The sequence below is a fragment of the Parasteatoda tepidariorum genome, chromosome 2 (genome assembly GCF_982258835.1).
Source record: "Parasteatoda tepidariorum strain Cologne lab strain chromosome 2, Ptep-v5.0, whole genome shotgun sequence".
Taxonomy (NCBI): domain Eukaryota; kingdom Metazoa; phylum Arthropoda; class Arachnida; order Araneae; family Theridiidae; genus Parasteatoda; species Parasteatoda tepidariorum.
Window position 1 is genome coordinate 108,595,585 of NC_141756.1, and position 67,099 is coordinate 108,662,683.

Sequence of the window (67,099 nt, forward strand, 5' to 3'; positions counted from 1 at the left end):
GGCAACCACAAGCACTTCCACTGGTTCAAGAGGTCCACGAGGGAAAAATGCGCAATATTATCGTTATTACAGAGCACGGAAGTGAGCGGAGCAGGAAAAAGAGTCGTTGAATAGAACTAGTGATCCTTCTACGACTGCTGACTCTTCTACAATTAACGTCGCAAGTTGCGAAGTTTAACTTCTTCCACGCGGAGGGACTCCACGCACTATTTTTTTAATATTTTACTGTTCTTTGAAATCCTCTTTTGATAATATTTGCATTATTACTATTAGCTTTGAAGTCTGTGAAGTAATTATAAAAAATTTGTTATATTATATATTAACTCATATTATATTATATTAATTAATATACTTATATTACATTATTGGTTCATATTTGCCCCAGCATTGTAATCAATATTTTTTGCCATGAGCTATTTTATTCTATTAATGCCATTTTTCATAATTTCTAGAGTTAGTAAGATTATTGTTCCCTAATTGTTTTTAAGTAGACTCTTTTTCATTTTTTGTAGGGGAAAAGATTGAGACAAAAAAAAATCAAAGAACTGATCAGTCTTCCTATGATTACTAAAAGAGAAACAAGGATTCATAAGAGAGTAATTTATTCAAATTTTATAATTAATTTTAATTTGTATGTTGAGTTTTTTCAAAATATCAATTTATTTATCAAATTATTATTTTTAGTTTTTCATCTTAGCTTATTTAATGAATATTGATGGTTTATAGTATTGATGGTTAAAGATATATTTCATGAGGTAATACAGTTTTAGCAAACTGATATCAATCTAAATGATAATCCTCTTTAAAACAAGTGTTTATTTAAATATTACCTTCCTAACAAACATTGGATAACTATTTTAACTAATTAACCAATATATAATTGTTAGAATTTTATTCGAATAATTTTGATTAAAATCTTATTTTAGTACCAATGGAAGTTAATACTTAATTTAGTATTAATTTCGATTAATTTTAAGATTGAGATTTCATTCCCATAAAATTACTTAAATATTACTCAAATATTGAACTTTAAAAATTTTATTAATCGTTAAAATAAGTAGACGCATTTCATTATATTTGCGTTCTATAATTGTACGTATTTGTATAATCAATTTAAGATTTTTTTGTATACATAAATATTTTATTGTTCTTTTTCATAGAAATATCTGAATATCCTCACAAACGTTTTGACATTTTCTTAATTTTTTTTCTCAAACTAAGCATTTATTAACATTTTGGAATTTAATTATATTTGAAATTTTAAATAAAGTTTTGTTTTGAAAGAATATTATTGATATGCTCAACGACAAATTATTTGACAAATAACATAATAGCCAAAAAAATTATAATTTTGAACTGAATCTAAGAAGGAATTTGTAAATATACATTGAAAACAAGATTTTTGTGTTAACATATTTTTATTTTAGAAAAGTTATTCAATTTTTTTTAAAAAAAAAAGGTTTGATCATTTGTGTATGTAGTTTTTTTTTATGTCTGCTTGTTCAGATTATTATTACTTCCAAACATATTGTTTAGCACAATATGCTTCACAAATATGTATTTAGTTCATGCTATGAATCACCAAATAAATTAAATCATTGTAGGATACTTATGAAAAATAAGTAGTGTATTCCTATATCTCTGATTAGTAATTGTATAAACAAATTTTGTTAAAAAAATTCATCTTTAATTGCTTGTTAAAAACTACTTATCAGCATGATTTGTAAAATTTATTCATATTTAAAATGTAAACTTTTACATTTCCTAGAATTGTAGTTTTTAAAGGAAAAATTGGTCTACAAAATTATTATTATTCTGTGCTTATCTAAATTTGTGTTATATTATTTTTTTGCTTGTTTCAGACTATGAGTCATGGCAAGAAGTTTAATTGATGTATATGTTAAAAAGAACTTTAAAAGGGCACATCGGTTGAAATAAAGGAACCGTAAGTATATTTTTATTTTTTAGCTTTTTTTTGATTGAGATTAGAGTATTATTGCCTAAATATAATTTGTTCAAGTAACCTTGTGGTTTTTATGCTCATAATATTTATTTTAATTGTAGATTGTGGTATTCTTTATAATTTAATGTTAGTTTCTATAGGGTTGCTTGTAACGAACATTAATGGAACACAATATTTGCTCCTTTTAAACAGAGTGTTTGTAAGAAACGTTTTCATGAAAAAAATTATGCATACTTATTAAGTTACAGGTCGGAGTTGCCACTCCACAGGGAGAAAATGGAAAATCTGTAAAATAAAGTAAATTTAAAAATCACCAAAAATAACGGGGGAAAGCAGGGAATTTTGAGTTTTACCTTACAAACTGAAAAAATGCAAGAAACTTATCTCTTGTTTCTGTTTTTTAAAAAGTGTTGACCAATCAAGAGACGCACTAAGAGATTTTTAAGGCACATATTTCTGCTATACCAAACTATTTCCTTTACTGTATCATTATTTGTTTATATTATGTGTTAAGCTGTTTCTTATTCCTTTAAGTTTTTCCACCAATTAAAACTTGTATAGATAGCAATTTGTTTCATAATTATTTATTTTCTAACAAAAACTGCTTTCATTTCTAAATTTTTCCAACTAATTTTAAGGAAAATCATTAATAAATTGTTAGATTTCCTAATTTCTCCCTTTTTCTATTTTATTCAAGTTCACTTAGTTGTTAAATGAACTTAGTTGTTAAATGAAAAAAATCCCCAAAACTAGTGATCAATTTGAAGCTATGTATTTTTTTAAAAAATATTTTGAATTTTTATTGTTTTAAGATATGAAAGTCTTTATTTTAAAGTCAATAAATAATCTGCATTTTTTTAAACTGAAAAATCATTTAAATTTAATATCTGTCACTACTTAAAAGTAAGAATTCACAGTATGATAGACTTGATAAAGTACTTAATATTCAAGTTCATTATTAATATCAATCATGAATAGAAAATATTGCAGTCATTTTAACTTTATTAATAAGAGCAATAAAGTTTTTTTTTTCATTTTTATGGCTATGAAAGTTCTTAAAATTATTCACTGTGCCTAACAAGTATGTTATGAAACTGATCGGATGATGTTGATTTTATTGGATTATCTGCAAAATGATAAAATTATAAACGTTGAGAATGGTTACAGAGATGCCAACTTCCTCCGGACGGCGAATATATATTTTAAAGTGGTAGTTTATCAATTGTGATTCTTGGTTTAATAAATTCAATTTAGTAGATTTTTATCTACCAGTATTTCTAAATAATTCGTAAGTTTATATAATTCACCACTTTATAGTAGTTAAGTCAAGCTATACCCTTTAAAAAGCAAGCAAAAATAGTCAAATGTTAGCAAAATTTTGTTTGTAGTTATTTACCTTTTTTAAAATTATTTTGGCGTGTCCGGAGCAGTTGGCATCTCTGTGGTTATCAAAGAAACAAATTTCTTTCTTATGAAATTTTGAAAAATTTGATGGAAGATATTACTGCAAATATTTTTATAAATGCTAATATTTTTCATAGTTTAGTTAAAATGTTGTAATTAGAAATAAATATTCTCGTAAAAACATTTCTTTTTCCCCGACATTTTATTTATACAATTTAGTCAAACTAACCTAAATATTAAACAGATAATGTATTGTTTATTGGATTAAAATATAATTAAAAAATTTCAAAAATCTTAAATTATTTTAAGGAAATGTTTATTTTTCGGTGTCCCTGTAACTTTTCTGTGGAATCTTGGGTTTTTGTGAAGCACCTGTATGGAACCGCTTTTTAAGACATTTTCAAGATCTTCTATGTCAGTTATTATTTATAGTTCAAACATATTTAAATATGACCATATGTATGATAGCTACGTAAAAACAGGGCAAAATATGTTTTGCCTTTTACTTATTTCACCGGGTTTATAATTACACTGAAGACCAATTTAAATATTAATAAATATATATATATTATTTATACTTAAAAAAGAAAGCTACTTAAATGTGAAATGATTAGTTGAGGGGTGAGTAACAAAAAGCAGATTTATCTAGAGCATGATGTACATGAGACAGAGGATGATATTCATACTAAAAAATGCGTAGGTGATTTTTTACAAGCATCTTTAATGAAGGTTACTGTCACAAATTAAATATTAATGAGTCCAATGATGCTCTTTAGTGGTGGCTTCTGATTTTCCGCATATGTAATGCATAATTGCTAACTCTACCGCATTTTGTGGAAGATTTTATTTTTATGTTTAATGAGGTATAAATATTTGTAAGAATCGTGGTTGATCAGGGGATAGAGCGTTTGCCTTCCAATGGAGTAAATTCTCACAAAGTTTCTCCCAATACTTGATCCTGAAGTTTCCTTGTCTTCTGGATTGGGTTCAAAATTACAAGGCTATGGCGTTGAGCATTGGTAGCCGTAAGCTCAAAATTGGGTCGGCTTTTCAACGGTGGTTTTAAAATAAGATATTTGTAAGTTCGTTGTTGATTCTTGTTTCAATAAATTTCATTTATATTGATTTTGACAACAACTACATTTTAATAGTTTAAATATACTTTTGTAGAGATACCTACTTGTTATTGCGTTGGTCAAATAATTGAACTTCTCACAATATCACTTCATTTGGAATAATAAAAGTATTTCCTGAAGGCAGTCATGATGCTATTAAAGTTTTGAAGCACATTAGACACTGTAAGCAATTTGGTAAAAATATCATATTTTTAAATGATTCAAATTTTAAGTTTTCATACAATATTAAAATTTAATATTTATTTCAGAATTCTCTAAATATTGGAACGGACGAAACTGTTTTAAGGAAAATTGTACATAGATGTGAAAGATTACATGGTAAAAGGTAATTTTCTTTTAAATCTAATTATTGTTAGGTATAATATAACGGTGTCATTCATTTTCTTGCATTACATTTTCCTTCGTTTTTGTGCATTTTAAGAATTTATCTCAGAGTAAAGGACTTAAGACTGTCGTTTGTCTAAACACCAATATTTGTAGACGCGTACATTTATTATTAAACTGTTTTTTTTTATTTTTAACAAACGCATGTATATTTTGTTTGATGTCTAAAATACGTATACTATTAATAAATATCAGTATCATAAAATCTTAAAGTATCAGTACACAAAAACATCCATGCAATTGAGAAATTTAATATGATTTTCATTTCAACATTTTAAAATCTCTTATTATGTTTACAAATCTATATTTTACAAAATTCCTTTGAATTTTTCTCTTGGAATCCATTCATGGTTGGCTTTTAGGACAATTATGCCTATTAATGGAAATTCTAATATAAAACATAACAGCATTGAAAACTTTTACGAAGTTTTCTTTCTACAACTAATGAAGAAGTAAGAATAGACTCAAAGATAAATCTGACTTTAGTGAATAAACAAAATAGGCAGGTTGGTCAGGTTAGCAAAGTTTTGCTCTTTTTGATATATAAAAAACAAATTTTATTTCAGGATAACAAAGATAAACTTACCAGGAATAAATTCTAATCAAAAGATATTTAGATACTATTGAAATTCGTTTATATAGAATATACAATTATAATATCTGCTTTGAAAACTTCAAATTTTGTTATTGCCAAGTGTTTTTTTACACATTGTTTTTGTGAAATTGTATTCCATTTCTGCTGCAAACAATACTAAAATTTGTAAAATATATAAAATTGTCTTGCAAATTTTGATAAAAATTCAGCTTTTGATTTTTTAAGTATTTTTTAATAAAAAATCTTATGTATTGTGACCTTTTGCCTTTCGAATAAAATGCTTAAAAAAGAAAGTACGACATCAATTAAAAGAATGACTTGTTCTAATATGTGTTCGGTTTATTTTAGTTTAAAATTTCGTGATTTTACAGTGCCTTGTATTTCGTGATGTTAAATTTTTATAACATTTTTTATATTTTAGTGTCAGATAAAAATCCAGTAGTATGCTTTTATTTTTTCCGTTTGAAATCCCTTTTGAATAGTAATCTATGATTGTAGCATTTCTGTCCGTTGAGGTTTTAGCTGAATCTTAGCTTTATTTTTTTCCACTTCCATGGCTTGGTTCATTATACTTTTTGTTCATTAATGCCTTCTTTTTTTTATTACCTATCAGAAAAAAAATTTCCATTTGTTTTAAAGTAATGCATAGCAGCAAGCTTATTTGAAAACATTCTCAACTATCAATGAAATTTGTAAAATTCACCAGCAGTAAAATACATCAAACAACTTTTTTAATTATATCCAAAAATATAACCTTACCCGCATGATTTATTGCTTAAACCAATTTGGGAATTCAGTCATTTGTTATAAAAAAGAAACTAAATTAACAATTTTAAATCATCAAATTTTTATGGCGATGAATTCAGGGGACATACACATAGTTATTATTTTAAGCTACAGATCTTTAGGGTGAACTTATAATTTCACAATTGATTAGTTTCTTTCATGTGATTTTATAGATTTCAATCATAAATGCAGTTAGTCATATCATAGAATTTTAACTAATCATTTGAGGGATCATCCACTAAAATCACTTGTGTACAGTCTTTTCAATTCGAGTTTGCTGACACCTTAATTTAGGATTATTTGCTTAAGGAAATCTTGAACTCAATTAAAAATGCTAATTACATATTTTTATGCAGGAATATAAATTCTACTGGTTCTTAAAGCAACAGAACTGCAAAAATATCCCATGCATTGATTTGAAACTAGTATTGATAAAATTATGCTGGATAGTCTTAAAACTTTATAAAAAAAATACGAAATGTTTATTTTTATTTTTTGATAATAAAATTTGCTTTTATAAGCAAACGATACTTTCTTTAGTTTGCCTGTAAGAACCTTCAGAAAATTCACCCTTTTATAAAATATTTAGTTTAATTTGAAGAAAAATTTTTGCTTCTGTATTTATTTTGCTTACTTCTTTTTCTCCAGGAAAAGGAAAAATCTCCTGGTTTGAAAATTGAAATGGGAATTCAGAATTACTGATCAAAATTATCTAGGATAGAATTAATTAACTATCCATAGAAACATTGATTGATTTCAGTAAGTATAATATTTATACATCTTTTGTGAAACATTTCTCTTGTTACATGATTAATTACAAGTATCTTTCCAAAAAACAAACCTATTTCTCGTGTCAAAATAACTGTATTAATATTTCGAGGAAGAAAAAATATAATTTCAATAAACAGAGTATTAATAATGTAAATTTATTACGCTTTAACATCTACTACTACAGGGTTTACATATATTAATACAGGTACATCTATTAATACAGGGTTTACATATATTAATACAGGTACATCTATTAATACAGGGTTTACATATATTAATACAGGTACATCTATTAATACAGGGTTTACATCTATTAATACAGGTACATCTATTAATACAGGTCTTTTTTAGAATTTCTTTACTGACTAAAGTAGAGTTAGAAAAATCTTAAAAGAAAAGCTTACCAGTGCTATGAAAAATTTATAAAAATATATTCTTAAATAATATAATTAAAGTATTGTTATCAAAGATACGAATTATATATTAAAAATTACGTATGCTTATTTTTGAAATTAAGCTTTAAAGAGAATAGATTCTAATGGAAATAGGTATAAAACTTACAGTATAAATTAACATATAAAAAATGTTTCGTAAGGGGATCACATGTAAGAAGGATTTTTTCTTCTTCTAATATTGTAAATTTATTTGTTACAAAACAATTTGTAAGTTTAATTAGCTAAGTAAATACAAAACCTAAATTAGATTTTCTTTTTAAAAACTATTCAATTATAATTTCTTTTAAATGTTAAAATTTTGTCAAGAATTATGAGTGAGAGAAAAGCAAACTTTATTGGATGATTTTGTTTAATCTAAATTATTTCGTTCATGAGAAAAATTCCTGATAATAATTCTAGATAGTAATAGTTAATTATGCTCTAAAAATTAGTAAGCAAACAAGGTTAGTGAAAAAACAGTTTTTTTTTTCAAATTGACCAAAAAAATTGGTTTTTTGGTTTAAACTAGATTTTATTTGGTGTATTTAAAGCGAAGTTTTAAATAATACTTCATATTCTAAATTAAAAGTGATTAAGGTATTATAAAAGAATAATTGTGGAAACTTAAGCAATTAATTAATATCATAAAAAAATAATTTTATTCTATATAATATCCTATTACCTTTCAAAAACAGGCATTACCTAATCTAACATACTGATTTGAAGTTTTCGTTCTTAACTTGTCTCAAAATTACATTTTTAAAGTAATTTTGAAAATTATTAGAACATGAAGTAAGGGATAATCTTTGTTATTTTTAAGAGTTTCTAGTAGCATTATTACTTTAATTATTATTATCAACTTTAAATTTACTAACATTAATTATTTTATAAAATTATTTTTTGGAAGAGCGAAATATTTATAAATATTTAAAAATTTTAAATATATGTTTATTTAAAGTAATACAGACTCACATTGGGAGTTAGACTCCAAAGAAAACAGAGATGCCAACTGCTCCGGACATGACAAAATAATTTAAAAAACGGTAAATAACATCAAATAAATTTTGCAAATATTTGACTATTTTTGCTTGTTTTTTAAAATGTATAGCCTGACCTAAATACTGCTAAGTGGTGAATTATATAAGCCGACGAATTATTTAGAAATAGTGGTGGATAAAAATGTACTAAATTCAATTTATTAAACCAAGAATCACAATTGATAAACTACCACTTTAAAATATATATTTGCTGTCCGGAGCAAGTTGGCATCTCTGAGAAAAGATTTTATTGAAAAATATTAAATTTTTTTAATCTAGTTATTTTTAAACTGATGGTATTTACTTAAATTAAAGAAAATAAAGTTATTCAAAAAATCTTTTTCTTTGAAAAAGTTACGCCTTTTTTAAGTGTTTTGTTTTAACCATAGTTTAAATCAGACAAACTTGTCTGAATAATATTACTAGACAAGACTACTCTCCTTCAAGTGTATTTAATTGTAATATTAGATAATCACTAGCATTGCTTTCCTCTGATACTGTATTAGTAGAAAATTCTGTTATTTAAATACTAAAAATTAATTTGTAATAAAATGAATTTTTTTACATTTTTTTTACGGCACACCTATAAACTCATTATTATATATGATATGTAATTTTGATAAGAATTTTTTATAATGAATTTAAATCTAATTAGGAAATCTAATACTTTGTACAAGTAAAAACTCGTTGTTGAAAGACTACAAATTTCTTAACTTTTCTATTCATAAATTTAAAAAATCTTATTTTTACAGAAAATTCATGGAGTGCTATCACTTAACCAAGTGTCTAACAAACATATTTTAATGGATAATTTTATTTTAGAAATGCTTAGTAGTTATTTGCATTGGCATTTCTTTCCTTTAAATTGAAACAGGCACAGCAGTAATTTTAAGGTCTAGTATAATGAAAATATTGTGTTTATTACATACTCACTTAATGTACCCATTATTATATATCCATTTATCTCCACCAGTTCTGTACTTTTCTGTAAAAGTTAGACTACTTTTAAACAGGTATGTTACGAATATTCTGATACTATTCGGTATTCGGCAGGAAAACTGTACTTTCATAATTTCAATTATTTTTTGTTGATGATAACCAAAAATATGGAAATTAATTTGGATAAACTTGATCATAATATTTAATTTTCCTCCTGTCAAAAAAAATGTACCGACAACAATGAAAAACTGCTACACTATTGTTATATTTCAATATATATATTTAAATTTATAGCGCATAAATAACTGACGACTGAAAAATAATGAGTTATTTTGTTCAAATACTATATCCAAGATACTTTTGCTTGATACACATTGTTATCAATTAAATTTCATAGAAATGAATGATTTAAAATATTTTTCGTCATAATTATTTCTGAAAAATAGCAATGATGCATTTCTAAAACTGTCCACAAGATATTAAATGAATGGATTAATGCCGATTACGTTTGATATTAAGTGATAATTGGTTTGTTTCTTTCTAAAGGCTGATTCGTAAAACAATTTAATTTATCATGCTTGCGCTACAAGTATACCTTGCTACAGTATATCGAAAGGAAAATATTGTCTCAGCATTGAAAGATTTAAGTAAAGATATCAAAATCAAGCTGGATTTTGGAGCTGTAAGTTTTCTGCTATCTTTTTTATAGAAATATATATGTAAGTACTTAATTGAACATGAAATCCTTATATTGCAAATTTTTGGTTAATTTAGACTCTGCTACAAACAGGAAATGTTTATTTGAAGAAATGATGACTCGATGATTGACTATGGAAGTGTGGTACGTAGGCTTAAGGCTCTTGCATAATGTTATTTTTTTTAAATGTAGATTTAAAACACTAATAAATTCTTTTTTTTTTTTCAAATTTTATTTCAGCAAATTTTTAAAATGTCGTGTAATCCCAGTATTTATTTTTTAATATAAAATCTTAAATTCATACTATATTTTCTGGCATGATTAAATTTTTTAGCATATTTTTTTTTCTTTAAATCAACACTCGATTTAAATAATCGATTATGAATACAAATTTCGCAAATTATTTCGTCATACAAAAGAATGATGTTGCTTAAGTGATCCTTTTTAATAATTTCCTTATTTCCCGAATTGAAATCTGTTAGAACGAAACATATTGCTTGCTTGAAACCTTAAACGAGCAATAATTTACCTAGTAATATTTGTCTAAGTTTATTTCGTTGACTTGTTGATTGTGGTATTAAGGATATGCGTTGGAAGCCCCGTTTATTAATATATACTATTGCGGAGTAACTACCACTACATTATTAAACATCAGCTCACTAGTATATAAGACATGCCAACTTGATTCAATCTCGAGGTACCTTTTGATAGATGAATGTTGGCATTGTCTAATGGTCTTTCCCCGCTTTGGTGACCTGCTGACGTGATATGATCACGATTACTTCGATGTATGGTCCAGATTGAATGCTTGGCTTGCCACCTGTGACTGCGTCCTCCTCGCGCTGCTGCTCAGTCTCATTTACATTCAACGGGATCATGTACACACTCGACTGCTAATAGCAACACAGGAGACTCCTCACGCACGACCATGATCTTAATACAGCTCTCATGGCTAAAACTCAAAACCCGGTGACCTTAATACAGCTCACCCGGTCTTTCACAAATCCAGCAACTAGTAGTATCCGTTCATCGAATTATATCCCTGATAAACTTCTGGTGGGGGAGTATTGTGGAGTAGCTACTACTACGATTATTAAACATTAATTCACTAGAATATAAGACATGCCAGCTTAATTTAATCTTATGATACCTTTTGATAGATGAAAGTGGGCATTGTCTAACGGTCTTTCCCTGCACTATAAATGCATTGAAACATACAGCACGAATGATTTATTATAAGAAAAGTCTTTTCATAATGTTTAAGCCAATAAGAATGCAAAAAAAAATTTTATTGACGAACGTCTACCCTAAAACATATCTCGAATAAATTTTGAATTCAATAAATACAAATTTCATTTTCAAACAATTTCAAATCGAACGGAAGCGAATTTAACTTGTTTGAAATGACTGTCTTTGTAACTATTTAATTTTGATTCCTGATATTAGGAGACATTTTTATTTTCTCTCTTACTAACTTCACTGTTAAAAACTTCACACATTTAAAACATATAATGATAATAAAAGTAAACATGGGTTTGAGTAGACATGTTTTGAGTTGACATGTTTTTGATACATGTTGTCAAAAATTAACGTCCTTGTCAACCACTCCTGGGGATTCTTTAGAATGGGTGCCTATTTTTTATCGCTCACAACATATCAGCTTCCATATCTTCACTTTTTTGAAGCCTGTGAACTCTTACCATTATTTATACTGCTCTGCATTTGGGTCATTGTTTCGACAAGAATTTTATGCTCTTAAAAGTAATCACCTGTTGGTTTTTTTAATATTTTAACAGGTTTCATGAAAAACACTAAGAGAACCGAAGCTTCAATATTATAACTTTATATATATATATATATATATATATATATATATATATATATATATATATATATATATATATATATATATATATATATATATATATATATATATATATATATAATTACATATATATATATATATATATATATATATATAATTACATATATATATATATATATAATTGCATATATATATATATATATATATATATATATATATATATATATATATATATATATATATAATTGCATATATATATATATATATATATATATATATATATATATATATATATATATATATATATAATTACATATATATATATATATATATATATATATATATATATATATAATTACATATATATATATATATATATATATATATATATATATATATAATTACATATATATATATATATATATATATATATATATATATATATAATTAATAGTTAGCACTAATTAATTAGCGTAGTTGAAGTCACCCCCAAGAACCTTTAAGATTGACACTTAGTAAATAAAAAAATCTGATCATTAGAACCGAAGATATTCAGAGTGATATCCTTTATTTTGAGCACCGTCTGTAAAATCGGCACTCTTGTAGACTTTTTTTTCTTAGCACAAAGACCCTTTCATCCAGATCAAGAGATGTTGTAGTTTTTTTATTATTAAATTTCAATTCCTGATTATTATGAATCCCCATTGCTTGAAATCGTCACAAAATTAAGCAATGGCTCCAAGCCTTTTGTCGTTCGATCGCCTCTCACATTGCCACCCTTTTTTTTGCTTAAAAAACCAGGAGTTGTTGTTAATAAGTATCGATAATACCAAATTGAAAAAATGATAATGCAACGTTTCAGGTATAACATGATCATATTAATGGTAAGTCAGTTTCATTGAGATTCTAATGGCATTCAATGTGCAAGGAAAAGCTTATAGTAAAGCTCATTAAAAGCCCTCTATAACTTTTGATTCATAGATCACATATCATTTTTCTGTTCTAAGATTAAATTCTAAATCTATAATCAAATATTCTAACTAGCTAATGGTATCTATAATTTAAGTTCTAAAATCATATTTTTCTGGAAGCTGTAATCTGAAGAATAGGGATCCAAATAATTTACTTAGGAAATGTCAAAAGTAAGTTTTAACTTTTGATGGTTATTTCACTTTTTGCATTTTTTAGTAAATTTCTTTGTGAATCAAAATATTTTTGCAAGCATTATAATACCGATTTTTCAAAAAAAAGCTTCATCCGAAGATTAATTTTGAATCGTTAATTTTGTTATTTAATTTCTTAATATTCAAAAAATTTTAAACTATAATTTATAAAAATTTTAATGCCATTCTTAAACAGGCATTTTAAATTACAAATTTGGAAGAAATTTTTTTTATAAACAGTAAATTTTCTAAAAAAATCATATTTTTAAAACTTTATTTCTAGATCTAATTGTTGCATTTATAAAAAGAATATTCATTCCTTAGGGGACCACTACTTGAAAGATGCTGACTAATTATAACCTCATTAGCATGCAGAGAAGGGGTAATTGTCTCAGACAAAGGAGGCATCTAGTTGACTTTAAGATTGGTAAGTATACCAATCTTATATCTGTTTCCAAATTACTAATATACATTTCCCAGGAAATTAAATTTTTAGTTAAGTAAATACTTTTTTAAACTAAATATGTCATAAAAAAATCTTTCAAATTTTAAAATTAAGTTTTCACTCTTTAAATTTAAATACTTTTATATTTAAGAAAATTGAAGAAATTTTGGTTTGAAGTAATAAATTTCTACAAATGAAAGATTCTGCTACTATACATAAAATTTAATTTAAAATAAGAATTCAAACAATGAATAAATAAGTTTTTTTTTGCCTCCTCCACATTATTGTAATCCTTTTTTTAAAAGCATGTACTAGAAACATTTGGCCCAGGTACTTCTGTACTCCAATATTTGACCTTGCTGTTGAAAGTCATTAGGGCTCAAGAAATTTAATCTTTTGTTTCCATTTTTTCTTTTTCCAAATCTAGAATTACAATTACTAAATTTATCTGATATAATTTGGTAAGAAATATAGGTTATTTCTAGGATTATTATTAATAAAGGTTCAATTTTTTCGACTGAGGGAAATTTATTGCGCTCATTTTTTATTATGATTTTCAAACATTTTAATTTTATTTACTCATTAGTATAATTTTCAAAAGAAATTGAATCTGTACTGTGAATTGTACAGCTTAATCAGCATAAATTATTTTTATTTTATTTCCTTTTCTTTTTATCTCTTTTATTAAATTTTTTTTCTTCATAATTTTATATCAAAGTCATTGATAGCTCTTCTGATTTTAAATTATGTTTTAAGGCTGAATTATTTTTAGTTCTTTTGAAAAACTAGGATCTTTAGAAATTTTTCTAGTACTCACTTTCATTGAAGGTGGAATCAGTTGGTCTATTCATGATAAAAAATTGTGAAAACATGAATGGTACAAAAAAAGAAAGAAAAAAGGTTTGAATCTTAGAAACAAATGTTAAAATTCAGAAAGTTGAAAAGAAAATACAACCTACCAAAATAATGTCCATATTATACCAATATATTAGGATAGTTTCTGTAATAGTATAAAAATTGATTTTATTTATATCAGCAGAACAAAATTTGTTGCTAAACTAGGTTGTACACTTTAACCTTTAAACTATTCAATAATCAGCACGCTTAAAAAATTTATTTCATTATTAAATATTTCTTAATATATATTACTTTTTTAAAGTGTGTGTTTTCTTGATATTGGTTTAAACCTATCTTAGTCATTACAAAATCATTGAAACATTACTTTAAACTTGGTTGATTATGGTTGTTACAAATTTTAAATATCCATTGGTATGATGGAATATTAACAAATTGAAACTGGTTTTTTTTAAGGTGTCAGTACCATAAAAGGGTATCAAACTTTACTTGTTCAGTACTTAACAAGTAAAACTGAACTGTATACTATTCAGACCTGTTGTTCTAAGCAAAGTTATTCTAAAATTAAAACAAATATACTTATTATATATTATTTTTTATATATTATAACTATATATATATGTTTTAATTTCTGATATTTACAAATATATTATTTTTTGTTAATATTTGCCTTTAGAGGCTAAAGTACAGCAAGTTTTTATTTTGTTGTTTGCTCTTTTTGAAAGCCCTCTGGTACATGTATACTGTACCAAAAATTATCCTGTTTTATATTATCAACTTATTTCTTGATGTATTTATTATTTTTTTTTCACATTTTATCTTGGTTTTCTTTTGGATGAGCCTGAAAAATAAACAAAATTCTTGTTTATAATAAGAAAGTTATAGTGGGAAGCATTTCTACAATTTCTGAAGTATCATACGTACACGCTTGCAGAAAACGAAATATTCAACCTGATTCTGATATATATATATATACAGGGTCGGATTATTGAAGGATTCCGAGAGAGACGAACATGACATGCAATGTGGCAGAACACGCATAGTTGAAATAATAATAAAATAAATTTTATAAAAATCCTTAATTTCAATCCTGGCAATTTATAATAAAAATGTCATAGTTTAATTGTCGTCTGTTTTCATTGAACATTTTGTATGGGACAAATCTGTTAGAGAGATAAACGAAACTATCTCCATTGCAATGTTTAATCAATTCTTACCTGAGCGAAAGCCTGAGAAAGATCGCAGGCACCTAACCACCTAGTTAAGTGATTTGCATCTCATTGCTGTCATCAGTTTTTTTTTTTATAGAAGAGTTAAGATATTCAAATCAACTGTATTACCAAATTGCTTATAGAATTTTATTTTTAGTAAAATTGAACTTCATTTTAACAATTTTTCTAATGGAAACTTAGGGGAGAAAAGAAATATTTAGTTTCATTGCTGTTCGTAATAGGGATAGGAATTATGTGAGAGGAGTTTAAAAACGAGGAGCAAAATAGGGAAAATTGAAAAAGAAGTCGAAAATAGCACAGTATTTTACTGAACATTATGAAGTTACTCTATGTTCTCTGAAATGACTTCCAGTTTTGAAATAATTGCTTTCATATTCAAGCATAAAATTTGCAATAAATTATATCTCGTTATAGAAAAATTACTTTTTTTTAAAAAGTCATTCATAAGCGCTGCTATATTTTTGAAACATTGTATCAGTGTAGTTTTAACAATATATATTAATAGAAGTAATTATTTGGGGAATTTTTTTAGCTGTCTATTGCACAGACTACAAAATTTGTAAAGTGAACGCAATGCAAAGTGACGTGTACGTAAAGTGCATATGCATTAAATGGAAGATCAAAAATAAAATTTAAAAGGAATTATCTATAATTTATGAGAAAAATATTTTAATGAATTGAAATTTGAAGATAAAACCACCCTTCAAAAAATAAAAGTGTTTCAAAATTAAAAGGGAGACTTTTCTATAGATTATTTAAAACAAGGCAAAGAGGTTGAAAAAGCATTGTTAATTTTTTCCAAAACTTTTGAAGTAATGCATCTTCGAATTACAACATATTATACAATATTTGTAGTATGGCAGGCCAGACTTTTCTGTTAAATCTAATTTTAAAATTTTCTTTTTAAGTTTTCATAAACTAGTGACGGGCCATTAAGCATAATATATACCATTGTACTGCATAATATACGAGTATACCATCTGTTGTACCAATATTATTAGTATTCCCTTCACTGACCCTGTTTTTTTTAAATATATATATCATCACATTGCTGATAACGAAGGCCCAACTCTAACATATTGCTTTTGATACTAGTACAGATAATGGGAACATAAGAAATTTATGATATTAGATTTTCAACTCTCAAACTGCCAATTTCTTAAAAGATTTGGTATTGCAGATAGTGTTTCACTTCTTTTTTTTTTCTTTATTCTTTTTAAAGAAAAAGAACTACATCTGTGTCATTTAAAACCAAAGATTTTTGTTATATTAAAATATGCTATGAAAAGGAACCTTTTATCTTCTGCTGTCTGATCAACAAAAAGATATGTTCTAGAAAATGGCAAATAATCAAAATGGAACAGATACCTTCATAAAGATACCTCCATTTTTACTGCATGCATCGTACTGTTCTCTGTGGGTTGTAACTTTAAACAGAAAACAACTTAAATTTCCCTTGTGTCATTTTGATTGAGTTTGTTACATTTATTAAGCATGTAAAATTATGTATACATGGTCACTATTATTCTGTGTTACAAACTAGAACTAACATTTTTATGCACTGAACGCATGTTTCTGAAATAGAGTCAAGATTATTCATCAAATGCAAATGTTCCCAAGGTAGATTGTCAACTAATTTCATACTTTTAGAACATTTGTTTCTAGGTTATAAATATCTGCTGAAAGTAATACAATGAATATTGCTTATTTAGCCAAAAGAGTTTATCACTGCGAGCAAACAGATCTGGGTTTTGCTATCAAGCGGATACTAGAAATTCAACAAAGGTTCTAAATACTTCTTTAGAAATAGAAATGAATCTCTTACAAATTTTTGGATGGCAAAACGAATGAAGTCTTGTAAAATATCAGCCTGTAAAAAATAAAAATATTTGAAACATTTTATAAGTTTTTCACTCACTTTAGGCCATGCATAAACTACTTCATTAACTCATGTGTAAGACAGCACTTTTTTATATCAGGTTTATATTTGTTTATTTCAATGAAATTTCATTCTGCAAGTTCTGTTTTCATTTTTGATTGCCAAATAATCTTTTTAGCTTTAAAATGCCTTTTCATTTCGAAACATAATAGTTTTAATTCATTTAGATTTTAATAGCTGCTTGGTAGCTGTCAAAGTCTGCCATACTTAATCGTGATTATAAAGATTTTAGAATTTTGTTTTCCTGGATTTCTGAGGAATCTCAGGAATTGAAAAAAATCGATTCTATTGCAAAATTCAGTTACAATTTTTCTAACAGGTCTATATTACAACATGATGTTCAACCCGTAATAACAATTGTTTTAAGTACCTATAAACAGACAGAATTTAATAATGCATGAAATAAAATCGTTAATTTACGCATTTATTACCCGAAATCGCTCCAGAAATATCGAGGCTCTCATAAATAAATTACGTACGTATTGGTCATACAAGATGAATTAATTGATACATCTTACTAAAAGAACCAGTGTCTGCTTACTCGAGTTGAAGAGAGCCATTAACCATAAAGCCCATCTTGACATTATATACTAATTTAAAAATTAAAAGACCATATTTTAATTACTCTTTTCTTTATTCAACTACTTTCCTTAGTGACTCTCTATATCGAATCCTTATTAAGTATCTTAATGACATCAGGTACTTTTCAAAAATTTTAACCGGAATTCTAAGATACTCTTAGTATTAGGCATGGCTCTATAATTAAGCATGGCTATATAATTGGCTCTTGCACCAAAAATTTAAAGTAACTGAACTATTTCTGATCAAAATAAACTAGATTTTTTGTAGGTTATTTTCGTTTAGCCTGCCAGCTACCTTGCTACCAATATGCATACTATTGAAAAACAACTCCATATGGTTATTAATAAGAATTTACGATGACAGATTTAAATATTTCTCAGTAACAAACACCTAATTTCCGTAATTCATCCAGATATGCATTAACGATTTCCAGTGCTAAATGAAGTGTTGAGCATTATCTTTATAATAAAAAGAAATAAAAATCATTAAGTTATCTACTATTTTGAAACACCTAACGGGAGGTTTTGGGCAAAGTTATCACCAAAATATAGCTTTGAAAGTTAAACTAATTTTATCTAATAAGCTAAAGGAATTCTTTTCTGATATCAATTTTAATTCGAAAAATATTTTAATTTACACTTACAAGAAATCACGAGCATGGCAAAATGTTCCAAGGTTTACCAGTGATGAAGATGCAGGTATCAAAATTGTGCTACATGAAAAATACAATGAGAGTAACATAGAAATAAAATAAATTTAAATGCATAATACATTTGAAGTAACCGAAATTCAAAGTTCTCTCTGGAATAGAACTATTGTTTTCAGTATTCATGGTAGCTATTTATCAAAGTTTATTTACATGGATATTAAGGTAAGATATTTTTAAATAAGATATTAGAGATTTAGATATTAAGATACGTAAAGATATTTTTTTTATTAAATTACTATACGATAAAATGGTTAAATATTCGTATTTGGAATATAGGACCAAAATATCATGGAGAGATTTAACTTAAAGAATGAATATCTTATAAGCAAACAAGCACCTCGCTTTTCTTAAAGCATAATATTTGAGAATGGTTTTTTATTTCAGCATTCCACATTTTTGAACCATGTGCTTCGTTAAAAGGTCGATGAATAAATTATTTTGAAAGTTCAAATCTACGAATAATGTGCAATACAGTTTATTAATAATCGTCATATAGCATTGAGGAGGCTAGACATGATTGTATATTCTGATGTATTGGTAAAAATTATAAATTTATAGATCTGAGCAAGCAGTTTTTGAAACATGCTACACATGCATGTCAATGTGCAGCTAACTTTACATTTTTTTCAAGGAATTTTCCCTCGTTATTTTTGTTGGAAATGTCAAAAAAATATTATGTACAAAATTCAAATGATAATTATGCGGTTTATCAGTCCAAAAAATATGGAAATTCTAAAAAGAAGCATATCATGAATCAAAATAAAATAATATATAATCTGTTGAAATGATGAAATTGAAATTTCGTGCTATGTAAAAAAAAAAAGGCTATAGCAGCATTAGTTTTCATTTGAAATTTTATAATACATAATTAAACTCAATTAAAGTTAAAGTGAATTTCGACTAAGTTTGGAGATTTCTCTGATTTGGTCTATCTTTCTCGACAACTAGAAAATTTTTTTTTATTTATATTTTAGTGCATTCTGTCAATTCTAATTGCGTAGTTTCACTTCTTGTTCCACCTTGTCATTGACATAATTTAATGCTGCAACCTTATGTATGTGTTGCTAAATTCGGAATTTTTCCATTCTGAAACATTTTTAGGTAAGCTTTTGAGTCATCTGTATGAAATAAAAACGAGAAATTTGCTCCAGATAAATCAGGAGCAAGTGTATTTGTTGTGAGAAATTGGATTTTCTAAAATCCATTACGTGCCTACCTTGTAATTTGAAAAGAGTATCAGTTAAATTGATTTTAAGGCTTTCCATTCTTTTGATAGAACTTTGCTACTCTAAAAAGCAATCTATAAGATGGAAGTAGTGATTTTAAAGAAACAATGATTAAACTCTGAGATAGAATGGTATGGTCAAGGTGGTGTTTTATATGGGAACAAAGTTATTACCATTCCAAGACTCATTTATGGCAAAATTAATAGTTATCCACCAACCAGGAATTGCAGTTGAAAGTGACTAATAATGACTAGATTAAAAAATTCAATTAATATTAGAAATCAGTTTAAAATGAAATTCGTAAGTTAAAACAATAAAGAAAACACTTCATTACGTATAAGTTTAAATTGCAGGCCCATGCCAGTGTTACCTTTGGATATGACTTTATTTGACGTAAATGATGCTATAAAAACTAAAAAAAAAAAAACATTATAGATACGCATGAGTATTTTGACACTGAATATTACCACCATGTATTAAACTGGTGCACGTTACTTCTGTTAGGGTCACAAAGTCCTCCAAGTTCTTATAACAAATTAATACCTCTGGGGGTACTCATCCAGGAGCTCCCTTGTCTTCTGGATTAGAAGTAAAATTACATGGATACGGAGTTGAACATTTGCTGTCTTAAACACAGAATTGAATCGGTTGTTCAACGTCGGTTATGAAGTAAAATAAAATTAATGAAATAAGAATTTCAGTTTGAAAAATACTGAATTTAATGATATTTTTAAGGGAAATCTGAAATTACGATGTTTTTGCTAACCCCTAAAGTAGGTTCCAAAACTGAAATATTTGATATATCAACATTTTAAGAGAAAGAGAATACTTTTAGATTTTTAACAATGTGCTAGGGGTGTATTATGCACAATGATATTAGTATGGCAAAGACTTCATCTTCCATCACCTGAATTGACAGTGTTGCAATCCCATAGAGACCGACTGACCAAAAGGTGTAGTTCAATCTTACAGGGCTCCATTCTAGTATAATATAGTGAAAATATATTCCAATAATCTATAGGAATCTAGTAGACATACTAGCATGAAAATGATATGCGTTAGACTGTTTTATATATTTTTTGACTATGATGCATATCAGCTAATATTAAGTCATGCTTTTGATTTTTTTTCTGTAAACGATTCCAATAGGATAAACAAACTCTTTGGCTGTTATTATCCTGGTCGTGAGTCTTTTCTCAGTGACCCTACATTCCTTTCAAAACAATAGGACTGGATTCATTGCTTTAAAATAATCATTATAACTTTTCAACGTACTGACTGGTCATTAGTATAGCCACTCTAGATTCCACAATAAACTTCAACCAACATAAAATAAAACAAAAATATTTTTATTAAACGAAAACAACATATATATACAGTATTAAATATAACTACTTGGGGCTAAAAAGAAAATTATTCTGGTTGAAAAAATCAGAACAAGCCTGTCAACATTTTATAAATAAACTTAATAGCTCTTTTTTACATTAATTTCAATTCTTCTCTGAATTATTGCTCCAGCATTGAATGATAAGTTGACTCTAATATTCCTTTTCTTCAAATTGAGTGGAACAGGAAAAAAATAAAAAAACAGTAATTGATATACATTATAGTAACCAATATCCCAGAGCTGATAGAGTAAAATTTTGTTGTTAATTTTATAGTTTTAAAGAGAAAAAAGTGGATATATATAATCTGGAAACTTCTCAGATGCTGTGGATGTAGTTTTGTTGTGACAAGCGGTAACCAACATAAAAGCTTAGATTGTTCTTTGTTTTCATCAAGCTTAAATAAAAAAAATTGCTTAAGAGCATAGCGTTGATTGCGAGTTTTTGAAGTTTATGTTGACGAGTGGATGCCAGTGCTTTATCTAGACTTTTATTTTATATAGGGTTCAATGCATTCTGTATTTTAATATACTAGTGGGCTGCGCCCCCTGCTCGCTAATGGTCGCCAACCCCCGAAAATTGCTACGCAGTCTTATATGGTTTGCTTCGCTCGCTACTAACTTAAGTACATTGCAAATGCACAAAATTCTAAGAATTCAAAACAATCATTCAAATCCATATAACAACTTTTTTTTTAAAAAAAAAAATTACATCTTTTCAGTGAATACTAGGTCATTAAAATACATTTGAATTCAAATAAATGACATGTAATTCGTTAAACCTATTAAAAATGTGCTATAGTATAAAATCTTAAGATAAAATTTCTAAAACTGATATCTCTTTAAAAAGGTTAAAATTTTGGCTATAATTAAGTCTATTAAAAATTGAAATAAGTGAATTGCAATGGAAAAACCTGCATAAACAAATAAATTCTAGTAAAACAAATAAATTCGTGATATAAATCAAAAATCGTCAAATAAATTCGTAATATATAAATTCGTGAAAAAAAAGCGCTATCAACAAAATACTAAAATAGAGATCTATCGACAAAGACTACTCACTTCTGCCTAGCTTATGCTCTCTCTGGTTATTTCAGTTTTTAAAAGCGCTATATGTTGAGCCATCTCAGTAGATTTGGCATGTGACATTTTTAGCGGCAATCATTGGTCGATTTTCTAGCGTTGCCATTCGGGGAGTTGTAATGAGGCTTTTTTTGTCGCCGTGTAAGAGAAATATATATATAGATGACAGACGAATTATGAAACTTAATAATGTCATATTTCTAACTAATATAATAAATGTTCATTGTAATTTCCTGTCAAAACTTCATTTAGATATAAAATTAATATAAGAATTACTCTATACAATAAGTATCACTAATATTTACTCATAAATGAAAAATCTTTATTGTCTAGAAAAGTTGTATGCTCAGAATTTTTACATTGAGTTTTATTTAATGTTTAGTAATAAATCAATTTTTATCCTAAAGGAGGACATTATTTTATGTAGAGTAAAAAAAAACTGAATAAAACAAAAGTAAAGTACAAATATGGACATACTATATTTTCAGTTATAGTTTCAAAATCCTTCCTCAGTGTCTAAAGAGGAAAATGACAGGAAAAAGAAATATATAAAGAAATATATAATGCTATAAAATGGCGAATTTGTCATTATCCTGGCTTATGAATGCCAGGACATTGAAGTGTTACCAGAAATTTTTCTTAACTGCTAATGCTGTAAGGAGGGAAAGCAAATATTAACCTAATACCAAGTTTATGTATGATTGTAATATGCTTGAGTGTAGTAAAAGTTATTTATTTATCTAATGATTGATTATTATACACAATTTTATTCTGTACATATCAGCAACAAAAATTTTTTTGATTCTTCCTACAGTGGATGAAAAGAATTAATTTAAGCAATTTATAGTCCATCTAACATAAAGGCCTAAGTTGAGTTACTTACTATTAACTTAAAATGACTGTTTTCAAAACTTCTAAGCTAATATGTCCTTTTCCTGGCATTCAAGATTTGGTGAATTTCTATTTTATTTTTTTTTCCTCAAGCAAATGTCAATAAACTACACTGCTGTTCGTAAGATATTAATAAGTGTATCTAAAGAAGTATACAAAAAAATTTTAGATTATTTTGAAGACTTTAAATTTGAAGAAATTTTTGGTCCGAATTGTCATGTTTAGAAAGAATCACCCATATCTTAAGTATACCTTGGATAAATTACTGAAGAATCTCTTGTGTTCAGATTTTAAAGAGGAAATATCCTATTATGATATTCAGCAGTAATGTTTTCTGTAGCATTAAGCTCAAAATTTTTTGTTTTAGAGGCTGAAGAAATAGTTTCTGGTTCAACAGACTATGTAAAAGAGAACACTAGAAAAATAATTTTATTAAAAATAAACCTTACGTTTATGCACAGTAAAAGATTTAAATCTTTCAGAAATTTATTTAATTAACCATTCCCATTTGTTTATAAGAAAAATAACAATTTCAATATACTATACATGGGTACTTTCAGAAACACAATTTTTTGTGGGAAAATAAAAGAATATAGGAACACAAGTCCCATCCTTTTTTTTAAAATGATAATCACACATAAAAAAAAAATGTGTTTTTGGACATGGAACACAGAAATATACTTAAAATTTGAAAGCAAGCAAAGAGTTTAGTTTCTAGCACAGCATGTTTTCAAGAAAAATTTAACAAGATAGAAATAATTTCTATCAAGCCAGGGATTTTAAGTTTTTTACTTTTTCAAACAATTTATTGAAGTGATAGAGGTATATATTTCTTTTTAACATAGTTTTATTTTGAAAACAAAAAATAAACACAGTTTAGTGAATAAAAAATTGACTTTAATTTGTTTCAATAACAAAAAATGCTGATGCTATTTGTATTGTTACTGTTATTTCTGCTGGATTAAAATATATTTAATAACTTTTTTTTTGTTGAAAATCTTTATCAGCATCAATTATTTTTTTCTGATGCTTATTTTTACCTTTATTCAATTTGCATATTTTATACTATATTTTAGTTTTAAACATTTTCATTATCCAAAACTAATGAGAACAACCATGATAATACAATAGCATACGGCGACAAATGAAACTATTTCTGGAAAAGACTGGCAACCTATAAAAACAATGGAATAGCTTTTTTTTTTTGAAGGAAAAAAATTTAGAAATAATTTTGAATGGGTGAGCTCAGAGTTGAAAAACTTTTTTTTTTTTTTACTGTTAATGTGGCAGATATGTCCTGTTGTTCCAGGGTCAAGCGTTAAAAAAAAGAAATTGAAAGAGGAATTACACAATATTTCTGATCAACAATAATTAAAGGTATTGTTTAGACATGTAAATCTAATATTTTTCATGATCATAAAGTTCAATAACATAGCATTAAATAGTAAAAAATATCCAACAAAGGAAAGAGTAATACTTAATGCTATGTAGACTAAAGTAAAAACAATGTGAATAAACCACAAACAAAAGTACAACAAATAGCATACTATTGTTTCAGTTCTATAAACAAAAACATCCCTCAGTGTCTAGAGGACAAAAGAAGGTAGCAAACATGAGTACAGTGGTTTAACCAATAGAGACAGAGAAACACATCTGAACAAGAAAATAACAATGGGAATATAAGAAACAGGTGTCAGGAAATTTAGCGGGAACCCCAGGGTGAAAACAGTTTAAGTTAAAATGGACTTTAAAATATTGAAAAACGATGGATACTTAAAAGTTCATAAATTGAATTATTAGAATTTTTGAAAGAAAAAAAAGGAATGGCTCAAAAAAATCAAGTTTGGAACATGAAGAGCAGTGTTGAATGAACTGTCCCTATTGTTTAGACCACTTTAGATGTGTTTGTCTCTTACTTCTCTACTTTTATTTGACGTTTAGACTCTGAGGTAGGTACTTGTTTATAGAAGTGAAACTATAGTATGTACTTTCATATGTGCTTTATACAAGTTTTTTGTCTAAGCCACAAAAAATATTTTTCTTATAAAATAATTTATGGACATTTGTTTTCACCTAAAATGTTTCTGAATAGAGTATTTAGTTAAAAACTGAAAAGTTCATAATTTTGTTTAAGATTATAGAATTAAAAGATAAGGAAAAACTCTAAATAAAAGAGCTATGATTGAAGTTATTCTGTTTTGTGCTTTTCTTTGAACTCCTTTGAGCATACATAAAATGGGTTGGTAGCAGCTACGACCGCTACTTTACTCGATAAAGGAATGCAAAATGATTTTTAAACCATTCCACATGATCATCAGGAATAAATGTACCACATAACTGGAAAAAAATTTATAAAATTCTAAAATGAAATGTTTATACTTTGAAAATATGTGCTATTACACCCCATTAAAAAAGTAAAGCTAATAAGTTTTACTACAAATTTTAATCTCTTAAAATCATTCCAAAACTGAAGAAATTGCACTTAGGTTTAAGAATTTTTCCACTTAACTACAAAGTAAAAAGTGTATATTCTATTACAAAAAATGATTCTGACAAAGAACAATCAATATGTAAAAATAGATAATATAAGTTTCTTACGCAGAATAAATAATTCAGAAGATCCTAATTTACCAAAAAAGTACTGTCATTAATAGGGCTCACACCAGTAATGAAAATTTAGTGGTCCAATAAAACCACCTAGGTGTTCATTTAGCGGTCCAAAAACATAATATGTTAAACTTACTTTGGGGAAAAATTGAATTTTACAATTGCATAATTAATGTTATGGTATACATCAAAATTAGTAGTTGCCATCTATTACACCCTAAAACTAATTAAATTAGGTCCATCACCCCATAATGATTAGTATTTATTAAAATTCAATGGAAAAAATAAAGATAGAAAAATGTTAGTGAACAGATTCAACATATAGATTAAAATGCATAGAGCAACTAAATAAATGAATGGGGAAAAAAACAGAAAATTTAAGAAATAGCTAAATATTATATTGAAAATTAATTATTTAAAAATTTCAAAATTCCAAATAAAGCAAATTCTAAAAGAGCAAATAACAATGTTTTATTAATGAATAATTATACTGTCAGTTAATGAATGCAAAGCACAGTACAGCCTGTCAATAGAAATAGCAACATTTAAATTAAAAAATTTTTGAACCAGACACTTTCAATTATTCCGTTTGAAAAACTTTAAAATTAAAATCTAACATAAGCATAGAACAATGAGATTAGTACAACAATTATTTTTAAATGCATGGCATTTGATGCAAAAAAAAACTATTTTTTATTACCATTTTGTAATTTCAAAACACATTTCAAGACAATTTTGCAACCTACTCGCTGATTTCAGCGATATTGGTTGCCATACTGGCGTTAATCCTAGTCATGGATATTATTTAAAATTTTGTTCCATACACTAGACAACATAAAGGCATTTATTTAATAGAACTATAGAAAATAAATCATACCTGTGTAATGAGCTCTTATATTTTTAAATTAGCTTTTAATACACATTCTCAAGTGCTAATATTTATAGCTGCTCAAGGTTAAAATTAAATAGGCCTCTTTGTAATTGGACTGTACACTGTCTACTTTTATAACTATATTTTTATAATTTCGATAGAATGTAAATAAACTAAATAATACAAAAACATTTTAATCCACAAGCCTCTTTAGTATTGTATACAATGTATTTTGATAATATTTATCATAATAATATCAAAACAAAATTCATCTTGTGTTTTTCATATAATACAAGAGTAAAATATTGTGGCTTTTTGTTATACAAATCATATACACTTATTCTAACCTGATTTATACACTACGGAATTATATTAGATTCAGAAATATTTAGCAAATACCTCAAGTTTTTTTATTAAATCTTTGGTAACAAGTTTTTGAAAATTTTACAGGAGCAACTATAGTCAGTGAGGAAAAAAATATGCACATACTACTAGCTGCTCGTAATTTATTAGCTTTTATTTAAAAAAATACTTACTACAAATTCATGTGAGACTGCAAATTATTTATTTTGATTTTAGATGCATCATACAAATATGAAGGGAAAAAAATCACTAAAATATATATATTCTGCTTTCATTTTGATGTTGAAACCAGATGCAAAAGAATTTTGATATTGAAATTTCAATTTTATTTCATGCCCTACGAAACTCAGCTGTCTGACCTAGAGAAAGGTCAGATGATGGCACTTTAGAGTATATGTAAAGGATATATGTACATTCTAAAACATTTAATAGGTGCAATTTACATTTTAACTAAAGAGTATATCTAAGAGTTGAATAAATATACAGGACATCCTCAAAAGCTTTTTCATTGGGAAGAAAAAAAATTATTCAAACAGTGTCAAATAAGTCAATGTTTGAAGTATGAACAAAATTCAACCTAGATGTTTTAAAGGATTCAGTTCTCTGAGCAATAAAGGGAAAGTCAGAAACCTCATCTTAAAGTCACAAGATTAAATTTTTGAAGAAAAAAAACATGAATAGTAATTAGTCACTAATAAATATTAAACTAAAAATTTTCGTTGCGATGAAACCACTATTCTCAAAATTGGTAATTTTAATTATAGGTTATTTTTAGTGACCAAAAATTTAATTTATAAAATGCCCAGATGGATACTCATATTATTGGAGGGATTTGTCAAAAGAAAAAATTCTCCTAGGAAGCCTACAGTAAACAAGGTAAACTAAATTTAGCCTTTACTTTACATAAAATGGATAACAAGGACTACTGTCAAAAAGTTCTATAGGACAAACTTGATACGTTTTTGAAGAAGAATAGGAAATCTAAACTTGTTTTGCAACACAACAACACATCCATACACTCTAGTGCAAGCACTAGCAGCTAGCTCTACCTAAAAATATAATTAAATTATGGATTGATCAGCTTAGTCCCTTGGCTTGAATCCAATCGCGAAATTTTAGATTAGTTGGATAAAAAAGAATTAAGTTAAATGTGAAAATAACAAAATTAAAACTCTTGTTCATGTTGCAATAATTTTTCAATTCAAAACTTATTTAATTTACATTTTAATAGTTTTAATGAAGCACATAAAGAATTAAATTTAACAGAAATTGTAGGGCATGCATAATTTTGTAGCACACAAAATGAAAAAATATATATAAGCAAAGTAAATATATATCAAGAAATTTTTCTTAAACAGTTACATTATAATAGTTGAGTGTTCAATTTCATATAAAATTTTATTGATATTGTAGCCGAAATTTCAACAAAAAATTTCTAAAAAAAAGATATTGCATTTTTATGTGAAAGGTCAAACAAATAACAAAGAAATGCTCAAATAAAGCATAAACATATGTAATGATTTTAAACAAATGAAAACAAAATTCACAAACACCACAAAAGCTAACTACATAAGATATAGGAAGAAATTGAAAAATAATTTAGCAAATATGCTAATATAATTTAAGAGACATAATTTATAACCATATGATCGTATACAATCCTATGAATAAACCATATTAAAAGGTTTAAACTCATTTTAAGCGATAAATATAAAATTTAAAAAAAAAAAAACAATCTTCAAAAATGTAAATTTTACTGCTATTATTGGAGTTTTTAACAAATCAAAGTGTGTTATGTATTAAAAGCTATGATTTAAAAAAATGTGTTATTTTATTAAAAAAAATACTACATAAAAAAGCATAAATTTGTCTTAACAGCATTCATCAATTTTCGACACGGACCAATAGGTAAGCCCATGTTCTTCAAATATTCATCTGATAAAAAGAACTAAAATATAGATAAAGAACTCTAAAATTTGGTTGAAGCTAAATACACCACCTATGAAAAACATGAAATAGTTTTCATATTAAAGAGGAAAACTTTTCGGTCAACCCTCACCAGTGTTGATAAATTAATTTCGTCCACATTAAAAGTATCTAAATATTCTGCCAAATTCAAAGTTCTTAAAAGATGTTCAATATCTACAAAGCTTTCTAACTCTTGCTGGTTACTTTCAAAGCTTTCAAGAACTTCAGGTTTTGCCCTTTCTTTGCTGCAATCATTAAAGTTTTGGTTTGAAAGAATATCAAAAAGAATCAAAGAACCTAAAAATATTAATATTGAATGAATATTCATAAATATGAGTACATATTATATATATGCATACATTTTGATACTTTATTATCAAGTACATTTTAATACAATGGAAAGTCCCATGTTCGGAATCATCAAGATTTCGACACGTCAGGAAAATAAGTTTTTCCGGATATAGGTCTTTAAGTAGATAAACAAATTTTTGAAGAAAAAAAAAACAGGCATAATGTAGTATTTGAGGTACGTTGAAAATGGACTTCTTGAATAAACTCCAAAATTAAACTTAATAACATTTATTAAAAATTAGGAAAACAAAACAAATAGTCTTAAGCCAGACAACCTTTTGGGAGTAACTCCTTTTAGGAAGGAGGTTACTCCCAAAAGCAATGCGAAAGCAATCTCTGAATTAACACAAATAATAGACAAATTGATAAATTCTGATATTAAATCTTTCCCCCAAGTTATGGGTTTTAAATAAAATTCAAACACAAAACTAACACTGAAGATTAGAATTTAGCATCATAAGACACACATTTTTCACAATAATAACGATGTAAATATACAAAACAGTTAACCGCATAAAAAACACTATGAATTATCCTAAACACATTTGCTGGAATAATTTTAAGTCAAAATTTAACAAATGCTTCAAAATTGAATCCCTTGATCTAAACTATTAAAATTTTCCAAACAAAGTTAAGAAATATAGAAGAATTAAAATTCACCAAAATTATTAAAATTGACCGTTAATCATTTATCGATAATTTATCATTTACCCTTATTTAAATGATAAACAACTTAAAAACTTTAAAATAATTTTTAAAAATTAAGATACAAAAAATGAACCAATAATGTAGTTTTGAATAAAATTAAAGCAGAAAATGATCGCAAATGCATTATTTCTTTTATAATAATTTTTGTAATATCCCAGTTATAAATAAATCTAATGATTAAACAGTTAAAAATTGTTAAAATAAATGTTAAATATAGAATTAATCTGCATTCTTCTTTTATCCACATCCTCATCATGTTGCATCATTTTACCTGAATATCAAGAAAATTTTGAAGTCTTATATTTCTGAGAATAAAAATAATAAAGTTGAACTTCAGCTGAAAGTGAGAAAAAACTTGGCCTATAAGATAGATCATTTAAGTAAAAAGATCATTTGTTTATTTTTTATAAAAAAAAGTTTTTAAAAATTATTTTAAAGGTTTTCAGCTGGTTATCATTTGATAGGTTAAAATTTCAGAAATTAAAAGATTAGCCAAACGAATCGAGATGTGTTCATGACTTTTTTGTGTTGTACAATTTTATACAAAACAAGATTTATTTTACTTTATTTAATTATTATTAATATTTATTCTGAATTAGTGTAAGGATTTTGAGCTGTTTCTTCATTTGATTTTATTATATTTAGGCATCTCAAATCAAATTACGATAAAGTGATGGGATGTGATTACAATTGTAGACAGATTCTTTTCATCAACATATTTTATTTTAATAACTTATTTTTGTTATATTTAGGCTCTTAATCACTTGGTATACATAAAACTCGAGTACTTTAAATAGGTATTTATTATTGTAATGTGATTGTGTTGCATTTTAATAGTGCACAGTTGTACACGGTACAATTTTGAAACATTCGTTATGATGAAAATTATCAAAACACATAATTTCTGATTTTAAGTAAGATTGCATATATTAATTTATCATTTATTTAAGAATTATTTTAATGATTTTTAATAATTTATTTTGTATATAACTTGTTAATTAACTCAGCGCTCGATGACACAGTAAAATTATGTGCGGTATTTCTGATGAATCAACTGCAACAAGGATGTCTTCAACACTACGCTTTGAATAACTCAGCACTAGCCAAAGAGTATATCCAGTGTGTCTCCGCAAAGTATTGTTTTATTATAAAATATGCACCATTCATTGAACAAGTCCATAATTTACATAACTAAAATTATTATCTTTTAAAAATAAATTCATGAATAAGAAAAATTATAGCAGTTACAAAAATCAAGTTGATCTATTTGACATTTTACTATATCACCACTTGTTGTAACAGCTTGGTAAGAAAATGGACTTAACCACCATTGCTGGAAATCACTTTTGACCATGTCCATAAGACTGGATCGTCGACACTGAATGATCTTTGAAGACAATCGCTATATTTCTTACACACATCTTTCTCCTGCCTTAACTTTTTCTCAGCTGTCAGATCTTAATGCAGACTATCTAAAAAACTTCTTCCGTCCCATCAGCAGTTCAGCAGGACTAGCACTAATTGTTCTGGTAGGATTGCAATGCTGTTGAAGAAAAAATTTTGCTAGATGTTACCTCCAATTTCCCATCATGATGCGTCTTTACAGTCTGGACTGTTCTTTCCGCTTGACCATTTCCGGACGGACGTCTTGGAGTGATCATAACCCTTTAAATGAGATTCATCTCCAAGAAAGTCTGGTACACAGATGCTCGAAATTTGCCTCCGTTATCGGAAACAATGACATGAGGTATTCCATGAGTAGTCAAAATTTCTTGGAGGAGATCGACTATTGCAGAGGCGGATGTTGAAGTCATATGACACACTTCTATCCACTTTGATGAGCAATGCTTGTCCCTGCAAAGCCTAGGGGCATGACAAGTCTGCTAACATTTTTTGGAATCTCTCAACATGCACTTCTATGTCGTAATCTGGCCACTACATGTATAAACATATTACTTTATTTTTGGAAGGGTAAATACCTTTTGCATCGATACGGTAGCCCCAAAAATCGAACTTGATTTACACTAAAAAATCATTTTTTCCTATTTGTTTCAAGACCCGCACTTTTCAAATGCTCTAGTACTTGCTTGAAACAAGTAGCTAACTCTTCTTCAGAGCTTCTCCTTGAATGAGCGCATCATCAAAATAAGGAACAACTCCTTCTAAATTTCTAAACAAATCTTCAATTAAATTTTGAAAATTTCCTGGGGCTATGTTAATTTTAAATCGAATCCTTTTAACCTTATACGCACCTTTATGCTTGATTTGAATTGACGTAAATTTGAAAAATGACTTCAGAAAAAGAGCAAAAAATATTTCAAATTTTTTTTTTTAAATAACTTCGCAGAGAAATGACTCAAAATTATGTTATTTTATGCTGAATAACAAAAAAAGTAACATTGTTCCTCTGTGTTCATACATAAGCAGTCATCTAATATACAGCAGTCATCTAATATATTTCATTCTATTAAAATGAAAAAAGTTCAAAAAATTTTAAAATCACGCTAATAATGTCAGTATAGTAGTTTACTTGCCTTCAGTTACTATCTACGGCGTCTCACAATAGAAAAAATAATTATTAGTAAGTTATTTTAAAAACTGAATTAATAAAAATAAAATGTTAATAAAAATAAAATGTAAATAAAAATAAAAGTGCATTTTTTCTTGTACTGATCATAAATGCTACAATGTAAAGTAGAAAGGTAAAAAAGTCCTGCCTTATGATGTTTCCTTTAAAATTTGTTTGTAACATTTCGGAAATTTATAAATTTAGAATAGGGTTCAACTTTTAAAAATAACATACCTTGCATCCTAACAGCAATAAGACACTATTTTTGCACATTCACAATGCACACCTTTATGCATTTTCATACACCTTCACTTTGACTTGGATCTTACTTAGCTTACCCTTATAAAAAGAAAAAAATTCATATGAAGAAATTTTACATGATAAAAAAAAAATTTAACATGAAAATAAGGATTTAAAAAAAAGTATTCTTATGGGTTCATCATGGGTTGTTTTTATGGTGAAAAAATGTGTTAATTTTCAACACTTGCCAAACTTGCAAAAAAAATTTCTTGTACTGTCTGTTAATGGAAAATGGTTATTTGAACCGTTCTATGTAAGCCCTCAAAATTTCAGATCGATTTGATTTTTTTTGACAAAGTTATAGAATTTTGAAAAACGTGTACTTTTCTTGATTTTTGAGCATTCCACATATGCAGTCTTTTGGTCTATACATCTTCTACCAAAGAACTTTTCAATTTTAATGTTTTCTATATTTTCAAATAACTAATATTTATTATAAAACAAATATTCTTATTCATTATTGTAATTATTGTTATTACGAAGAATTATTATGAATGTAATTAAAACAATATCTCATAGATGTCACTGTACACGATTGTACACAATATGCTGGTTCATGAAATACTAGAAGTTTAACAAACAATACTTTATTTAACAATTGTAAATAATCAAACCAAAATCATTACACTATTGCAATGGTAGCCATGACTGGCTCAAACAAGAGTTCAAGAGCACTAGTTTGAAACAATTACAACAAATGGCGTTTCGCTTAAAACCGAGCAGTCACATTTCATCGAAAATTTGTTTGTTTTTGCAAACGAAACGATGTTTACCGCTAATTTGAAGAATGTACTATAAAATTTCATTCACTAATTTTTCTACTATTAAATTATTTTATTTGAAGCAACATTATAAATATGTCTCCAAGAAAAGAAATATCAACTGAAAAACGTGCAGCTATAGTATCTTTAAGAAAAGCAGGTCATACTATAGACAAAATCGCTGCATTGGAAAACGTTTAATTAGCATGCATTTATTCTACAATTAAAAGGTTCAATGAAACAGGACTCTACGTTGATCGTATGCGTTCCGGAAGGCCAAAGATTACATCAAATCGAGATGATCGAAAAATTATTGTTACAAGTTTTAAAAATAGATTCGATATACCTGCACAACTGAAGTGTAAATTATTCCCAGGTTCAGAAAAAGTTTCAACTTCAACGTATGTGAAATTAAATATATGTTAAATTTTAAAAAAAAATATAATTTTAAATTTTTAGAAAATTTAATTAAAAAAATTATTATTAATGAATGACTCACCCACTGCCTTATTTTGGAAACAAGACATCAATGAATGCATCAGCTCATAAATTAAATAAGATAGTGTGACTCTATCTTTACCACACCTCAATATTAAACGCATGCGAACTATTTATATTAGCTGCTAAAAACATTTCTCTACATAATTTGTCTAAAGTAAGAATTCGTACAGCCATTTCTCTGGGCCCGTGGAGGTGACTATGGTAACGAGATCTAACTATTTCAAGAAGGGGTGTCGGGTTGTTGTGCCGAACAGGTTTTGGATCGAAAGAAAGGCAATCTTTTTCTTTGCCCAAGAATGAAGAGAAGCTACCCTCCCTAAAATGCGCTATTCTTGGTTCCATAGCAGTAGATGGCCACAGAATTTGTGGCAGGGGGAGTTCTTAGCATAGACAAACTATACCTATGTTTAACGTGTTAACAAATAATCATAACAAATACAAACTGATTTTACAAGTCCTCCACGAAGGAAAATTTCTTCCAATACTCGATCCAGGAGTTTTCTTGCCTTCTGGATTGGGTTCAAAATTACAAGGCTACGGAGTTGAACATTAGTAATCGTAAATCCAAAAATTGGGTCAGCTGTTCAATGACGGTTATAATTTTTTTTTTTAAAAAACTGGTTTAAAATAATGGCCACTTATTTATCCAAACAGTAAAACACATTATAAAATAAAATAATGAACATGTTGCATTAAATTTTATAACAAAATATTAAATCTTTACCAACTAGTGTGAATTAGAATTAGAATTGTGATAGGATACACTAAACATCAAAAACACTTATTTCACTCAAAACATTTAAAAACTAAATAAATAAATATCTAACTATACTTTTCATCACATTTAATTTAAAATATTTGCTCAATACCAATTGAAATCTTGAAATTTTAAGATTATTTTAATAAGTTTTAGAATGCATGAGTAAATAGAAAATGAATTGCATATAAACTCAAAGAATAACTTTATCCTTAAATCTCATAACAGTTTTGAGTCATTTGTAAAAAGCAGCTATTTCTTTTAAATATATCGTGAAAAAGAAAATTCCAGAAATTACAGCTTGATTAACTGCCATTGTCTTAGTTGTTTAACACTGTTTCCGCAAAACTACCTTGCAATGTCTGGTTTTAGACTAACTAAAACAGAAAGGATAAAACCAACCATTTTTAAACACTTTGATCAGCATTTAATAATAATTTAAATAATGCATGGTTAATTTTGAGTTACAGTTTATTGCTACTCAATAATTATGTAATGCTTAACTTTTACAAAGTCTAACTATGAGGCTGAGATAGCCTGGTTGGTAGAGCACTGGGCCCATTCCCAAGACTTTGTGGGTTCAATTCCCGGTGGCCGAAGACTCTCTGTGTACTAGATGGTGATTGATGCATTTTAAAACTGTTGAGTCGAAAAGTCCTCTATGTTCCCATAATAAATCAATACATCTGGAGGTACTGGATTGGAGATTATTATATGTATTATTATTAAGAATATTAATATGTTTCATTAGAGCTTTGTTGTAAATAAATAAAAATATATGATTTAAATTTTTTAAAAATCTGACTTAAAAAATATATATACTGTGATTTGTGCCATTTAGTTTTATTCTGAAATGATTTATGTAGCATGCATATTAGACGAAAAACCAACCAATAATACTGATATATTTTGGAAAAAATGCATGCAATTTTTACAAAAATCTTAAAATAATAAAACTTTTCAGGGGCCTCTTTTACATACCATATGAGAAAAGACGAGGTTCTAAAGTGATGCAGAAAGTATTCCCATCTAACAATGCTATTTGAGATAGCACAGGCTGGTGTCGTAGATTGTGTTTTCGCAATGGAACATAATTAATGAGCAGTTTTCTACTTGGCCCAATAATATTATTGATGCTTGTATTTCTAACTTCTGCAATTACTATCAATGAATTCATAGCCTATAAACATTCAAACTGAATTAACTCAAGTAAATAAGTATAGAAATTTAAGCAAAACAGTTTAGAGCCTAACAATGTTATCTAGATAATAAAAGCTAAGAATATATTTGAAATAAAAATTACAAGTTACAATCTAACAATCATCTTACACAGTTTCTCAATGTTCTAAGTTAAAATTTCATAAATTGTTGTAAAATTTTATTTTTTTATTTCAGTAGTCATCAAAAATAAAAAAAACTGAGAATATATTTCACAATTAAAAATCAATTAATTTTATAAAGAAAAAACGTAAATATTTCTATGATTTTTTTCTCCATAAATGCAGCAGCTCACTTTTTAATTTCATGCAAATAAACTAAATACAATTCAATTCTATCCCAACTGTGTACCAAAATCAATTTATAATCTTTTATTTTTCTCCAATCACATAGAACATCAGTATAAACATTAATAGGCTTACTTTGATTTTTAACGAACTTCCTGGAATTAAATCTCCAGCCAGCTTAATTAAATGCTAACATTAGATATTGTGAGATTAGCACAATTGGCTTGAATTTTGGCTTTGTTCATTTTTAATGGATCACATTCTGTATTCCAAACCAACAATTAAATATGCACTTCTTAACTGGCATTTAATCAGACAGGTCATAGTGAGTTTATCTCCCATGGCTTATTCTTATTTATATCTTTATTCAAAATATATTATTTTTTCTCAAAATGTTAAATGTAAACTAAGTAACAAGAGCTCTGCATTATTTTATGAAATAAAAGTTTCGTACAGTCATCCTGTTCCTGTTTTTCATCACTTACGATTTATTTTATTTTCAACATATATCATCTGCAATTATTATTGAAGCAATATCCACCTATCCCAACTGGAATTGTAAGGTTTAAGTATACTTTTTCACTAAGTTTGTTTTCTGTTAAAAATCAACAAAATCATCAAAGTAAATTTTTTACTTACATCAACTTCAAAATAATTGCCACATGCAGAATTTCACCAATTAGGTGATCAGCTAGCTAAACTAAGAATGAGTAGTTTCGAATTCCAAGATTAAAGTAAATTTTTTTTCAGTAAATAAGACAAGTTTAAAAGTTATGAATATGTTCCACAACACCTGCATTTCAAGTTTGAATACAGATTTCAATGAAATTCACTTATAATTGGATATTCAAAGGAAACTGAAAAGCAATGACTACAGCAATTATCAGCAGCTTGTAAAGCAATAGTAATTGTTCTGCAATTAAACCAGGTATGAGATAATTACCGCTCACATGCCAGTCTGAAAATATTTTTTTATGACTTGACATAAATAAAAACTTGAAATAATTGAGCTACAAGTTACCAACTAATAATAGCCTCAAACAGTTTCTCAATGTTCTGAAATTAAAATTTCCCATATTCTTGTCAAAGCCTCAAAACATAATAAATACTAAGATTATATTTTCCAATAAAAAATTAAACATAATAAATACTAAGATTACATTTTCAAATCAAAAATCAAACATGAAAGGATTTTCATCAATTAAACCAAGTATGGGCAAATAACCACTCACAAGCCAGCTCTTTCCTGTCTGAAAAAACTTTTTACAACTTGCCACAAATAAAAAATATATTTACATAATATTTACAATAATTATATACAGATCAAATTATCGTCTGAGTCCCAAACATATAATGCAAAACATCCAGAAAATTAGAGATAATATATGATTACACCATTTTATCTTCTACGAATAAACATGCATTTTCATCCAGGCACCTTGTAAGGAATTTCATTAAAAATGGAGGCTAAGGGATGAACATTTAGCATTACTTTTTGAAATTTGAACAATGCAGTTCAAATTTTTTTTTTAAAGAACCTCTGAAATCACAATTTCAGTTTAATGCAACATATTGCTATTTTTGCTATAATATTTTTAAGCTTTTCGAAATTTTAAATTAATATCTTCCAATTTTCAAAGAAATTTGCTTAACAATGTATAAAGATAAGCTAAACTATATTATGATAAACTAAATTTATTTATGTTTTTAATGTTAAAAATTTCCGGTCTTATGAACATTTTAGGGAAAAACAATTATGGTCCCTAAAATTTAAGTTGTAATTTTCTATACTCAGTTAAGCTGTAAGTTAAAAAATTAAGTTTCTATATTCAGGGTCTGACATGTTGGCTAGAGAGGCTTCAGCACTGCATCCATCTTCTCATCCAGTTCCTCTTAGAAATGCAAGGCGGCTTCTTAAGAGCAAATGCAGGCACAGAACAATATCTGCTCTTAGGGACTTAACTTATGGGAAATCCTGGGCTAGCCTTCTTGATGACCAGCAGCGCTCTCACCTTTCCCTCCTTCCCAGAGCTGAGGGAGTTGCTTGCCTTAGATTAATTACCGGACATGACTACTTACAGGCCCATTTATTTAAAATTAACTTGGTCAATTCACCTCTTTGTGTGCTCTGTAGCACTTCGCCAATGACTGGGGAGCATTTATTAGATTGCCCCTCTCTTCTTGACATTCGTTCCTCTGATGACTTTTGTGCCCTCTCACCTTCTGGAGCTACTTCAGTATTGTATTGGACTGCAAGACGCCTTATGTCTGAGAAGACGATGGCGGGCGTAATTTAAAAAAAAAAAAAAAAAAATATTCAGGGTTGTCTGTCTCCTAACAACTCTGACGACAAATTTCTTTGATGTCTCGAAGATTTTCAACTAATTCTTAGACTGATAAAAAAATTATTCTTTTTTTATAAATAATATTTTTACAAATAATATTTATGAGGAAATCATTCACGATAATTTATATATTTGTTCAAAATATTTGATTTTTTACATAATTAAAACAAAAGAAATTAATCTGTTTGTTATTAAAGTTATTGAAAAAGACTATAAAAATAGTAACTTGATCTCTAACACATGTATGTGGTTGCGTCAGCTGTCATAGAAGTTCTTGAACAACTTCAATTATAGTTTTGTTTTCATCTGCAACCATGTCTGCATCATCACCAGGATAATGTTTACAGCAAGTAGTGAGCATCGTTAGTAAATTATTTCTAAACAAATAAAAATGTTGGAAAAAATTAATGAAGTAAAATCATTTCGTTTCTTTTTAAATTGTTCGTAAATCAGTAGAGAACTAATAAAAAAAGCATATAACAAGTAGTATTTTTGACATATTGGTTAACTTTTTCAACCTATCAATTACAATGAAAAATAGGAAATATTGATGTGTCATGATATCCATTGAGTAAGGCAGTTGTCATTTTTTTTTTTTTTAGCTAATGCTAAGTCTTATATTTTGAAAAGCCTCGGATTGATACTTGACACATTAAACAGTTTATTTGTAACTTAAGAAAGTAAAAGCATTAGATTAAAAAAATATTCACAATTTCTTTTTTTTTTCACGTTTATTTAACTCAAGGCAAGACACAGATATGAAAAAGAGAAATATTTGGCTGTTCTTGTAATCATTGTTTTAGAATGAAAAATTTGAAAAACTAGGTTGAAAGTACAATTTAAAAACATGTAAGCTTGATGTGAGTATGCTGCACAGAAGTCAAAGTAAAAATAACATTATGATAATTCATGCTTAAGTTAAAAAGTAATGTAACAATGGTATAAACTATACTAATAAAAAACTATAGGGGCAAATATATACAAAAACAATATTGATTGGAGGATTAGGATAAATCTAAACAAAGTATTAATAAGGAAACTAATACATCAGATATTACTTGATAAACTAAATAACTTTGCAAAATTACAAAACTATCATTACAAAACTACATTACTAAATTATCTTAAACTCATAAATAAAATTTTTATTTTTATATCTCAAAAAATAAATTTGTCTATTTTACTTAGCAAGATCAACAGCACCACTTGAAACTTCACCAGTTAAATCCATCATTACAAAAAGTAATACTTTGAGAAAACTATACTATATCATAAACCCATATCGTATGACACTTTTCAAACAAGGTTTTTAATGCTATGCATCTGTAAAATACTTTGGAGAAATATTAAGAAAATGACAGTATATTTCTCCCAAAACAACTATTCATATTTAAGTCCCAAACAGCATTAATAAAGGTTAAATTTGTATTTATTAATTTATGGAAGAAAAGTAGCTAAAGAAAGAACTATGGAAAAAAAAACAGAGATCATAATATCAGGGATGATATTCAAAATTGTTAAAAAAAACTGAAGCTGTTCCATAATGAAAAACTTATCAACAATACTTTATGTATGATTATTCTCTTCAAAAATGTATTTGGAAGAAACAGAGTCTCATTTCAACAAGAAGGAAATTAACCTTTAAAAAAAAAATAAAAACAGAATTTGGACGAAATAGAGTGGTGGGAGAATGGAAAGTGTCGTAAATTTTTAAAAAAACAATATTCTTAGCTTACAGCTTAAATATTTTTATTGTAAACATTCAAAAATATGGTCTTTTATTCTTTAATTTTTTTTAACTGAATTTTCTTTTGGTGATGGGTGGCATTGTAATCAAACATAATCTCTCTGATCTCAACGCTTCCAAAGAGTTTTTGAGAATGAATGCAAGAATACAGAAACTTCTGAAAATTTTTTCAAAATAAAAATATTAGTTTTTTCAAAATTATATATTAGTAAACATTGTTTACCCTTTAAAAAAATATTTTTAGAAGCGTTATTTTTTTAAATTAAATTGTTTAGTTTTGTAAAGGAAAGAAATAAGGAACAACTGCAATAGATAACTTGAATAATACAAATCTACAAACTATGGCAACTAATATGCCCTTGAAAACGGGCAATAAATACAATTTACTTGATGATCTGAAATAAATTTTTAGATTCGATTTCATATTTTGAGTCAGTGAAACAATCATTGTAAATTATTAAACCGTAACCAAAATTAACAATTGAGAATCAAAGGAAGCCATTATTACAGTGATAAACATCTCTCATATTATTTTTAAGTTTATTTAATTTAGTTCAATTGATCAAAATTTAATTTAATGCAGAATATATGCTTATCAATGAAGATTAGAAACCCTTTGTTGTCAGGTTAACTGTGGAAAGTTTTCACATTTTTTCCCTTCTGAATTAGTTTCAAAATTATAAGGCTAAAAAGTTGAACATTGATAGCCGTATATCCAAATATGGATAGGCTATTTAAAGAAGGTAAGATTAAATAAAACATATAATTGGGTACAATTATACTGTGTTTTTTAATATAACAGGCTTTCCACCAGATACAATAGCCTTTAAAAAAATTTCTATGTCAAAACTTCCAGCATACTTTATAAGCAAAGCTTTCCAAAGTGGTGATTTGTATTTATTGAAATTGTGTCCCAACTGTGATAAATGGAGAAGTTTAGAAATGGGTTCTTTTCTGAATAACAAATAATTATATGCAAATAAGCATTTTTTAGGTCAATATACATATTTTTCTGATAATTAGAATTATAATCGAATGCTAGCTTTTAGAGAAAATAAAATATTTTCAAAACTGTTGTTATTAAGAAAGGAACCAGATAATAAACTATTTCCTTTTACAATATAAAAATTTGGAAATATTTTAATGGAACCATTTCCTACAGCTTTTAATTTTTATTATGAAACTTTATATTATGCAACCAGTTTGTTCACAAATATTTTCCAGAATTGTTCTAGATAGAAATTCAACTATCATAAATTCAGTAGTGATTCCAAAACATTTTACAAAAATGTATTTTTTATATTATTGTCCAATTAAAAGAATTGAGTACAGCAAATATAATATAATTAAAAGAGAAAAAATAAACTATTTTGTTTTCAAATTTATTTTTTATCAATATTCTAATTTAAAATTAAGAATTGCAAATTTAAGCTAGAAGAAAGAAGATTAAGAAAGTTTGTCTAAATTTATTCCTAAACAAGGTCTTCAACAAGGTTAAAAAAATGGAATCTGTGTAACACTATAAATGTAAAAATTTGTCCAGAATTTAAAGATTGATATGTATAAAATTCATTTCTAGAATGAAAAAAAAAAGCTTGGTGAGTAGGTGTTTAACATTGAAATTGCTCATTATGTTTGCAATATAGATAGAAATTTATTTGCATTAAAAAAAAAAAGTGGATGCCTCTTAATAAAATAAAAGTTTCATTCCTTGTGTTTTAATTATAAATATGTGTGACAGTTATCAGCACTGAACAGATACAAATTCTTTAAGACAATATTTATATAATATATATTAGACAACATATATTATATAGACAATATTAAAATTAGTATTCTTTAAGACAATATTAGACAGTTGAAAATATCCTTCAAGTTTTTTTTTCTACTCTAAATGACTAATACTAATCAATAGATGTTAAAAACAGTGGATACTATTTTTCTTTCTTTTTTCAAGGAGATTCTACATTTTCAAATTTTATTGTGAATATAAGCACTATAAACAACTATATAAATTTAACAGAAAGTAAATATATGCTTATGCTTTTTTCTGCAGGACAGGCAGCTGCAGTTTTGCAATAATTTCAAATTTTAAAACCAAAACTTCAAGCATCCTCATTAAAAAGTCACGGCCCTAAATAAAGCATTTTCTTTTCAAAATAAAATAAACATCATAGATGACTTTTTACTGCTTCATACATATCATACCAAAGCTAATGTTGCTACAAATATTATTCTCATGGAAATAACTAATTTTCAAAAAAATATTCTTGAAAATTTCTACAATAGACTTAGCACAGTTTTATTAGCAGACTAGCTATAATACCATGAATTATAAACTAGTTTTAATACCATGAAATAATCTGAACTGAAATACACTTTAAGAATAGTTAAGGTGTAAAAATAGTTGAAATTCATAGCTAGAAGAATATAATGTGAAAATAAATGGCTGAAAGTATAAGGCTTTGATATGATGCCAGATTCTCATGGTTATTGACATCATATTTTTATAGACATAAAAATTGTAACAAAATAAATTTAACTGCACAAGCAACTCTCATGATTTCATTAAAATGCAACTATTATTCATAGAATAAAAATTCTTCACAATTTAGAAGTATTATTGTCTTGCATTACAATAAATTTAATTAGTGGCCTAAAATTTATATTTTAATTAATAAGAAAAAAAGAACTTACATTGCCATTTTCTCGATCAGATCTTATTTTAACGCATTCAACTAAATTCAGAATAAGCTTGCAAGACATTGTTTGAATTGTAGTTACTAAAGATTCATCATAAACATTTTTTAAGAACACATTTACAGCCTTAGCCAGAACCTTCAACTATAAATATTGTCTCATATGATGCATTATATAAACTTTTTCTCTTTCCAAGCAGTTTATTATTATTTTAAACAAAATTAGATAATTCAAAGAGCAACTAAAATCTAGGTGCTACTATTAGCCCACAGACCACACAATAAATATCCTTAATATATGTAGTTGATAGACGGTCTCTGAGTTGGAACTACTAAATTTTGAAATTTTAATAGCATTATCAATTTATATTAAAATAGTAAATAAAATAAGAAATTTGAAAAGCAAATTTTTTTATTCTACAAATCAAATCTTTTAAAGTTCATGCTTGTAGAAAATGGGAGGATCAGAAAATACACAAAAAAAAAATTGGGAATATTAGATCAAAAAGTTAAAAACAAGAGCAAATTTTTTTTCATCCCGTTAATCTGGAATATTAGGACAACTGTGAACTCTTAAGGCTTTTCAGCACAAGAAGCAAATGATGTTTTTGTGTCTCACTGAATTATCTCATTCAGTTTAAAACAAATTGATAGGAAAATAAAAAAGTTTGTACAAAGAAAATTATTTCAGATAACTTGCAATACAACATTTGAAGCAGAGTCTTAGAAGATTATAAAATTAGATGCCAAGTAAACATAATAGAACACTTAATTAAAAATAACATATTTGACAAATTAGCATTTAGAGGATACTTTGAGAATTGCAATAAAACACAATTCATTAAATATTGGCATGTTAAGTAAAGCAAAACCAGAATAAAAAAGTCACATAATCTTTTTAATTAAACTTTTTTGTAATTTTTTCATGCTATTATATTGTAGATATTTTTAGCATCTCTATATATTATGATTTATCCACTTCAAACAGCAGTAAAATAGATAAAAAATAAACTGATTATAGCTTAATTTTATCTAAATTTTTAACAAAACACCAATATGTTAAAATTATAAACTTAGGAACCTACATTAAAATTAATTATCTCCCTCTTGCTATTGAATCTCTAACTATATTATATAATCTAATAGATTTTGGGTAACAAAGAAAATTGAATTTATTGATTCATATATTACAAGTGCGTAGCCAAATCTTTCAACCAAAAATAAGCACCTTTTAAATACTTTTTTAAGCACTCAAGAAATATTTTTCAGCACTTTATACATTAACAAAATGCAAAATAATTTTCAAACAGTTCACATGATCATGATAAAATAACTCTTTTCTTGATTATATTAGCCACCATAAAAATATCGAGATATTTATCGATTCGATTTCAAAGGGTGGAAATTGAAGCCTGAAATTGTAAATATCTTGCAAAATGCAGCAGCATTGCACATGCGAGGGCAATATTCTCACCTGACCAAGCTCAGTAGACGCACCTGTGGAATCTAAAGTATTTTATCGAACATGTAAAACGATTGGCGCTTTTAAACGCTACGGATCGAATGTAAGCCAAAATGGATTGTGGTCGAATGAATTGTTAAAAACGTTAGAACAATGTGAAAACCACTTTTTTTGCATAATACGTGGCGAAAATCGACACGGTAAAGAAAAAATTATCATTTTCGAAAAGGGAAAATTAAGCACTTTTTAAAAACACCTTATGAAAAAAGCACCTTTAAGGGCTTTTAACTTTGAAGTATAGTCACTTTGAACTTTGAAGTATAGTCACTAATATGAAACTTTCTATGGTAAAAAAATATTTGAGTAATGTTGAAATTAAGTTACCTCTGTTGAGCTGTGGGTTGTAAAGTATTAGTTGTCATTATCAATGGCACAAATTTTTCGACATCTTTATTAACACTCATTTTATATAGCTGGTACATCAAGACAACAATTATAGGTAGCTCTGCCAGTGCCTTTAAGGACATAGTAGCTTTTGAGATTAAATTGACCTGTAAAAGAAATCAAATATATGAACAATATAAAAAAAAAAAGAAAAATCACAAAGTAACAATTTTTAATGCTAGACAGTATAGAAGAAAGTAATTTTGTAATTTTTAGTAAAACATTTTTCTTTAAACACACATAAAACTGGAGAACCATGCTTGATACAATAAATTGTTATGCCTTCATTATGTATTACAAGCAACAAAGTATGACATTTATAAAAGGATGGGTGAGTTCAGGGGCAGGGAGCTTGCTCAAAGTCCCTTCGGTTTCTGAAAAGTAAACAATAATTTGAAAGTTGAGTTTTTGAATGATCCAGTACATATTTTTCACATGACATCATTTTTCTTAATCTAATAATTTTTTTTAACAATATTTTAAACAATTCTATCAAGAAAAACAAACAACAAGAAAAACAGTCAAAATTTTAAAAAATAATGAAATACAAATCACGATTTTTGGAAACCTAAGAAACATTCTTACTGATTGATCCTTCTGTTTAAAATGCATCAATCAAATTTTCAATTTCTAAGTTTCATATGAATTTTAATTTTCTTGAAAAGGATAAAATAAAAAACTGTCTGTGTACCATTGGAAATACTTGCATAAAAAATTAAAGTTTATTTTTAAAATATTTTAATTCAATACAAAATTGTTTGTTAATAAAAAAAAATGTAATAACTCTACTCTTTATCTCAAAATTAAAGCAAATAAAAAAAAAATCTGTTTTTGAATTATATAGCTAGAATAAATAAGAGCAAGTTCCAAAATCTCCAAGGCAGAGAACTAAGCCAATGTAAAAGGACACAGGTAATGCTGTAAGCTAAATAAATATTACACTAATACAGTGTCTTTTCAATGACTTAACAAGGTTATTTTTCAATTTTAGAAAGTCTTTCAAATTGAAACATAATAAAAACTTAGCTTGAAAAGTAAATTTCCAAATTCTAAATTTAACTTCTTTTTTTTTTAGCTTGAATATGTAATTAAAGATAGTTAAGTCAGCTGCACGTTTTAAAAAAAAAATTATAAAATATCATAAATGTAAAAACCACACAATGTATGTTTTTATGCAATCTGTAGTCAAAAGAAATTGTATGTAAATCTTTCACATTTATTTAATTTATTATTTATACTGTGAAAGATTAACAATGCCTGACTTTCTAAACAATATTTTAATTTTCATAAAAATTAAAATATTATTATAATAATGTTATCATTAAAATTAAAATATCTTCAGCTTAATTTAGAAAAAGTTTACTCTTAAAAACTTTGTATTAAAAATGCAACAAAAAAAGCTAAATAAGTATATGTAATTCAAAACTGTGGGATAGGACATTGAACAAAGGATTAAAATTCTTAAATAATACATTTAAAAAGATTAATTTCTTAAGGTTTGTACTGTATCTAATTATTCCAAAATAGTATAATTAAAATTTAAAATCATAGGTAAGTTCTTGTAATTAAGTTGATAAATCCATAGATTAAATTGATACTAATTAATAATAATTAAAAAATAGATTCTTAAGATCAAAATTAATGTTTTCTTTTTCTTTTCTCTTCCAGCCTCTTCTCTTGCAATTTATTTAAAATTGATGTTTTAAAGTTGGAGTATATTCCCTACTAAATGCTGAATCTTATTTTGCACTGAAAGGGTTTTGTTTTAATTTCAATCATTTTTAACCCTACAAACTCTCTATAAACAAAAGAATTTAACCTGCATTTGTTTTATTAACTAGAATATTTATTTATTTATTTTTAATTTAATTCTATGAACGTTAAAATTTTAATGTTTAAATGGACTTTTGCATTATGCAATGTAATAAAAAAAATCTGAATTTTCCCATTTTTTTAAAAATTCATTTCTATTTATCTGTTCTTTTCTCATAAATTGATTCTGATTTTCTGATTGTTTTTTTTTTCAATGGGTAATCAGTTTTTAATTTTAAACATTTAAAAGTATTTAATTTTACACAAATATATTATAAGGTTACCTGATAATAAGAATTTAGTGCCAAGAGCAATGATGTTTTTAAAACAATTACTACCTATAATTGCTGTTAACATGCCTGTCTAAATTCTTGAGCATGCAACCCTTCATAGGTCAATTTGCTGTGCATGTGGCCCTTCACTTCAAAAGATAGTGCACCCTTATTATAAGGATTAAAATTTTCTCTAACTTTGAAGGCTTATACAGATTCAAGAGAAGATTTTTCAAGAGATGTTAAAGTAAATACAACTAATAATTGATTAAAAGTATGCATACATGAATTTTTTTTTCAAGAGATGTTAAAGTAAATGCCACTAAAAATTGACCTGAAGTTTGAATAAATTAAGAAAGAAAAAAGATTCCAAGCACACTTTAGAATTAAATTATGAAAAAAATGCTCCTCACATTAAATTTTTAAATGAAGTTACTTCATAACTTTTTTAATTTTACTTGAATATCATTTTTAAATTCAATAGCATCAAGAATAATAATGAAAACAATTATGAAATGCAATTGAAGTCTTCAAAATTAAAATATGAATGAGCTTTAAGAAGATTTAGAAAGAAAAACAGACCTTTTAATGGGCTCCTAAAGTCATATTTAAATTTAAGGCTTTTTTAGGAATGGAAACCCTTTCATACTTGTGAATAAGCTTATTTTTAAATATTACCAAGGCTACAACAAATAGTCAAAATTTTATAATGGTTTAGCCAAATAACTATTTTCATTGCTTACTCAGAAAATACAATAATCTTATTAACATACATTTAAAAAGGCTTTTAAACACAAGACTTGAAATTTTCAAATTATATGAACTAATAACTAATTTAATAACTAATAATAACAGATTCACAGACGCTAAAATTATTTTTACTCACCATCTGAGTAGTTGAATTTGGATCCCTTTTTTAACTTTTCTCAATTTGAATCAGTGTTATGGTAAATGTTTCTTTCAATAGCGGTTCCAATGTAGCTGCTGATAAATTTTTTACTTTTGGAGTAGGCCGTGCTTCAAACATAAGATGCATGTAATTAGGCAGATCTTTGTAAATATTCTTTACATAAAGCAGAAATATCTGTATCTAAAAATAATTGGAAAAGTACAAAAGATTAATTATTTTTTCCAATTTAGAATATATTTTCTTCTTTCAATCGGTATGTAGCATGATAGTGTAACCAACCGATTTCAGGATGCTATTAAGAGTCATATTAATTATAATCATCCATTATGTTAATGCTCTTTCAAATATTTTGCCTTTTTTAATATAATCATAATTAATATCATGATGTTATATGATATGATAATTATACAATATGGTAAATAAATCATGCAATTATTATAATTTCATATTTTATCACAATAAAGGTGGAGCTTGTTTATAAATCACAAAACTGTATTCATATTGAATAATGCAGAGTATTAAATATTTATACACATATTTTTTCTTCTTCAATAAAAAGTTTGTCATAAACCAATTCTGATTAAATAAACACACGACAAAAGAAAGCATCGACAGTCAATCATTTTCAATTAAAATTTTAAAAGGAAAAAAAAAAAAAACACATAAATGTTTCATAAAATTTCAACAAATTAAAAAGAATATACAGTTTTTTTAAAAAAAATACTACAGAAAATTGTATTGAGTTAAAATATTAACAAGTGATAAAATTTATGATAAAATCTCCTTTATTTTAATACATAGATTTAAATTTGCTGAACCCTATTTTTAAGCAACACAACAACTCATAATTAATATTTCACATGTTTTCTCTTTGCTTTAAAGTCACATGTTGATTATACTATTCTTCATGATTTTTTTTTATTTGTTGTAAGTTGAAGAGGTGTTAGTAATAGCTAAATTTTTTTTAAATATATCATTATTTTCACATCACTGCATGCAACCTTTAGATTTCCCACTCACTTCAGTTTTATTTTAAGATATGGTATATTGTGGTTTAACAGGCCATGCAGGTGAAGAGTACCAAAACAAACAATATAAAATAAGTGAATAAAAAAAAGTATTTAAACCATGGAAATAAAAAAATTTAAAAAAGAGGTTTTAATTACATTAAAAAGATTTATTTAGAACAAATTACCAATGAATGGAGAAACTTATAAACACTGAATGGAGAGAATTTCTATATTTCTCCTTAATTCTTTTTTTAATTTATTTTTCTCTACTTTATAAATCATTAAAATTTTAAAGGTTTCTTTCACACTGGACTTTAAAATAATAAAAAAAGTATAAATAATTCAAAGTACTAATAAAATCTTTCTGTTGCGTTGTGGGGGAATCATTGATATTTCATGTCCCCTAATATTTTGAGTTAGTCACACTAAAATTAAAAAGAACCCACAATATATTCATTTTTTTTCATTATGATTTTATTTAAATTTAGTGCAAAAATAGCATAATATTATATTTAAAAAAATTAATTTGTGACTAAGACTCATTATTATTAAATAAAAAAATTTTTTCTTCAGGATCATAGCAATTTGGATTGGAAAACAATACTCATCAATATTCCTCAGAATTTTTCATTAAATAAAAGCAAAAATAAGAAATTCTTTTAAGCAATGTCTATAAAAAAAACCTTGAGAAATTAAAACAAGAAAACTTTAGGAACAATTTGGCAAGAAATCTCTGTACAGAGAATTTAAAATGAGTTAACTCCTTGTGAACATTGACAATTATATTGCAAATTATAGGCTTAAAACTTTATTTATAAATTGATTCATCGCAGAACTATTATCTTCCTCTATTTTCTCATTTTTTTACTCCCTCATTTTATCAAGAATTATAGAAGCATTTGTCATTATAATGGAAGCCTATATTAATATCTTTTTAAACTTTTAAGTGATAACTAACTCTTAAGTCATAACTAATTAATCAAACAAGTGAAAAATCTAAAATCTTTTAGATACATTAAATGACGTCCACTCAAGTCAATAATCTTTTCCCCATGAAAATGCGAGTTTAAAAACCTATAGAAACACATTCCACTCAATGTAATGCAAAAGTTTACAAAAGTTGATCATTAATAAAATAATTTTCAAAATAGTACACGTGTGAAATATATTAATACAAAAGCAAATTCATTGAAAAAGATAAATCATATAAATAACACATTCTTACTTCAAAGCTGCATTGGCCTGAAGGTCTTATGAAATTCTATGATTATTCTTAAAACTACTCATATGTTTTCCTCATTTTCCACCTAAAATATGAATATTTGAATAAAAATAAAACATCAATAAAATCAGTATAGGAGAAGTCATAAAATTCCAACATTAAACATATAGAGGAAATATATGCTGAGAAAAATATCCGCATAATTTCTCTAAGTTTTTATGAAAGCAACAAAATTCTAAGTTAATAAATAGCAACATTTTATTAGCTAATCTGTTCAGATGTAAATATCAATCTAATGTAGTTAAGTAATTTATAAAAAAATAAACTATTAATCAAGTATTTAAAATTAAAAATTCGGTTTTTAGATGAAGCACAGTAAGTCAAATTTCATTTTCACTTTAAATTCTGTAACAAAAAGTGCCACTCTTTTCCCTCAATATGAAGAAAATACCAACTCTTAATCTTTTATTTATTATTATAAAATGTAGAGCTAGAGAAGAAAATTTTCAGTTTTCAAAAATTATTTTCAGCTATTCAAAATTTTTACCAAATAAACTTCACTTTGCATAATTTTTGTATTAGTATTACCTCGGAGAGATCAATTTATTTTTAATTAGAATATTATTTATAATTACAGGCTTACAAATCCTGGGCACACGGTTGCCTAAAGACTTACAGCCCAATATTTCAGTAAAATTTAACACTTTTTTTAATCAAACAGCATGGCTCATAAAAATGAAATCCTAGAAGTTTAAACTTTTCTAGATCCATGCTCTTGATTTTTATGAATTTCAATTATACTCAACAAATAACAATGCATGCAGAACAAAAACATACTGCAAGTTCTTGTTCTGCCTATATAATTCAAATGTGTAATTGAGTTGAAGATTACTTTAATCTCTTTAAAGTAGGGTTTTAATGATCTCAAAACAAAAATGTAATGAATATACGGCTTAACATTTATGTAGAACACTAATTTTAGTAAGCAATCCCCTAATATATCATTTAAAAGTTTTATAACTGCTTGTTGACTGAAATCACATGAAAGAAAACAATCAATATTTGTGCAACTGGGAAATCTTACAAGATTTTTTATAGTATTTGGTGAAAATAATAAGTAAGCATATCACCCTTGAAATCGACATCATAAAAATTTGATGTTGCGAAATCGCTTATCAATTTTCCTTTCCATTGAATGACTTAATTCCCAAAGAGGTTGAAACAATGAATCCTCTGGGTAAGACTCTAAATATCTAAACCATGTAAATAATCAATAGACAGTCCCTATATTGGAACTATCAAATATTATGATTATGACAAGCATTTAAAAAAGAAAGAAAAAGGATATTGAATCAAAATTTTTCAATTCTTTAAATCTACTTTCTCAAAAATCTGCATTTTTATTCCTGGAAAATCGAATATTCAATACACACAAAAAATTCAGGACAAATACGAATAAAATACTTTAAATCAGGAACATCAAGATCATCAGGACAATTACTAACCCTGATTTAATCTAATTTTTAAAAACAGCAGTCTTGAATATAAAAACAAAGTGAGATCAAGCGGAAAATAGAGAAAACCTGATTATTCTGAAAAGACATTAAAATGAGGTTGATTTCATACACACACAACATAACCTACAGACATTAGCAACAATGGGGTTATTTTTTTAAATACTGTTCAAATTTTGTTATCTTAAACCCATATCAATGACTATTAACTGTGTTCATTAAGTTCATCAGTTATGTAAACTAAATAATTGACAACATATGAATAAAAAAAACATAAAAGAGTAAAGGAAAAAAATTTAGATTGGCTACCTTCATAAAAAATAATACAGGATATATATAAAAATATGTACATTAAAATATACAAAATGATCCATTGGCATGACATGAAAATACATACATGGGTGGCTTTTTCAGCATTGAACTATGGTTCTCCATCTTCTAAAACTCTGATGAAAATTTTTATAGCCTGATCCAAAAATGAAGGATATTGTGGATTACTAACAATAGTCTGAAAAAATAAAAGGATACTTTTATTACAAAATTATAACACAAATATTTCATTAAAATATTCTTTTTATTATTGTTAGTTAAACATCTATTCAAATTCTTTTATTTTTATTTATTATTTGAAAAAATATTTTTATAAACATAGTACATTTGATTTCAATGGTGTGCCTCTAGTCTTTAGGTTTCAAATTCAAACTGTAATGTATCAAAATAAATATTTTTTTTCCTTCATTAGAGTAATAAAACTAATAACATGTTTATCATTAATAGTCTATTAATACTAATATAGGAGGGAGGATAAATAGTGTTTTTATGTCTCAGCTTGCTTAAACAGTTTTTAAAAAGCTTTTGAGCCAATCACTTGAATGCTCCTTAATTCTTAGAATTTAAATTCTTATTTAACATTCAATTAAATTCAATGATCTTCATACAATTGGTGCTAAAACATTAATTTCCAAATAAATAAATTTATCAATATATGGGAAACTAAACTGCCAATTGCATTTAACGTAAAAGAAAAAAAATTGGTAAAAAAGTGAAAAATGAACCAAAAAATAGGAGGCAAATTTAAATATCTAGAAAATGGGGAGGTTTAAAAAGGTTCCTGTAATTCGGTAGTCAAAATAGATTTGAATGCTGGGCTTAACGGCACAATGACTTTAATTGTGGCATACATAATCTGCAAAATTATGAAAAATGAACTGTCATTTCTGAAACTGAAAAAATAAATTTCGAATTCCCCATACAATGACATTCTGAATATAGCATTTTACTATATTAAATTTAAACCTTACTTCAAGCTCTCCACTCAATTCTGGCAAAGCTTTCAATTTACTTTCCTCCTCTATAAAAGAAAAGAAAAGAGAAAATTAAAGTTATGCAATATAAAAATCGATAGGAAAAGTGAATCAATGACAGATAATTAAATAAAAAATAAAATAAGCTATAATTACATTTTACTACAATAAATGCATAAAATATATTTGATCAAGGTTTTGCTTTAAAAAGAAATGTGGATTTGATTAAATTAAAAATGAGAAGTAAGAATATTTAAGTATGATTTTTGATCAGGTGCAGATAAATACAATGATTTATTTATAGGTATATAGTTATCTTTAAGTAAGTTCGTTTAAGTAAGTACGATTTTAAGTAAGATTTATTTATAAATATATTAGGGTAAGCTAACCAGTGAAGGAACACTTAAGCTTCGCTTGCCTCTTAAAAAATCATATTAATTTCAAAATTCGTAATTTTAGTTAAATGACAGTGTCAACATATTTGTTACTAATTGCAAATTATGTAAAAAAATTGTAGAGAACTTACATTATATTGTTTCAAAGTTTTGGAGGTTCAAATAACAAGTAGTAAGAAGACCCAGTGAAGGAACAGCTCTTACCAGTGAAAGAACACAAAATTGCCCAGTAAAGGAACACTTAATTTTGGTTATATTTTAATGCTCTTTATGAATTCATTAGCCATACAAATATATAAAAACAAGACTATTTATGAAATTATAACATACAAGTACTCGTAAAATGCTAACTTTATTCTGTAATCATGAACTAGAAATTAAAGTGATGTTAAATACAAAATAAAGTTTAAAAAATCATTCTTTCTTATAATTTGACAGTCAAATCTGAATCATTGTGTCATCCGATGCTGTTTAGTATCATTATTATCTTATCACCTTTTTGTTTACTCTTTTTCCTCTTATTTCTTGAAGCTTTTTTTCTTTTTTAAGTATTTTTTCTTTCTTTTTCTTCTCCATTATCTCTTGTTTTAACTTTTTTTTAGATCTTTCAGCCTCTTGAAATTTTTGCCATTTCTATGAAGTTAGTGCAAAAGGTAATTTATTCATTTTTCTTCTTATTTGACCTTTCTTTTTATTATCAATATTTGGTCAATGTAAATGGTTCTTTCAAACTTCTTCTGATTTTTTAGCAACATTTCTAGAATGACTTTCTCGAAAATAGACGGGGGAAAGGTGTCTTGAAGTTTGAGGAAAATCCATCTCTTGTTGACTTGTATCTAGAGGATCTTTAGAAGTACTGATTTTACTTATAGAATCATTTCTTTTTTCAACTAAGAGAGGATCAGCATGAGGACTCATTTCAAATTCGATATCTAAGATGCATTCATTATCAATACTAGCTTCAGTTCCTAAGTTTGACTTAACCAAGTGGTCTTCTTTTAATACGTACTTCTTCCGTATTGAAAAAAGTACAGGCTCTTGGACATTTTCGATATTAGACTCTTCAGTCAATGCTGCGTTAAAAATTTCCAACATATCTTGAGGGATTTCCCTCTCAAGCTTCTGAAGAAATTGAGTATCGTTTCTGTTTAACTCTGTTTTTTGTTGAGGAGCTTGCTTCTAAAATCTAACATAGTAAAATAGTTTTTATAAATTATATAATCATGTTGCTATCCTATAATGATAACTTATTATCAGTTCTTGGATCAAAAGCCAGCGAAAAAATGTTCAATTCAAATTTTTATGATTATATTTAATTAGTTTTCGATTTCTAAACATAGTTTATTAAGTTGCCTAACATTTGATGTAACTACACACCCCATTAATAAATATAAATTATAATTTTTTCATAAATTAAGCGATTAAATTAACATTTTGAACTGAAATTATTTCAGGAATTATTCATACAATTTTTAACAAAATTTCGGTTGTCCTCTATATAGCAGAAGTACTTATCCTAGAGTCATGTAAAATCATATTTCACACATTACTGTTCATTCACTGGAAGTATTCTCAGTGAAGGAACATGCCTGTTTCTTCACTGGTTAGAAGTCGTTTTTCATTTTTGAAACAGATTTTTAATGTATAATATGACTACAAGAAAATTAAAAAATTTATTTTATTTTCATTAACTGGGAAAAAAAACCCAGTAAAGGAACACTTGTTCCTTCACTGGTTTTTCATCGTTTGGTGATCCAGTGAAGGAACACCCCCTTATCTCAGTACTTGATTATGCTATGGTGCTTTAAAAAAAAATAAAACGTAACTTCAATAACTATATTTTGAATTCTCTTTTTCTCAGTGAGAAAAATAAGACTATTACATGCAATTAATTCCACTTCAAACACATAAATACAAACACTCACCTTATAATTTTTTCAACGAAGCAAGGGATTGCAGAGATAATAACAAATTCAAAAATTTTTCCAGAGAAGTATATTTGACCAGGTAATTCAAAACATTGCTAGATGACTTCCTATTGTTTGGCAGTAGGGCTATTGTTACCAATCAATCTAAGGAAAAACTTTCAAATTCTTATTTTTAATCAATATATATAAAATGTTCCCTCACTGGGTAGTGTTCCTTCACTGGTTGGTTTACCCTACTTTGGTTATTTTATTTTTTGTGAATATCAATGTATGAGAATTGTAAACATCACCAACAAAGTAACATGAGCCATAAGTATATAGTTATTCATTAGGTACATCCTTAGTACAAAATATAATATCTATGTAATCTCAAATACTAAATTGCTATGAGAAATTTTCAAGTGAAAATAAATTCTGATTTTTCAATTCCCAATGACTACAGAGCTAATTCTAGGCAGGGTAAACAGGGCGCAGCACCCTACTGCCCTTTTAATCAAAAGAATCCACCCTGTTGCCCCTGAAGTAAATTAGTGTATTGATGTAATAGACTCCATACCCTTTTTGCCCTTTCTTTCCTCAACCCTTCTATATTTTTCCCCCAAACTCTACAATGGATTTCTTAAACTTTTGTTATTTTTAACTCTTTTCATTTAGTTTGTCATTGCTGTCAATACAAAGATTTATAAGGGAAAGGAAAAATAGCCATCACACCCCTTGTTGCACTTGTCTTAGAAAGTTAGCAGTTACTTTCACTGTCATTAAATCATAATTACAGACACTTAAGAACATACATTTATTATTTTATTAATATATGCATGCATTTAAAATAAATTACTAAGCTAATTAGCTCATTAACTCGATATATATGTTAATTTATTAATAAAAATTAGTAATTAGTATGATTGCTTTGCTACTTTTAATAAAGTAAAAATAAAAAAAATTTCTTTTACTAATTGACAATGTTTTATAATAGAACGTGTAAAGTGCAAAGAAAGAAATTATTGCCTTTTTAGAATAATAATGTCCTTTTTTTAAACTTTTGCACCCTGCCCTTTTTTCTGCCTAGAATGAACTCTGATGACTAATTATTAAACTTACTTGCAACAGGATCTATGAGCATTGATACATATAAACAGTAAGTATTCATAACAGCAACAGGATCATTAATGGATGCCGATACACTCATTACTGGTATCCTTGCCATGCTTAACGACTCCAGAAAAAGCTATTCAATGATAAAACTCACCTCCAATTTTAACAATTCTATGAAAAAAATTTAAATATTTTAAGAATTTGCATAAATTGTAAGGACTGCAATTATTCATAGGCAAAATTAGTAAACATGCATTAGAAATTTTAAAAAAACAGAGATTATTCTGTTTTATAAGAACAAGAAATGTTATATTAGAGTTTTCACTTAACGCCACTTAAAGCTTCAGTCTCTAGCTGAGTTATATTCCATAAAATAATATAAATACAGTTGACGCTCAATATAATGAATCCTCCGCTCCAAACAAAAGCGAATGAGATAACATGAGTTTGCTTTATCGTGTTTATTTATATTGCACATATTTACTTAGATTTTATACTAGATACCTTTTTAAAAAAGTAGAGTTTCAGTTATTTTGAGATTTATAATCCAAAATCAAAACAATCTATAACTACAAACTTATATTGCTTTAGGAACTGTGGATTTAATTTTTGCCTCTTACATGCTCGCACTTTCAGATCTAGTCAATATTTATTAGGTCTTTAGTACATATTCTAACAAACACATAATAACAACTACGACAAGCACATGCATACATTTTTAGTAACTATTCGCTTGCGCCCAGTGAAGCAAAAAGTACTTGGTTACCCTTGATTAGTTTACCCTCACAAAAGGTTTAACAATTGCGTAATATTTCCACACAAATTAACTAAGAAAGCAGAATTTTATTTAGAATTATTAGTCAAGTTTCTATACAGTAATAATGAGGGGAAGATTTCCGTATCCTGATCTGTCATACCGACTATAAGGTAACAAAATTATTTTAAATTTGCGAACAAAATAAAATAAATCAAACAAGTAGAAATTTGTCTGAAGATGGCTATGAGTAATATCCTTTCAGTAGGCCCCCTTTTATGTTATTTTTTTTAGTTTCTCAAGGGCCACTGCATGAAAGCTGCCAAAACTTGGCATTTATTCAGCTATAGATCATGATACAGAAATCTTCCCATAATGAGCTACTTGATATATCAAGGTAAAATAAACTTACTGCAATAAGTGATTAATACAAACGGTTAACCAATTTTAAAAAGGGAGAAAAAAAGGAATTAAAAAGATTATAGAAAAACGGTCTTTACAGCAATTTAGACTCATTGAACTTGTATAATTATAAAGATAAAGCAACTACATTTATACCGGCACTAGGTTTGACAAATTTCCACGGCCCAAATATAAAAAAATGTTACACAAAATTTTCTTTAAAATATATTAGTTGCATTTAAATGTGCAATGCAAAATTGCTGAGCTTTTATATAAATAATTCCTATGTTGAAAGATTAAGAACACGTTATTCCGCTTATTACTATGAGAAATAAAAATAAAAGAACTCACACCATTCTTAATTGGCATTATCTAATGCTGATGCACATACTGGAATATTTCAAACTATTTTCATTAAATAATTAAGGGTATGCTTGGTGAAATGTTCATCACAGCCTTTTGTTTGTTTACGAACTGATTTCATAATTATGTAAAGGATCCGGCTGCCTATTTCTGTACATGTTACTAACCCGTTCAAATGGAAGTATTCAAATTGTAAAGGTCCCGCAGTGGACTGATCGTTAAGACACGGTTCTCATCAGATCACCGAAGTCAAGCATCACTGGCTGCGGTCAGTGTGCGGGTGGGTGACCCACTTGGATCAGTCTGCGTAGGGACCGAGGGTGTGCGGTATTGGTCCTCGTTAAACTGTGCGACCGTAAAGTGCTCGACTTCGCGCGCAGGTCGTTGGGCTACCGAAGCGGGGGTGCCATCCCCTCTGCAGAGGATCAAAATTGTGATGGCATGTCTTCGGATCATCCTCAGGGATGTTTCCCAGACCGTCGCCAATAGCCCATTGTGCAGCTCTAGTGCGACGTAAATCAACAACAACAACAACAACAATTGTAAAGTCCCGCAGTGGACTGATCGTTAAGACACGGTTCCCAGCAGATCACCGAAGTCAAGCATCACTGACTACGGTCAGTGTGCGGGTGGGTGGCCACTTGGATCAGTCTGCGTAGGAACCGAGGGTGTGCGGTATTGGTCCTCGTTAAACTGTGCTACCGTAAAGTGCTCGACTTCGCGCGCAGGTCGTCGGGCTACCGAAGCGGGGGTGCCATCCCCTCCGCAGAGGATCAAAATTGTGATGGCATGTCTTCGGATCATCCTCCGGGATGTTTCCCAGACCGTCGCCAATAGCTCAATGTGCAGCTCTAGTGTGACGTAAATTAACAGCAACAACAACAGCATCAAATTGTAAAAAGTCATTGTCACTCAAGGCCAAAAATGCATTTTTTTTTTCTTTTTTGTTGTTGTTGTTCATTTACTTCGCACTAGAGCTGCACAATGGGCTATTGGCGACGGTCTGGGAAACATCCCGGAGGATGATCCGAAGACATGCCATCACAATTTTGATCCTCTGCGGAGGGGATGGCACCCACGCTTCGGTAGCCAGACGACCTGCGCGCGAAGTCGAGCACTTTACGGTAGCACAGTTTAACGAGGACCAGTACCGCACACCCTCGGTCCCTACTCAGACTGATCCTAGTGGTCACCCACCCGCACACTGACCGCAGCCAGTGATGCTTGACTTCGGTGATCTGCTGGGAACCGTGTCTTAACGATCAGTCCACTGCGGGACTTTTCTTTTTTACAGTGTCGGACATAATAAATATAAATAAATGACTGAATAAAACCAAGGCTTAAGTCGATCTGCCGCTGACGCTTGCCGCAGCGCCAGCGTGTGACGGTAGATCAAGTTAACCCTTGATAAAACAAAAAACTTCGTTGTCATTAGTAGGGAACACATTAGCTTTCAAGCAATTTGAGTATTAATAAATTATTTATTCGCGATCGCAACACTCGAATACGCCATCTGGGGAGAGACCGATTTCATGCCTTTAGCCCTTCTTCCTTCCCTCTCCTCCTCTTTTCAGTTGTATAGGAATGTACTACGATAATTTCCCTTTTCTTAATATTTTTCCCTTTTGTTTAATAAGAATATTTTTTAAAATTTCTATGATACTTTTCTTTAGAACTATGTTTAATGTAGTTTTCAGTTCCATATAGTTTTTTAAGTTAAAAGATTTTAATCTATGTGAAAATCAAGGGAGAAACTAAAGTACTTCCTTCCTCTATGACTTTCCACACGCTAATGGGGAAAGCATGTGAAGTGTTGCCATAGGAAAAGAGTTCTGCTCTACGCCACCTGCAGCCCATTTCGATCGCCAATAAATAAAAAAAATTTTAGTTTAAAGGGGGAAAAAAAAAATCTTTTTTTTTTTTTTGCCCCATCATTCGATCATACCTATTTAATACCCAGTAACATAATACGTGGTCCAATTAAAATATTATGGGTCAATATTAAGGTCTGATATCGGGCCTTGCGTTAATATTGAAAATTGACTTCGAAACGCCTCGTCCTAAAGGTTTTTAGAAGACGAATTTCCTCATTTTAAAGCGATTGAACGCACTATTTTAGATATGCGTACATAGTGAACAACAGGGCCACATTGTGTATCCCCTATGAGGTCTATAATTATTTCCTCTGGTAGGGTACACTATTATCACAGCGCTACCAACTGCACCACGTTTCATGTATCAGCCCCGCGAATATTTAGCTTAAAGAACCTCTTCCCGGTTAGTCAACAAAACTTATTTTGGCCCATTGAGGTCCCACTAATTATTCTATAAAAAGTTCCTTTGGTACAATTATTTGTTACATTAAACTCTAATTTACTCCTCCTGATACGACTTTTGTCTTTTTTCTGCCCTTATTCGCTCTTTAACAAATAAAAATTATTCTTTTCATATATAAAACACTTTATTCACTTAAAAATATTGAAAAAGAAGTTAAAAAAATAACATTAAATAAAATAAATAAATAAATAAAAAAAAATCAGAATTCATCTCTTGATTAGCTATTATTCGCTATTTCATAAAGGAAAAATAGTTATTACTATATACAGAACACTTCATTCACGCTAAATTGTTGAAAAGTATATTAAAAAACATAATATAAAATAAATAAAAAAAACTTAAAGTCGACCCTTGCAGGGTATCGAACCCATGACTTCCGGGACTACATATCATCCTTGCGCACAGCACTACCAACTGCACCACGCTTCACATCCCTGCACCGCGTATATTTAGCTTAAAGCACCTCCTCCCGGTTGGTAAACAAAACATATTTTGGAACATTGTGGGCCCCCTAATTAGTCTATAAAAAATTCCTTTGGTACAATTGTTTGGAACATCAGACTCTAATTTAATTCCGAGTTTGAAATTTGCAGGTAAATATTATAGGGAGTAACGGGGTGTGATGTGTGCGTGTCTCCTGATACGACTTGTGTTTTATAAATGAAAAGAATTATTTTTCTTTGTTAAAGAGCGAATAATGACTGAAAAAGGGTAAACAGGCAAGTACGTAAGAAAAGTCGTAACAGGCAGCACGCACACATCACACCCCGTAACTCCCTATAATATTAACCTATAAATTTCAAACTGGGGCAGACATTAGAATTTAATGTGACGAACAACTGTACCCGACGACATTTTTATAGACCCATTAGTGGGCCGAAAATGGGCCAAAATATGTTTTGTTGACTAACCGGGATTAGGTGTTCTAAGGTGTATATTCGCGGGCCTGGCATGTGAAGCATGGGCCAGTTGGTAGCTCTGTGGGAAAGTTAGATTTGAAAACACGTAGGTCCCGGGTTCAACACCCTGCAAGGGTCGACTTTGAATTTTTTTTATTTATTTTATATTTTGTTTTTTAATATACTTTTCAACAATTTAACGTGAATCAAGTGTTCTGTATATAGAAATAACTATTTTTCTTTTCTGAAATAGCGAAGAATAGCTCATAAACGGTTAAATTTTGATAATTTTTATTTATTTATTTATTTTATTTTATGTAATTTTTTAACTTCTTTTTCGATATTTTTAAGTGAATAAAGTGTTCTGTATATGAAAAAAATTATTATTTTTTTGTTAAAGAGCGAATAATGACTGAAAAAGGGACAAAAGTCGTATCAGGAGGCACGCACACATCACAGTCGTAACTCCCTATAATATTAACCTATAAATTTAAAACTGGGGCAGAAATTAGAGTTTAATGTGACGAACAACTGTAACCGAGATCATTTTTATAGACCCATTAGAGGACCGAAAATGGGCCTAAATATGTTTTGTTGACTAACCGGGAGGAGGTGTTTTAAGCTGCATATTCGCGGGCCTGGCATGTGAAGCATGGATCAGTTGGTAGCTCTGTGGGAAAGGTAGATTTGAAGGCACGGAGGTCCCGGGTTCGACACCCTGCAAGGGTCGACTTTGAACTTTTTTTTAATTATTTTATATTATGTTTTTTAATATACTTTTCAACAATTTAACGTGAATCAAGTGTTCTGTATATAGAAATAATTATTTTTCTTTTCTGATATAGCGAATAATAGCTAATAAACGGTTAAATTTTGATAATTTTTACTTATTTATTTATTTTTTTTATGTTATTTTTTGACTTCTTTTTCAATATTTTTAAGTGAATAAAGTGTTCTGAATACGAAAAAAATTATTATTTTTTTGTTAAAGAGCGAATAATGAATGAAAAAGGGGCAAAAGTCGTATCAGGAGGCACGCACACATCACACCCCGTAACTCCCTATAGTATTAACCTATAAATTTCAAACTGGGGCAGACATTAGAATTTAATGTGACGAACAACCGTACCCGAGGACATTTTTATAAGCCCATTAGTGGGCCGAAAATGGGCCAAAATATGTTTTGTTGACTAACCGGGAGCAGGTGTTTTAAGCTGTATATTCGCGACCTGGCATGTGAAGCATGGGTCAGTTGGTAGCTCTGTGGGAAAGTTAGATTTGAAGGCACGGAGGTCCCGGGTTCGACACCCTGCAGGGGTGGACTTTGAATCTTTTTTATTTATTTTATATTATGTTTTTAATATACTTTTCAACAATTTAACGTGAATCAAGTGCTCTGTATATAGATATAACTATTTTTCTTTTCTGAAATAGCGAATAATAGCTAATAAACAGTTGAATTTTGATAATTTTTATTTATTTATTTATTTTTTTTTATGTGATTTTTTAACTTCTTTTTCAATATTTTTAAGTGAATAAAGTGTTCTGTATAAGAAAAAAATTATTATAATTTTTTTGTTAAAGAGCGAATAATGACTGAAAAAGGGACAAAAGTCGTACCAGGAGGCACGCACACATCACACCCCGTAACTCCCTATAATATTAACCTATAAATTTCAAACTGGGGCAGAAATTAGAGTTTAATGTGACGAACAACTGTACCCGAGACCATTTTTATAGACCCATTAGTGGGCTGAAAATGGGCCAAAATATGTTTTTTGACTAACCGGGAGGAGGTGTTTTAAGCTGTATATTCGCGGGCCTGGCATGTGAAGCATGGGTCAGTTGGTAGCTCTGTGGGAAAGTTAGGTTTGAAGGCACGGAGGTCCCGGGTTCGACACCCTGCAAGGGTCGACTTTGAATTTTTTTATTTATTTTATATTATGTTTTTTAATATACTTTTCAACAATTTAACGTGAATCAAGTGTTCTATATATAGAAATAACTGTTTTTCTTTTCTGAAATAGCGAATAATAGCTAATAAACGGTTAAATTTTGATAATTTTTATTTAATTATTTATTTTACTTTATGTGATTTTTTAACTTCTTTTTCAATATTTTTAAGTGAATAAAGTGTTCTGTATAAGAAAAAAATTATTATTTTTTTTTAAAGAGCGAATAATGACTGAAAAAGGGACAAAAGTCGTACCAGGAGCACGCACACATCACATCCCGTAACTCTCTATAATATTAACCTATAAATTTCAAACTGGGGCAGAAATTAGTGTTTAACGTGACGAACAACTGTACCCGAGACCATTTTTATAGAGCCATTAGTGGGCCGCAAATGGGCCAAAATATGTTTTTTTGACTAACCGGGAGGAGGTGTTTTAAGCTGTATATTCGCGGGCCTGGCATGTGAAGCATGGGTCAGTTGGTAGCTCTGTGGGAAAGTTAGATTTGAAGGCACGGAGGTCCCGGGTTCGACACCCTGCAAGGGTCGACTTTGAATTTTTTTTATTTATTTTATATTATGTTTTTTAATATACTTTTCAACAATTTAACGTGAATCAAGTGTTCTATATATAGAAATAACTGTTTTTCTTTTCTGAAATAGCGAATAATAGCTAATAAACGGTCAAATTTTGATAATTTTTATTTAATTATTTATTTTACTTTATGTGATTTTTTAACTTCTTTTTCAATATTTTTAAGTGAATAAAGTGCTCTGTATAAGAAAAAAATTATTATTTTTTTGTTAAAGAGCGAATAATGACTGAAAAAGAGACAAAAGTCGTACCGTGAGGCACGCGCACATCACACCCCGTAACTCCCTATAATATTAACCTATAAATTTCAAACTGGGGCATAAATTAGAGTTTAATGTGACGAACAACTGTACCCGAGACCATTTTTATAGACCCATTAGTGGGCTGAAAATGGGCCAAAATATGTTTTTTGACTAACCGGGAGGAGGTGTTTTAAGCTGTATATTCGCGGGCCTGGCATGTGAAGCATGGGTCAGTTGGTAGCTCTGTGGGAAAGTTAGGTTTGAAGGCACGGAGGTCCCGGGTTCGACACCCTGCAAGGGTCGACTTTGAATTTTTTTATTTATTTTATATTATGTTTTTTAATATACTTTTCAACAATTTAACGTGAATCAAGTGTTCTATATATAGAAATAACTGTTTTTCTTTTCTGAAATAGCGAATAATAGCTAATAAACGGTTAAATTTTGATAATTTTTATTTAATTATTTATTTTACTTTATGTGATTTTTTAACTTCTTTTTCAATATTTTTAAGTGAATAAAGTGTTCTGTATAAGAAAAAAATTATTATTTTTTTTTAAAGAGCGAATAATGACTGAAAAAGGGACAAAAGTCGTACCAGGAGCACGCACACATCACATCCCGTAACTCTCTATAATATTAACCTATAAATTTCAAACTGGGGCAGAAATTAGTGTTTAACGTGACGAACAACTGTACCCGAGACCATTTTTATAGAGCCATTAGTGGGCCGCAAATGGGCCAAAATATGTTTTTTTGACTAACCGGGAGGAGGTGTTTTAAGCTGTATATTCGCGGGCCTGGCATGTGAAGCATGGGTCAGTTGGTAGCTCTGTGGGAAAGTTAGATTTGAAGGCACGGAGGTCCCGGGTTCGACACCCTGCAAGGGTCGACTTTGAATTTTTTTTATTTATTTTATATTATGTTTTTTAATATACTTTTCAACAATTTAACGTGAATCAAGTGTTCTATATATAGAAATAACTGTTTTTCTTTTCTGAAATAGCGAATAATAGCTAATAAACGGTCAAATTTTGATAATTTTTATTTAATTATTTATTTTACTTTATGTGATTTTTTAACTTCTTTTTCAATATTTTTAAGTGAATAAAGTGCTCTGTATAAGAAAAAAATTATTATTTTTTTGTTAAAGAGCGAATAATGACTGAAAAAGAGACAAAAGTCGTACCGTGAGGCACGCGCACATCACACCCCGTAACTCCCTATAATATTAACCTATAAATTTCAAACTGGGGCAGAAATTAGAGTTTAATGTGACGAACAACTGTACCCGAGACCATTTTTATAGACCCATTAGTGGGCTGAAAATGGGCCAAAATATGTTTTTTGACTAACCGGGAGGAGGTGTTTTAAGCTGTATATTCGCGGGCCTGGCATGTGAAGCATGGGTCAGTTGGTAGCTCTGTGGGAAAGTTAGGTTTGAAGGCACGGAGGTCCCGGGTTCGACACCCTGCAAGGGTCGACTTTGAATTTTTTTATTTATTTTATATTATGTTTTTTAATATACTTTTCAACAATTTAACGTGAATCAAGTGTTCTATATATAGAAATAACTGTTTTTCTTTTCTGAAATAGCGAATAATAGCTAATAAACGGTTAAATTTTGATAATTTTTATTTAATTATTTATTTTACTTTATGTGATTTTTTAACTTCTTTTTCAATATTTTTAAGTGAATAAAGTGTTCTGTATAAGAAAAAAATTATTATTTTTTTTTAAAGAGCGAATAATGACTGAAAAAGGGACAAAAGTCGTACCAGGAGCACGCACACATCACATCCCGTAACTCTCTATAATATTAACCTATAAATTTCAAACTGGGGCAGAAATTAGTGTTTAACGTGACGAACAACTGTACCCGAGACCATTTTTATAGAGCCATTAGTGGGCCGCAAATGGGCCAAAATATGTTTTTTTGACTAACCGGGAGGAGGTGTTTTAAGCTGTATATTCGCGGGCCTGGCATGTGAAGCATGGGTCAGTTGGTAGCTCTGTGGGAAAGTTAGATTTGAAGGCACGGAGGTCCCGGGTTCGACACCCTGCAAGGGTCGACTTTGAATTTTTTTTATTTATTTTATATTATGTTTTTTAATATACTTTTCAACAATTTAACGTGAATCAAGTGTTCTATATATAGAAATAACTGTTTTTCTTTTCTGAAATAGCGAATAATAGCTAATAAACGGTCAAATTTTGATAATTTTTATTTAATTATTTATTTTACTTTATGTGATTTTTTAACTTCTTTTTCAATATTTTTAAGTGAATAAAGTGCTCTGTATAAGAAAAAAATTATTATTTTTTTGTTAAAGAGCGAATAATGACTGAAAAAGAGACAAAAGTCGTACCGTGAGGCACGCGCACATCACACCCCGTAACTCCCTATAATATTAACCTATAAATTTCAAACTGGGGCATAAATTAGAGTTTAATGTGACGAACAACTGTACCCGAGACCATTTTTATAGACCCATTAGTGGGCCGAAAATGGGCCAAAATATGTTTTTTTGACTAACCGGGAGGAGATGTTTTAAGCTGTATATTCGCGGGCCTGGCATGTGAAGCATGGGTCAGTTGGTAGCTCTGTGGGAAAGTTAGATTTGAAGGCACGGAGGTCCCGGGTTCGACACCCTGC

General features: G+C 27.9%; 1 protein-coding gene across 4 annotated transcripts; it reads right to left on the minus strand.

The window, feature by feature from the left end:
- Positions 1-21,455: 21,455 nt before the first annotated feature.
- On the minus strand, positions 21,456-58,634 carry LOC147816017 (transcription-associated protein 1-like). Of its 4 annotated transcripts, XM_087158010.1 has the most exons (10): positions 58,405-58,634; positions 56,904-57,068; positions 53,480-53,529; positions 52,576-52,686; positions 50,668-50,749; positions 48,409-48,612; positions 45,379-45,545; positions 36,218-36,416; positions 33,152-33,256; positions 21,456-29,586 (listed from the first exon to the last, which is right to left on the minus strand). In XM_087158010.1, exons 2-4 carry the CDS (start codon positions 57,007-57,009, stop codon positions 52,600-52,602), a joined length of 243 nt encoding a protein of 80 aa, XP_087014136.1. In that variant the 5' UTR covers positions 57,010-57,068; positions 58,405-58,634; the 3' UTR covers positions 21,456-29,586; positions 33,152-33,256; positions 36,218-36,416; positions 45,379-45,545; positions 48,409-48,612; positions 50,668-50,749; positions 52,576-52,599. The 4 variants fall into 4 exon arrangements, with proteins under 4 accessions (XP_087014136.1, XP_087014133.1, XP_087014134.1 ...); XM_087158007.1 differs by lacking the exons at positions 52,576-52,686; positions 53,480-53,529; positions 56,904-57,068; positions 58,405-58,634 and adding an exon at positions 39,313-39,463 and having other exon boundaries at positions 50,668-50,751; XM_087158008.1 differs by lacking the exons at positions 52,576-52,686; positions 53,480-53,529; positions 56,904-57,068; positions 58,405-58,634 and having other exon boundaries at positions 50,668-50,751.
- Positions 58,635-67,099: the final 8,465 nt, after the last annotated feature.

Coding starts and splice junctions, on each gene's coding strand:
- LOC147816017 (XM_087158007.1), bottom strand. Junction 39,464..45,378: donor CAACCCACAGCTCAACAGAG/GTAACTTAATTT, acceptor TTATTTGTTTAG/AAATAATTTACTAACGATGC.